The 72,089-nt window shown below is 35.2% G+C and overlaps 1 pseudogene; it reads left to right on the top strand.

Moving 5' to 3' along the window:
* The first annotated feature begins 19,624 nt into the window (after positions 1-19,624).
* On the top strand, positions 19,625-60,471 carry LOC103603901 (annotated as a pseudogene).
* The last annotated feature ends 11,618 nt before the right edge of the window (positions 60,472-72,089 follow it).

Here is a 72,089-nt window from a genome sequence, read left to right as displayed (position 1 = left end):
ATTGCATCAATATAATTTATTATTTAAGAACAAATGGGAATAATCTGCATCAGTGAAGATAACATTGTGTTTCATACTATTCTTGACAATGGCAGGTTTAAGGAAGTGTTAAACTACTTGGTTTATAATTTATAAAATACAAAAATGTAACTGTAAATATTTAAACATCTTTAGGAAAGAGGAATTAAGAGGTGTGACAACTACCCCAAGGCGGGGGGAGGCATGCCGCAAAGACATTTCAACAGAAAAGTCTGCCAGTGAAGCTTTCTAGGGAGGCCTGAATTAATCAGACTCTGTCCCTGTGGATCCTTTCACAGTCCTATAGTAAATGAGGAGAGTAATTTACATCTAAACAGATTCTTCAGTAAATAACTTCCACCAATGAGTAACATAGCTCAGTCTGTTCAGTCTGACTTCCATGACTAGGTACTTAGTTTCCGAGATCTTAAAATTGAAGCAGTGTTTGGAATTAGAACACTTGTACACATAAACTTATCATTTTCTTTGTTTTACTAATTGTATTTTACCGTTGGTGAAATCTGCATTAATAATAGTGTTCTATTGTACTGTCATCATGAAGGATGCTGCCGAGCTTTCCACTGACATCTTTCTGTTGCTGCTCTGGCATCATCCTAGATATTGCTTTTCCATCACCATCTTGACATCATAGCATAGCCTCTCCAGACTTATGGTGATATTGCTTTGCATTGTTTTAACATCACAATCTGGTCTGTGTAGATTTGTATTGACCTCATTTTGCCATCAATTTGACATGGTAATTTGGTCTCCATGGAAACATGAAACCATTTTGTCGTTATAATTTGTCATTATAATGTGGTGTCCATGGGCTTATCAAAATTGTTTTCGTATAGCAATTTGACATCACAACACAATCTCTATAGGCTCCCCCTAGGAACATTATGACGATGGTAAATTGCATTCAAATGAGTGGGAGTAGAATTATGATAAGCATGAGAAAAATATTCATTGTATGTACTCAAAAGATATTTTTCAGTCTTAAGTATGTGCATAATTTAAGTTTTTATTCTTTTAAAATCCTGGCGGTTGGTTTTTGTGTGTATGTGATAAGTATTAAATTTTATGCATTTTACATGTCAAAATTTTTGAAAATAAATCCCTCATTCCCTCAGAGTAAGTTTTCTTCTGTTAGCAACATCCAGAATGTACAGCTATCTTTGTTCATTTTCTTCAGTTTCTACAGAGTCACTGACATTAAAATCTGTCTTTGCCTATGACAAAGTAAATATAAAAAGCCCACTCTAAACTAAACCACAAATTCTCCTTCCTAAATATGTTACTGTTTTTGAGATTTTTAAACTATAATTTTATTATTTCCCATAAACAGTTTTTGACATTACTTTCTTTGATAATTTTCAGGATTCTTTGGCAACCAATATACATGCAAGCTAGTCACATTATCTTAGATAGAACTGGGGTATTTATTGGATCAGAGAAACAACCACAGGAAGAGAATGGGTGAAACTGGCCTTAGGGGTGCTAACACCAAAATAATTGAATGCTTTAGGGCTCTCTCTAGTTCTCACATCTTCTTTCTCAGTGTCAGTTCGTTTTCTCTTATTTTAGTCCACCTAGGTGAAAGGAATGGCTGATAGCAGTTTAGGACTTAAATCCTATAGGATTTGTGATCAGTGAGAAATGAAATAAATCAAAAAACTCATATTCAACGACTCTACTCCAAAAATCCTCAGAGAAGAAAGTTCTCATCCAGTCTTTGTTACTCGCTAATTTCTAGAAAAATCACAGTGGTCAAGGATACAAGATAAGACTAGCCCTGTTTGGGTGACCTATCACTCCCATCACTAAGATTGCAGGAGTATTATGACTGGAAAATCATCCATCAAAACCAAAAAAAAAAAAAAAGCATATTTCAGATTAAGAAATGAGCTGCACTGGATAGAAATAAGGACAACTGTTTATATTATATTTTCCTGATTTACATGCTGCTCTGAACTTTTTTCCTGGTGATTTCTACTCCCATCTCTAATGTTGACAAATGGTCATATTCTATGATTCCATTTCTAACGTATTTAAAATGCACTTCATTATAATCTGTCTTCCTATCATTGATTCTTTGGACCTAGATCTCAGATAAGGTTTGGTTCTCATTCTGACCAACCCTTATCTCCCATGTGCCAGACATGGATCCATTAGTATGGCCACCATCCACCCAAAGATAGAGATTGTGTTGGGAAGAATTTGACGCTCTTTAGATCTAAAATCTTTTGGGCCATTCTTTTTTCATTTCCCTTTTATTTATAAATTTAAAACTTAATAGTATCTTTTTCTGTGGAGTATATCTGGAAAATAGAACTAGCAATGTTCTAAACAAAGATGTATAACTAAATCATACAACTTATTTAAAGTGTCGTGAAATAATTTTAAAGAGATTCTCATTTTATCTCCCAACATTCTTATAGAGGGCATCTTACAATATGCATTTTATATATATATAAGAACTCATGTTTATAGAGATTAAGTAGCTCGTTCTAAGGTTCACAACAAGTTTGTTAGCTCCTAGATTTTGGGCCTTCAGACTCAGACTGCGGTGTAAACTATTAGCTCTCCCGATTCTTAGGCATGCAGACTTGGACTGAGTTATACCAGTAGCTTTCCTTATTCTTTAGCTTGCAGAGAGCAGATCATGGGACATCTCAGCCTGCATAGGTACAAGAATCAATTCCCCTAAACACACACACACACACACACACACACACACACACACACACACTCTCTCTCTCTCTCTCTCTCTCTCTCTCTTTCTCTCTCTCTCTCTCTCTCTCTCTCTCTCTCTCTCTCTCTCTCTCTCTCTCTCTCTCTCTCTCTCTCTCTCTCCCTCACACACACAAAATTTTTTCCCTGGAAAATCTTGATTAATATAAATACCTAAAGATTTGGGTAAATTTCTCTCTTCTTGAGGTCCTTAAGGTATCTTACCTTTCCTGAGGTCCCCAGGATATGTTAATTTTCCAGGCTTCCTTACTCACCTGTAAACCTAGAAACCCTGGGAGTTAGGTACCAGGCTAGTTTTTCTAAGAGGGCTGCTGTAGATTCGTGCCCCCAACCTCACTGAGGCTGTTGAGGGTGGAAAATACTATTAAGGAAATTGAAAGGTGGGGCTTTGAAGAAGTGATTAGATTGTAGGACCATGCTGTAGTGAATGGATTAATAATGCTGGTGGTTCTGAGGGCTTTAAAAGAAGAGCCTAAGAGGTTAGACTTCTCTACTCCTACCGTCTTACAATATGAGACCACTGGGTCACTGTCGCCACCACCAAGGCCTTCACCAGATGTGTTCCCTGGACTTTGGTCTTCCAGTCTCTGAATCTGTAAGCAATAAATATTATTTTCTTACAAATCACCCAGTTCCAGGTATTCTGTTATAAGCAACAGAAATGGACTAATACAAGAGCCTTACAAGCATTGGCTCCATAAATTCCACATTGTTTTGTTGAAATTGTTCATATCTGATTCTACACATCATGTTCAAAAATGACATTCCAGTCAAAGCCTTGGTATTACTATCAGTGTTTTCACTTTTGTCCTGTTGCAAAGAGACCAGAGTCTTGTTGAAATGAAGTAAATAAGCATATTGCCATGAAAATAAGTTCAATTCTAGAGGCAGGGAGAAAAGATAAATGCATCACTTGTATTTCCGAAAGTCACGAGTAAGGATAACTTATTTTTTCTTTTTTTATTATTTTATTTTATTTATTTTTTATTGGTTATGAATACTCATGAGATACAAAGCTGATTGTCACCCCCTGTGCCCATAACGTGAGGGCCAGATTCATACTGGCAGCATGCACATTGCCACAAACTGCATTTGTACCCTGTGCACCCACCCAATTATCCCCAATCTCCCTCTCCCTCCCCCTTTACCCCCCTACTCCACTTTGGAGCCCAAGGAATGCTCCCTCCCTCTGCAAGTCCAATGCCGTACTGTGGTCTTTCTTTCCTTCCTTCTTTCTCTCTTAGCTCCCACATATGAGTGAGTACATGTGGTATTTATCCCTCTGTGCTTTGCTTATTTCACTTGACTTAAGTTTCTCCAGGATCATCTGTGTTGTTGCAAACTGGAGTATTTCATTCTTTTTTATGGCAGAGTAGTATTCCATGGTATATACATACCACAGTTTCTTTACCCAATCATCCATCCATGGACATTTAGGTTGGTTCCATGTCTTGACTATTGTAAACAGAGCTGCAATGAACATGGGAGTACAGGTATCCCTTCGACATGATGATGTCCATTCCTTTGGGTAAATACCCAGAAGTGGGATTGCTGGATCGTATGGAAGATTTACCTGTAGTTGTTTGAGAAACCTCCATACTGTTTTTCATAGTGTTTTTACTAATTTACAGTCCCACCCATAGAGTAGGAGTGTTCCCTTCTCTCCACACCCTCACCAACATTTGTTATTGACCATCGTTTTGATTATAGCCAGTCTAACTGGGGTGAGGTGGTATCTCAATGTGGTTTTAATTTGTATTTCCTTGATGACTAGTGATGTTGAGCACTTTTTCATGTACCCGTTGGCTATTTGTATGTCTTCTTACCGGTCAGTAAAAAAGACAAAAAGGAAAAAAAAAATGAAAAATGTCTATTCAGCTCCTTTGCCCATTTTTAAATTGGGTTATTTGGCTTTTTACTGTATAATTGCTTGAGTTCCTTGTATATTATGGATATTAATCCCTTGTCAGATGTATAGTTAGCAAAAATTTTCTCCCACTCTGTAGGTTGTTGTTTCACTCTGTTGATTGTTTCCTTTGCTGTGCAGAAGCTTTTTAGTTTTGATATAATCCCATTTATTCATTTTTTCTTTTACTGCTTGTGCTTCGGGCTTACATTCATAAAGTGTGTGCGCAGACCTCGTTGCTGAAATGTTTCGCCTATATTTTCCATTAGTAATGTTACAGTTTCAGGTCTTATACTTAAGTCTTTAATCCATTTTGAGTTGATTTTCGTGTATGGTGAAAGGTGCATATCTCTCTTGCTGAAGAAGCAGTCTTTCCCCAATGTAGATTTTTGTTGCCTTTGTCCAATATCAGATGGCTGTAAGCCTGGCTAACTTAAGAGTAAATGGGAAGGGAGTTCTTATATTTAGAAAATAGAACATTAAAAAGACAGCACTCTTTCAAACAAAAACTGTCATCATCCTTTATCAGTTCATTCCATCCCTTGTAATTAATTCCAATTCTGCTTGATTTTGGGTTAGATGTTCTATGATCCTGTCAGCCTATGCATTAGAGTTCTGGAAATCCTTACTTACTAGTAGTATGGTCTGAAAGTTATTTAAGCAATGCCACCATTAAACATTCTATCCTGTAGCAGATTCAAATATTTTCAGAGAATTATAATAAAACAACAACTATCTGGGAAAAATTTCTAAGAATTTCATGCAATTTCTGAAATAACATTTTACCCATACAAATATAACCTAGGGAAGGTTTGTATCTTTTCTTATTTGAAAATGCCTCTCATGCAATTCAACATATCAAATTATTTTTAACATTTTTTTTACAAGGTAAAAGAACAAACCCTTTGAGATTTTTCAGGGCCCTTTGGGAAATCTCCGGGTCAGTTTGAGAACAAGATTTCACTTAGAATTTGATTAGGGGAAGGTCAACTTTTAAAAAATGTTAAACAAACAAACAAACCTTAGCTCTTTTAAAAGAAGTCTTGGTTCTCTTAAATAGTTAAGGACATGGTAAAGGTTAACATAAAGCATGGAAAATTATTCTGAGACACAAAATCTTAGTTTCCTAGGCAAAGGACTAAACAATTAGAAACAAAAGGAAAAATAAACCAAACCTTTTACAACTGCTTATTAAGAACAGGCCAATAATCTAAGAAAATGTCATTTTGACAGAGAAAAAAACAAATTCTAGTTTTGCATCAGTACACTATTAGGCTTATTTTTTCAAAAAAAAATTTATGAATAAATCCATTCAATTTTACCAGCTTTAATTACACATGATATTCCTTTCCCATAAATCTACAACTTTTTATATCCATTCAGCTTTTGGCCTATATTTTTCTCTTTCTCATTGTGGAACAAGTAGTGCCTTTCTTCAAAACAAAATTACTCTCTTTTTCCCTTAACAAAACACATCCTAAAAAGGTATCATATCTCATATACATCCTACTTTCCTGCATACTTCACATGAAGAGTTGTTTTCCTTATTATTTTTAGTAGGTTAATTTACACATGTCTATTATAATTTTTAACCATTACTAAAATTTTTACAAAGAAAACTAGAAAGTAAACAAAGGTAAATTGTCTGTAGCATACCAATATTCTACAGCAGACAAGCAAATTTTATGAATATACCATCTCATAATGTTATGGGTATATGCTTCCTCATAGCACGATTTTTCAATGTGGCAAAAAGAAAATGTTTATTAACAGATCTAAATATATTTCAGCTTTTTATATCACATAAAAAAGCAGCCATAACTATATAAACTTAAACTTAGGCTTAGCAATGAATGTTTAAGTAGCTTATCTTAGTTTAAAACTATGTAGATACTTAATGAATGTGTATTATTTAATTTAACTTTGCATAATTATGATTTCAAGTTACCAAAAAGATTTTGGAAACTGCTTTTAGGCAAACATATTACAACATTAAGCAAAGCTAGCCGTTATCTCACTTAATTTCCCTGTTACATATTAGATGTCTTTACAGTACATGTATGTTAGACAAGAACCACAAAAGTAAAAACTTGAAAAAGTTAAATAACCTTTTTTTAAACTGCTGTGCTTAATATACATGAAGTAATGGATGTCAAACAATTCATCTTTATTGCACCTTTACTTCTACATGTGTTCTTAGGTTGAATTTATAATTTTTATAATTGTCAGCATCAATTATATATAATATTACCTTATTTCACTAGCAAATCCAAATAGAATAAAAATATATGCTCTACTGTACTTAGTGCTGATAACTCAGAAGACATAGCTGTTTTTATTAAACCAATATTATTAAATCAATCTTATTTTATCAAAGGTTTACCCAAGTTACCTGTACTTGAAAAGCTTTTGCATTAGTTTCTGTATATGGGGGAGTTTCAGGAATAGTTAATTTACATTCATACCTATTTATCTCTAAGCCAATCAGACTGAAACCCCTTTAAGGGATTTTATAAATTAATTTGGTAATACCACTTGGAGGGAGAAAATACCACTTATACATAAAATACATACATTCTTACATAAACACATGTATAGACAGACACAGAGATCTTACTACTTTCATTCTAAAATTTTAGCCATGAGTCAGGTAAACATAGAAATGTACTCTTATTTTTGTTGTACTTTCTGTTTTTTATGTGAATTGCGTTACTGGAAGATGGATCAAGTTAAGAATACCTACTGAATATGAGGGCTAATACTTTTTATCAATATTTTTGGAGAAGATTTTTAAGATTTTCCTTCACTCAGATATAATCTCATGAAGGCCGTGGAATACACATTAGGTGAGAGACTAAGGGGACATCAAACTACTGTCTTGATGTCTCCAAAGCCTCATCTGAGTGAATAAAATATCCTGTCTATTTCAAATTAGCCTTTTTTTTCCTTTTCAGCCTCAGGTAGTTGCTTATTGGGTCCCTGAGTCCCTTGAAAGTCCTCAGTAGGGAAAGAAGACCTAATGTTCAAGTGACCAAGGGCTCGAGTAAAAAGACAGAAGGACAGAAGGAAGGAGGGGGTAGGGGCTGATAGGATACATAGCAAAGGATTCAAGGGAACTGAAGGGAGATAGAAGGTGGTTAAACAAAGCGGTGGGAAGGGAGACGTTTTAGAGGAGCCAGTTTGGGGAGGTCATACTTCCAAAAAAGGCTACTGAAGTCCCATTTTATCCTTAGTAAAATCCTACCAACAAGAACGGAAATGGACAGAGCTGGCAGAACATATAGTCTTCAGAGGTTTGAGAAGAAGACTTTAGTCAGATGAGAAGCTCCCATGTTCTTAACTAATGGTATCTTCATGCTTATGAACAAGGAAACTTGGGACTGTAACCCAACTTCTGTTCATTACAGAGACTAGCCTCTTGCAAACAGAGAAGCCCAGGACTCTAATGCAGCTTCTGCTTGCCTAGATCTCTAACCCAGCTTCTAACAGAGAAATCCAGACTTCGACCCAGCCTTTGTTATTCCAGGACTCTAATCCAGTTTCCTGAGTATATGCAGAATGTTAAGAATCAAAATCTGTTCTTAACTGCTTCAATGAACTGCCATCGGAGCACTGACTTAGAAATCGAACTCACTAATGGGTCCCTAATTAATCCATCAGGAGTGAAGACAAAGGCTTCAAAGGTAAATACTTGGAGTTCTGAGTAAGAGTCCCAGGGGTCAAGTGATGAATCTGATATTGTACAAGTCACCTCACCATAATTGTCAAAGAAAAACCAGAGCTGGACAGTAGTTAAAGTGGTAAAAATAGACTCTATTCAGTAATAATTGCAATACAGGAAAAGAAACCTTAGTCTAGAACTGGGCTCAATTCTAAATACAACATGGACAAGTAGAGATTAATAGCCAAAGAATAGGGGTAGGGGTTAGTGGATGGAAAATTACAAAGAGGGTAGAGTAATTCTTTGCTAAACTGATGAAGCAAGATTCTTGCTGAAGGCAGACCAAGGTGCTCAGATATTACCTGGGGGAATGGCTGGAGATAAAAAAACTGACAGGATATCAAGGGTAATCGGATATTGGTGTGGGGGGTGCTGGTTAAACTGACTTGACAGGGTTCCTGCTAAAATTGGGCTCTTGAGGACATGCCCAAGGATGGAGCCAAATTGAGAAATGGTTCAGAGGAGTCTATCTATAATTTGGCCAAAAAGAGACTCCCTGCCACTTAGTACAACATTCTTTGAAGTGGCAGTGAAAATATTGCTGAATTACTGAAACTTATTTTTAGGCTTGCCTTCATGTGCATTTCTGAAAATCTTGTAAGACACTCCCTTTCAAGCTGATATTTAGTTTTAAAAAAATGGTATTACTTAAGAATAGGTTTAATCCAATACGTTATTAACATACTTCAAAGTTTATTTTTTTCCTTAACAAAAGCAAACTCTAAATTAGTGGATACTAATTGATGCTTAGTCAAAGGTACCAAATATAAAGGACTGATAGACTTTTCATGAAAAGGTCTATCAAAGGAAGAAAGGAAGTGTACTGCATCTTGACTCTTGAATCTAACCCACAGTTCAACTGTTTTAACTCAAATGACTTCAGAGATCAGGTAAGCAATATGAACAACTGAAGGTTTGCTCCAAAACAGGATCTCAATAGTATTCTTTAGACAGAGACACTCCTCAAATATTAAACACATAGGGATATGTTTTATGAAATGTGCAGTCTCTTATTTTGCTCTTCAGTAGCAAGAGAACAATGGTCAACACAGTAATGGATGGCAAGTAAAGCTTGGCCTCAGTGTTAGGGAGACGCTAGGGAATAGCAGCGACTATGGGGAATGGATGAAATACATCTTCTTGAAAGGACTAATAGCTCCTTAGTTCCCTCTGGTTATTCCCATGTGAGAATACACAACCCCTGTAGCCAGATTGTCTGGTTTTTTAAGAGAAGCAATATATTCGTATATTAATGTGAAATCTTCAGATATTTAAATTTTGGCAACCAATTTAAAATGATCAAAAACATTGTTCAGACCACTGTAAGATCAATTCAGATGCCCTAGATTAAATTAGTAATACATATAGAGAAAGCTGAAACCATGAAGGAAAATGAATATTTTAAAAACAGGTGTATTTTTAAGGGTCCTGTGAGAATTCTGTCACAGTCATGAGGTTGGTGGAGATACAGTTCAGAGTAGGGATTGTACTAACCTTTTCTCAATTAAGTAAAAGTGTACTTTTCCTTGCTTAAGCTGACAATTCTCTAATTTAAAAACAATGGCCAGGGAACAAATTAAAACACTCACAGCTTAAAATTGCAAAGTAAACTTGTAGATTGTTTGCTAGGAGACTTTAACTTTTCTTTTCCTTTTTTTTATTATGAATAATCATGAGATACAAAGCTGATTGTCACCTCTCATGCCCGTGATGTGAGGGCCAGATTCATACTGGCAGCATACCCATTACCACAAGTGACAGGTCCTGAGCTTCAAGCTAGAATATAGCCTCAAAGGAAGATATACCATGGAATTTTCTCTCCCAATTGTAGCTATTTGCCCAGTGGAAAGTACCTCTGGATGACTGAAGTAAATTTACTGTACTTTGATCAAACAGAGAAAAAGATCACCTAAATGGTATTCCAGAAACTCAAAACATACTTTGTCTTCATTTTATCTCTCCCATCTTCTAGTACAGAGATAAAATTATTGTAAGTAGTTATGAACTAAAATAAAAAATTACGCTTAAATTTTTTTTAGTTGAGATAATAATCTCAGAGTAGTAGTTGAGACTTTGAGATTCAGTGCTCCCGTTTTATAACAAATATTAACATGTAATGAAATAAAATTTATAGATAGTATAACATACCTCCACAATAACATTTAGAAATAAACAATGTAATGCCCTAATTCAAACATAAAGAAAAATAAAGTAATTTATAGCATACAAGAAAATAATTACATTAAAATATGTTAAACATTGACTACATTAAAAAGCAAAATCATCCTTAAAATTTTTAAAAATGCCTCTGCAAGGCAGTTCTACATGCATGGAGAACCACTCTCCTATATCTGAATCTATAGCATGCACATACTTTGCTTAGATAAGTGTTTTCCACAAAGTATTGTGCATTCCTTAGGACAACTGTCTAGTGAAATGCCTAGGGTAGGTTAAGGACTGCACATTAAAACACATTTTGAAAAAACTGCCTATTCGCATTAACATATTGGATAGTCTGAAAAGTCCTACAGAAATGAAACTCATTTAATTATGTTTATCCTAATATTCCTCAAATTTATTTTCTTTCCCCCATAAAACTTAACTATATCTCTCTGCTGTTTTGCTTCACAATATGGAATCTTCAGGATAGCAGAGTTTTCCTAGGGGAAGCAATTATGTTCTGTGCAGAATTGAAATGGATCAGGAATAGATGCTAAACTTAGGCAGTTACAGTATGGTGAACCATCTAAGAGACTATACTTTAAATATTTGGGTACTTTTAAAATCATCATCTCTTCTACATGGATTAAAGTGATTCAATTGATAACTTATGGTATCTCTAATTCTCCATCTCTGCTGTTTGCAATTTATCTTTATATATATATGTATATTGTCAACTTAATACAAAATTTAAGTAGTGCTGTGCTAAGCATAAACCCTAAGCCAGGTGGAAGGTGACTTTGATACATTTCTTTCCCACAGAGAATTTATTTCCTTCAAAATATTGCAAGATTTTGGGGAGTCTTTCACAGTATTTGGAAAATATTAGACACTTGGTGAATAGTTACTGATTCACTGATTTTTATATTTGGAAGTGTTATTCATGAATTTATAACATAGACAAGCATACCTGGGTTAAAAGAAAATTCACTTTACTTGAGGGAAGCCATCATTTTGATATCATCATCATCAAATATGTTTCCCTATAAATAACATGACACAAAGCTCCATACAAAAATTATAAGTAGCCATAGCCTTAGAGCAAAACCACTGGTGAGAAATTACTCCTTTTAACCTCTGCCATCATCATTAATCGTCGTCATCATCATTATCATAATCATCATTGTCTTTATAATGAAGCACAGCAAGGAGCCAGAATTTTTAGTCCCAATATTTTCAATCTTTTATAAACATGTAAAGGATGGGAAGGCATAATTATCAGCATCATCGACATCTAACATCTTCAATATCTCACATTTAATGCGTATTTACTGTATTCCAGCCACTATGCTACCTTTCTTGTATGAATTATGCCAGGTGTATTAGTCAGTTTTGTGTTGCTATAACAGAAATACCTAAGACTGGGTAATTTATAAGGAAAAGAGGTTTATTTGGCTTACGATTCTGGGACAGCTGCACCTGGCATGAGCCTCAGGCTGCTTCTACTCACGGTGGAAAACAGTAGGCAGCCAGCGGGTACAAGAAGATCACATGGTGAAAGGAAGCAAGAGAGAGAGAGGGGAGGTACCAGGGTCTTTTTAAGCAACAAGCTCTTGCGGTAACTAATCGAGCGAGAACTCACTCATTAATTCCCCACCCCCAGGGAGAACATTAATCCATTCATGAGGGATATGCCCCCATGACTCAATCAGTTTCCAGCACTGCAACATTGGGGATCAAATTTCTGCATGAGTTTTGGAGGTGACAACACATCCAAACTCTATCATCAGGTAACCATCACAACAACTCTATGATTCAGTGGTAAAGATCAGGAAACCAGGGAAGAGTGATGTTAAATAATTTCCTCGATGTCATGTATTAGGACCAGGATCAAACCCTGTACTCTCAGGGCTTTTGACTCCAGAGCGAAGCTCTTAAGTTAGAAGAGTCAAAAACAAACAAACAAACAAAAAAACAGCTGAGGTTGCTCTGTTTACTCGACTTTCATACATGTACTTGTGCAGCTGCACAGCTGCAACATGAACTAGTTACCTGAGCTCTTAATTGCTCAGTAAAGGAAGTAATTCTTAGAGCTTAGAGATGACTTTGTTTTGAAGTTTTAAGACTCAGTTCCTTGGGGGAAAACGTGTTTAGATGTGCTTTTAAAAGGAGAAACAATTGTATCTAGAAATTTCCACCATCCCTATGATGATATCTAGCTCTTGGCCAATTAGTTTCTTAGCCAATTTTGGACCCTGAGGTGAAGAAAATAAACCTAGATATTCTGATCCATTCTTGCTTCGCTTCCACCTCTTCTCTGACTTTGTTCTCAAGTGTATGAAGACTGTATTAGTAGATTCCTGTTGCTTATAAAAAAAATAACCGGAACTGGGTACTTCGTAAGAAATATGCTTTACAGTTTTGGAGGCTGGGACGTCCAAAGTCCAGGGAACACATCAGGTGAGGGTCTTCTTGGCAGTAAAGTAGGGGTCTCATATGGCAGAATGGCAGAACACAGAGAGAGAGAGAGAGACACTCTTGTGTGCTCTCCTTTTTAAAGCCCTCAGAACCACACCCATGAACTGGGACATGGTCTTTACAATCTATTTACCTCTTCAAGGCCCCACCTCTCAATTATCATAATAGTGTTTCCCACGCTCAAGAGTTACAGTGGGGATTAAGCTCCAATGTCTTTGGGGGGCTATTCAATCCACTGCTAAGTCTGATTTGTTAATATGGTTACTTTCAAATACCCAAATCATACATTAACAAAGAAGTCAAAAGAGAGTTACCACAAATACAAAGGAACAAAGGCAACAGAAATTTAAAAGGTACTAGCTAAAGGGGGAGAAATAATTGTTCATTAACAGATCTTCAGATCATTCTGTCCAATATCTAATTTCACCTATAAGAAAGATTTTAATATCCCATATGCATTCCCAATTGTCACTGTCACTCTCTTACATGAGCTTTTACTAACTGTGTTACAGATAAAAACAAGGTGAACAGAAACAAACTTCTCATAACTAGATGTATTCATAAACGATTATTACAATCCCAAGTTTTTAATTCATGTACAGGATTATAAATTTTAATACTTAGTGTCTATAGGTTTACTTCATTTTCTTAAAATCAATGAGCAAACTGCCAAAATGTACATATTCATAGGACATGCAGCATTTTAGGAAATTTTTTTGGACTTAAAAAATACCTGTATCCCTGGCTTCAAATGATAACATGCTATTCTGCCCTCTTTCCACCATGCTTCCTGCACTTTCCCATGCGATGTTAAAATGAAACTGTACCACATTAAACTTCATCTGTAGCATTCCCTGTCCCAGCTATATTCTTTTAAGATTTCCCAGTAGTTTTATCCCATACTCTGCTCTGCTTTCAAACCAAGGTATGTTCAAATTTACTCCTATTTCAAGGTCATTTATACAGAAGCTAAATGAGATTGGCCCTAGTATAGAACTCGGGGGAACTATATGTGTTACTTTCTTTTTCTACAGTCTTCTATTTATAATTGTGGGGGAGAGATTTGTGTGTGTGTGTTTGTGTCTATGTGTGTTTTGTACTTTATTCTCAAACATAGTTTGCTTAATCTATTAATGCCAATACTTTATGGACATGAAGAAAGAACTATTATGGAAAAAACTGTATTCTTATATTCATTGCAAAGAAAACAAATCTATAAATGCATTTACAGTTATACATGTTAAAAATCAAGTATGGAAAGAACATATTGAAAGTCATGAGAATTAAAACAGGTAGTAAATCTGTTACTAGATGAATATCTTTACATACTGCATCAAGTTTCAAATAGTTATTCAAAATTTAGCATCCTTTTTTAAATTTGTTTTTTTTTCTTTTTCATATAACACAGCTCTCCACTTTTTTGGGGGGGGGGCGGGAGGTTGTTTTTGTTTTTTAAAAGATGACTGGTAAAGGGATCTTAACCCTTGGCTTGGTGTTGTCAGCACCACGCTCTCCCAAGTGAGCTAACCGGCCATCCTATATAGGGATTCGAACCCGTGGCCTTGGTGTTATCAGCACCACACTCTCCCAAGTGAGCTAACCGGCCATCCTATATAGGGATTCGAACCCGTGGCCTTGGTGTTATCAGCACCACACTCTCCCAAGTGAGCTATGGGCCAGCCCTCCCACTTGGAAAGTTTCAAGTGCATATAGTTTACTCAGTTTTGAAATGAACATTCTATTATTTGCCAGCAATATTTTCAATTAAATGTCTTTTTTTTTTTTTTCAAATTATTCTTGGGTCTTTAACATTTATTCCAGTCTTTCACAGTTTCTGTATTTGCAATCATAATTTGAGAAAATAAAAAATAATAGTCATAGCATGGTTGCATGGAAAATTTCCAATATGCAAGGAAAAAAATTATCTTCACAGTATCAAATTTAGTAAAGAAGGAGTATATACATGTTCATATTAAAAATATCTCTAATATTAATACATTAATAAATGCTTATTAGTATTTTGTATATGTATAAGCATACAAAATATCTATATGTACTATTTTTTAAAAAGCGATGGTTTTATGATTTGTAGTGTCTCAACATATTTAAAGGACTTTAAAAATCATTATTACATTTATCATTAAAAAATACTGTGCCATGAAACTAATAATTTCTAATTTGTTATATTTTAGTGATTGGATTATGAATCAGGATGTCAATTGTGATGTACTTTCCTTAGCAAGTTAGAATATTTAGTACAAAGCATTTTTATACTTAAAAATTGTAGCCTTAAGTATCACTTATTTCTGGGATTGATACCTACAGCCATAGATGATTCTAAGAATTTAGCTTTTATCACATTTATTATATAAAAAGGAGATCATGGAGATTTTTTTTCTATCATTGTTCAGTTTAGTAATTAAACATGAAATATATTTTCTTAGAAATATCTGCTTTGCTACTTCAAATGCTCATCACTCTTGCTTGTAATTGACCATGTGGAGAAGCTCTAAGAGCACTTGGATAAAGAAAAGGACCTAGATGAGCTCAGCCTTACCACTACTGCCTTTGCCAAAACACAAGGTATGTGAAGAGAGCCACCTTGGATCCTCAGACTAGTCCCAGTCACCAACTGAATACCACTGAGGGATCCAAATCCATGCAACGTGAAATAACATATTCTCCCAGCCAAGCCCTATACAAATCCTTGATCACATATTGTGAGCATAATAAAATGATTGATGGTGTTTTAAGCCACTAAATTTTGGGTTGGTATCTTAGGCAACAATAGATAACTGAAAAACTACCTTTCAGATTGTATTAAATATTTGTTATATAAAAATTAGTTTCTATATGCTTCTAAATAACTATTTTTTAAAGCTTATTATTTATTTAATAAAAAGTTTAAAAGTTATGTTAGATTCTTTTTTCTCATAAGTTTTTGTACAGTTCTCTATAATAGATTTTTTTACACTATATTTCAACCATTTGTCTATGTGTCTTGCTTTTCTCTTCAGATACAGTTGGGTCTGTGACCATGTGTAACCCTTCGGTAGAATAACTAGAAGTTAAGCAAATAAATACACTTTTTCTCAGACAGTCTGGGCTCCTGGACTGTGGCATTTCATTCAAAAAAATCTCAGTTTCTTCACCTGTAAAATGGAAGAATGAATAGTATTTAATTAGTAGACTTTTACAGATTAATCAGGATTATCTTTAATACAAAATTGCATAAAAAGTTCTCAAAATATTTAAGCTATCTAAATGTGCTGCTCCTGAATTTCATTTCTCATCAAGGTGAAGTAACAGGTAACCAATTTACCCTCCCATACAACAAAGAACAGTGATGCTCAAGGGACAGGAGACAAATCAAGTGATTCCCAGAGCACTCACCTTGACAGAGTTTCCATGCTGTGTGTGACCCAAAGAGGACGGACACAGGTGGAGTCTGATGAGCCCCATGAGTTGAGGAGCTGGAGCTGTGAGTTGGATCAAGGTATCTACTGTTCATGGGAGAAAGCACTGGAGATGAGGGACCTGCCCAGCAAGAGAATTCTAGATACCCAAAGATGACCCCCTGGACTACTGAGCTGAGTACTGATCATCACAAGCATGTGAGGGAACTACCTGAGGCCCAGGGAAAGACCCACCTGAAGGGATCACAAGTAACAGGGTGCAGCACTCACACAAGGGCAGGAATAGTGCTGGTTTCTATTAAGCAGACTTGAAAATTTCATGATTCAAGGGGCACTGGGTAGAATACACAGAAGCGTCTTGACTAGTGGGCAATAATTATTCCTAGACTGAGCACTGTTCCAGTCCCACCTAACACATCTTAAAAAGAAGATGTGAAATAATGAAACCATTTCTAAGTTACTTAACCACATCAAAGAACACTGCTCAAGAATATAGAGAGAGAAAAATCAAGCACTCAACTGAGAAAAACTCACAATATTTGGAATCCAACAAAAAATTATTAGGTATGCAAAGAAGCAAGAAAATATCCCCCATAAGGAGAAGAAAAATCAATCAAATTGAACCCGAAACTGGCACAGATGTTAGAATTAGCAGTGGACATTTAAACAGGCATTATAAATGAGTTCCACATGTTCAAAATATTAAGCAGAAATACTTAATATCTCTTAACTACACACTAGTGTACTTCAAAAAGTTCCTGGAAAGCTAGAATTGAAAGATAATATGAATCTTTTCATGAGCTTTTTGAAGTACCCTCATATTTATATAAAAATATATCTTTATGCGTATATAAAAACATGTGTGTGCATTCGTGTGTATGCATATATATGCATGAATATATATACATATTCCCAAATCAATCTTCTTGACATGTAAACTACAATGTGGGAGACAAAATTACACTGTCTACAAAAAAGTGATTGGGAGTAAACTACATAGAACATGAGCTTAGAGTTAAATAGGAAAGGAGAGGGGAGAGAAAGAACACTTTTCTGTAGCTGTACACTGTCCCAGGTAGCTTGCACACATCAGCTCATTTGATATTCACAATATAATAGTTATCACAACAATAACAATCTCGTTTGATTCTAACAATAATATTATCCATTGAGATATTATCAAAATGAGAAAACTGAAGCTCAGAGAAATTCAGAATGTTGTCTGATATTATACTGCTTGAGATTTTAAAAGCCAGCATTTGAATCCATGTTTGTCTGGTTCTTTTAAAACCAGACTTCTTTTGGTTTATTTTTCTGCCCTCATGAACATCTATCTCTTGGAACAAAATAACTCTTCCGTTTCCCACCATCCTTTCCATTAACAGGAAAGAGGACAATAGACAGGGGAAACACACACTTTCCTGTATAGGGCAGGACTGTGAAATTGGTATGCATAAATATTGCCCATTTTTTAGTGGACAAAACTTAGTTATATGCCTACATATATATAAAAGGAAGGCTAGAAAACGTAGTCTTTAATCAGTTGTCCAGCTAATAATCCTCTCTTCTTATGCCACCTCCCACCCCCCGCAGCTGCTCTAGGATGCTGCAGGAGAGCTACTCAGTTCAGTAAGCTCATCCCCAGAGTTCACAATCCCTACAGTAAGAAACAGGTTAACAGTAAAGAAAAACGAAGAAGTGGAAGGAGAAAGAGAAGGAGAAGATTCCCCTAATAGTCAATGATAAAAGAACAATTTTTAAAATTCTGAATTACTCGACATATGGTTCTGCTTAACTGACAGATCATGTCATTGTACAGAAGAGATCTAAAGAAAATCCTCCCTTTAGGAACAAGCAAAAACAGTAATAATGCCTGGAGGAAGCAAATAATTGCTATTGTCATGGCCACTTAGAAAGTAGACAAATTCTGGATTGTACTTTACTCTTTGTTAAATAGCATGAGAAAGTCACTGCAAAGACTAGCTTTCTTTTGTGATGGTAAATTTCTAAAAATTTCATCTCCAGAAGATGGAATTTAAAACAATGGTATTAGAAGAAAGGATAATTACTGAAACATTTAACCAATTCATTTAACAACAAGGAAATAAAATCCCCATGAAAGCAAACCCTAAATAAATACTGAGTTTTGAAATTTTTCTGTTCTTAAAAATTATCGCTTGGCCAATCATTTTCCAATTTGGAATGCAATGTATTACATTTTAATATGGAAAAATTGGATAAATGTCTGAAAACTTCTATTGCATTTCTTGACCATATAAATATTACACACAGTTTACATAATTATCAAAAAGCAATCAAAAGGGTCAAAACAATTTGAAGGTGCAATGTGACTGAATAGCTCATTTTTGTTTCTAATCCAAAAGTGATGTATATTAGAGAGAACAAAAGTGATAGGAGACAACCAAAAATAGGACTCTGAAGATAACATCGTTTTTCTTCTGGTTTCTATTCTGTCTAAACATAACTTTGAGTTTTTATCTTCTCCAGTCATGTATTTAATCCTTTACAACTATCTTCTTTTCTGAAGCCTATTGGGGAAAGTGTTACATTAATGATCAGGAATAAGGAGATGATAACTGGAAGGGACATAACATATTCTCAGAATGACCTGTAGTAGCATGATAATTAAGAGGAATGATCAATAGGAACCAAAAATCTTAATACAGTTAAAAATAATTTACTGTGGAAGTACCCTCTAACTTCTAAAAGTAAGTGTAGATTTAGCTATATCCCTGGAAATTTCCCCCAAATTCTCACAAGTCATTAAGTCTTCATTTTTACTTTAATTATAATTTCAGATGATTTCTTCCTTTGTACATAAAGAACTTTCCATTTTACCTTAAAACCTAGGCTAAATGAACAAAATAACTGCAATTTTACGCTTTTTTTTTTTTTAGTTTAAATGTGAAGAGGAGGAAATTATACCATAAGTAATAAGCAGCTTAGAGATATTTCTCACATCCAGTTAAGACAGAATGTTTTTCTGGCTACCAAAACACTATAATTTTAAGTATTTTTCATTTTTTCATATATTGTTTTCACAAAGATAAATGGATATAGTTCAAATATAAATCAAAAGTATAAGATTACACTCGTGATAAGGCACTTAATCCCACTTCCAGCTTTCAGCTCTCTTCTCTGAGCAGCACCATGGCAGCTGGCAAGATCAAGCACCTTACAAAAGATGGCAAAAAGGCAGCTAAGTGATTGATCCATTTTTCTGAGAAAGACTGGTATGATGTGAAAGCACCTGCTATATTCAATACAAGAAATATCGGAAAACACTAGCCACCATGACTCAAGGAACCATAATTGCATCTGATTGCCTCAAGGATCATGTGTTTGAAGTGAGCCTTGCTGATCTGCAGAATGATGAAGGTGTATTTGGAAAATTCAAGCTAATTAATTACTGAGGATGTCCAGGGCAGAAACTGGCTGACTAACTTCCATGTCATGGATCTTACTCATGCTAAAATGTGTTCCATGGTCAAAAAATGGTAGACCATGATTGAAACTCATGTTGATGTCAAGACTACCAATGGTTATTTGCTTCCTCTCTTCTGTGTTGATTTTACCAAAAACTGCAGCAATCATATATAAAAGACCTCTCACACTCAGCACCAACATGTCTGCCAAATCCAGAAAAAGATGATGGAAATCATGACTAGAGAGGTGCAGGCAAACGACTTGAAAGAAGTGGTCAATAAATTGATTCCAGACAGCATTGGAAAATGTTACTTTGCCTCCCATGGATTTGTCACCCTTTTTCCCCTGGGTGACAGAGCTACCAATGATTACTCAAAGCCCATCTCTTCTTAGCAGTGAGAAGTCCCGAAAAGTGGTTAATCTCCTGGAACCCTCAAGAGAGAGGCATTCCTTCCATTTGGGAAATTAACCACAAATTGGGGTTCTCTTCCTGCATTTGTTCTCCAGACCAGGAAGTTACAGGAAGAGAGCACAGGTGGGTTTTTTTCTAAGTACAGCTTAACAAGTTTAGCAATAGAAGCTGGTAACATTCAGTAAGAAAAGCAAGGTGTCCGTCTATAATGCAATTTGCAACAAAAGCTTGATTTTAGCAAGCATTCTCTTCTTCCAGCAATTTCCCAGTATCTCTCCATATCAATCAGTAACCTGTCTGTCTTTGAGCCAGCAACCTTCCTGTGTTCCAATTCTTTATCTTACAACAGAGACTATAGCCTGGGGAAAATTTCCTGTCCTTTGCAAGGTCAATATTTGAAACTGCAAGGCTTTGGAAAACTAGGCCCTGTGAAGTACATTTGCTTTATGCATACTCCACAGAAAAATGTCTGTTCAAGTGCTTTGCCCATTTTTAAATCAGGTTATTTGGTTTTTGTTGTTGAGTTTTGGGAGCTCTCTATATATTCTGGATACTAATCACTTATAAGATACCTGATTTATAAATATTTTTCTAATCCTGTGGGTTGCCTTTTTACTGTTTGATAGTGTCTTTTGATGCACAAAATGTTATCATTTTAATGAAGTCCAGTTTGTCTACTTTTTCTTTTGTTGCCTGTGCCTTTGGTGTCATGTGCATCCAATCATTACCAAATCTAACACATGACTCTGTTATTTTACCTGTTTTACCAATAGTTCTATAGTTTTAGATCTTATACTTAGGTCATGGATTTTTGTATATGGTCTTACGTAAGGGTCCAACATCATTCTTTTGCATATGGATGTCCCAGTTTTCCCAGCACCGTTTGCATAATTTGTCTTTTTTCCCATTGAATCATCTGGGTACCCTTGTAAAAAATCACTGGACCATATATGTGAGAGCTTGTCTCTGAGCTCTCTATTCTATTCCATCGGTTTGTATTTCTGTCTTTTTGCCAGTCTCATACAATTTTAATTACTGCAGTTTTGTAGTAAGTTGTAAAATCAGGAAGTGTGAGTTCCTCAATTTTGTTTTTCTTTGTAGAACAGGGTCCTTTTCACTCACGCTGTCTCTAAGCTATGTGCAAGCTGCTCCAGGAGCATGAGGACGGTTACCTGCTACTAAGCTGAGGGACAGGGAATAAGAAGCTGCTACTTTTCTAGGTGTCAAAATTGACTGACATTAACTGTACTTTACTGACCAATACTTCCCTTGGAAGTTACAAGCTTTCAATGGACTCTAGAGTTCTAAAATAGTTACATAAGATTTATTTATTATTTAATTATATTAATATTTATTTTTTTAATTCATAGTCTCTTAAGTTTTCCAAGTTCCTCTCCAGGCTTGTTTTAATATGTATGAGAGCACACACAGTGAGTAATCAAGATGAGATGAATCCCAGAGTTTCAATGTTGTGTACAAACCTGAGTTAGCTCTAGTCATTGTAGGGTCATTTCATTCTCAGCTATCTTTATAAACTACCATAATAAAGAAAAAATACTTGTCCATCTAGGACTATATCTTTTATTTATTTTCTTCTTCTTTTCTCTCTCTTTTCTTCAAAAGTGCTCTGCTTTCTGTGTTCTCTCCCTTTCTTCCTTACTTATTGGAACATGTTTCCCTAAAATAATATATCGACTCCCTCTTTGCTGCACTTAATCCTCTGAACCAATGCCAGAAAACAAGAACACAATTGTTGATTACCAGATTCATATCTCCATTTGTCTTTCTCCTTATATCTACTCCTTTTCAAACTTTTTATTTCCTTATTTTGCTCTGTTGCACTGCCTAGGGCCTCCAGCATGATGCTAAGTAGAAGGGTTAAGAGTGAACATCTTTGGCCCAATCTCAGAAGGAATCTTCAATTATTTCACCATTGCCTTGCAGGGATGCCTCCCCACTCCCACCCCCCGACAGCAAGTACATGGTGTTTTTTTAATACCAGTTAATTCTCCAACATTAACTGGGTGTCCAACAGTTCAATTCGGTTCTGACCCTAACTACCCTGAGTTAACCTAGATCCCAGAGATTAAGGGCTCAGTCACACAAAACTGGCCCCACTTCAGAAACACCAGCTGCAAATCAGGTTCCCAGGCTACTCACATTTCTGCCTGATGGGCTACAAATACAGGGGTTTCCACACCTCATCAGGTTTGATATATCTCCAAAATGACTCAAAGAACTCAGGAAACTGCTCTACTTAGAATGACCTGTTTATTATAAAGGATACAATTCAGGAACAGCCAGATGGAACAGATGCATAGGGAAGGGGGTGGGAGGTTGTGGAACTTCGTGTCGCTTCTGGGTTCACCACCTCCTCAGCATCTCAATATATTTATTCACCAATCCAGATGCTCTCAGAACCTCATTGTTTAGGGATTTTTATAGAGGTTTCATTATGTCGGCAGGTTTGATTAAATCATTGGCCATTGGTGACTGAATTCAACCTCTACCTCTCTACCCTTCCTGGAGATTAGAGGGTGGGGCTGAAAGTTCCAACCTCTAAGCACGTGGCTGGCTTCTCTAGATATCAGCTGCCATCCTGAAGTTATACAGGTGCCCAACAACAGTCACCTTCCTAGCATGAACCCAGGTATGATGAAAGGGGATCATTATGAATAACAAAATGTACTCCCATAACTAACTGAGGAAATTCCAGAAGTTTTAGGAGTTCTGTGCTCAGAATTAGAGACAAAGACCAAATATATTTTTTGTTATACCACAACTCTCATGATTGCTGTAATTAAAACAGTGGCTCTCAATCATAGGTGATTTTGCTGCCAGGGGACATTTGGCAATGTCTGGAGACATTTCTGGTTGTCATGACTGGGAGGGTGGTTACTACAGGCATATATTGAGTAGAGACTAGGGATGCGGCTAAACATCCCATAGTACACAGGACAGTCTCCTAAATTAAAGATCAAGTGCCCTAAAATGTCAGTAGTGCCACGTTTGAGAAACCCTGCTATTAAAAATGCAAATCATTTGAACATTCTGCTTTTAGCTTTTTGCCTAATGTGGTAAAATACCTTTCTTAGTTTTCAAATATTAAATCACCCTTAAATACCTGGAATACATCCCACTTGGTCATGATATATAATCATTTTCACAATTATTAGATTTAATTTGGTAGCATTTTTAGAAAAAAATGTTTTTCATCTATGCTTATAAAAAATATTTATAATATTTTCCTCTTTGGAAAGTTCCTAGTTGGGTATGGTATTAAAAAGATGATGATTCATAAAAAGAGTTGGGGTATATTTCAACTTTTTCTATTAGCTACTAAGGGTTTGCAGAAAATGTGAAATATTTCTTTAAGTGTTTGATAAAATTTTTGTGAAGTCATTTTATATTTTATGATTTTGTATCTGGAAAGGCTATTTTTTAAAAATTAAAGCTACAATGTCTTTAACAAATAAGGGACCATTTTGATTTATCTTATTATGGTTTTGTAAATTGTGCTATTTGAGGAATTTATTCATTTCACACAAGTGGTAAAACGTATCACTGTAAAGTTTTCATAACATTTTTTTAAAATATATGTATTCTCTTAGGATGCTATCTGTTTAAATTCTGATATTTTTACTTATGAAGAAAGACGGACTTATCAATTTTATTATTTTTTTCAAAAAATAATTTTTAGGTTTATTTATTTTCTCTAATTGGCATATTTTATTTTATTAATTGCTGCTCTATTTATTATTTTCTTCCTTCTACTTTATTTAGGTTAGATTTTTTTCTTAGGTAGAAGCATAAATCATTGAATTTTTAGTCTGTTCTTTTTTATAATATATGCCATCATGGATATTAATAATCATCTCTTTTCTTTTCATCTTTTAGCAATTTTTATTTACATCTTACAAATATCATTGTTATGCATTAATTCTTATCGATTTCATAATAAAAATGTATATCCATTTTATTTTTGTTCTTAGCCCATGAATTAATTAGAAGTAAATGGTTTTCTTTTCATTCAGTTGGGTTTTTGCTAGTTGCCCTTTCATTAGTTTTCAATTTAATTTCAATGCGACAAGAGAATAATTTCCAGTACTTTCAATAATTTGAAATTCAGAGTTTCTTTATGTTCTGGAACATCATGAATTTGGGTAGTTGTTCCATGTGCACTTGAATAAAATATAAATTTTGAATTTTTTGGAAATTTTCTTTCGTTTAGATAAAGTATGTCAAGTGTATTGACTGAGTTGCTCAGAGGTACTCTATCTTTACTAATTTTTTTAATTTGCTTGTTTTATTCTCTATTGAAATGTGTGTTAAACTCTCACAATGACTGAGGAATTGCTTATTTCTTCTTTACACTCTGTCAATCTTGCTTTAATATGCTTTGAACCTGTATTAATGAGTGTGTACTTTAAGCCAAGTTAATGATTGTACACAGACCGGGGGTTGTAATAATTTTCTATTGGACATCTCAGTTTAACACTTTGAAATACTTCTCTTTATTTCTGGTACTGCTTCTTGGCTTAAAGTTTACTCTGCCTTATATTGATATAACGTTATTTTGCTTAATGTTTTGCCTGGTATATCTTTTCACGTGTTTTCTTTTCAGCCTTTTGATCTTTCTATTTAAGGTTTATGCCACATAAGTAACACATAGATAGATTTCATTTTTTTGTCCAGAATGATATTTTTTGTCTTTTATTTGAAAGATTTAACTCATCTATAATTAATGTAATTACTGATATAGATGTATTTATGTTAAGCATCTTATTAATTTGTTTCCCATTTGACTCAGCTGTTTTATGTTCACTTTTGTACTTTTTTAACTACCTTTGCAATAATCAAAACGTCTTTTTTTAAAATCCATCCATCTATTAACTGTTTGATTACATATTTTATATTTATTTTTTCTCTTTCCTGCTTTCCTTTGGGTTAATAAAATAATTACACACATCAACCTCTCTTTTATTTATACTTCCCCATATAATGTCACTTTCTGGTTTTCTTCATTTTTTCTTGCTTTTTAATGTTTTCATCTGGTAGCATTTCTTTCTGCATGAAAAACTTCCTTAAGTAATTTCATTCTCTTTTTTTTTCTCTCTTTTCATACAAATGGCCAACAGGCACATGAAAAAGTGCTCTACATCTAATCATCAGGGAAATGCAAATTAAAACCACAGTGAGATATCATTTCTTTTCAATTTGTTGTAATGTAGACTTACCTGCAATATTATCACTCAGCATTTATTTTCCTGAAACCATCCTTATTTCAATATTATTTTAGAAGGATTATGTTTTGGGGAGGCTATAGGATGCTAGATTGACATTTACTTATTTCAGCACTTCAAAGGTTAATACTTCACTTTTTCCAGCTTTTGAAATTTCTGTGAGGAATCAGATGAGATGAAGATAATACCTCTTTTCTTTTTTCTCTCTACATGTTTGAATATTTCCTCTTTATTTTTAGTTTTTAGTAGTTTGATTCTGAAGTTTCTAGATTCTATTTCCTTTGTGTTTATCCTGTCTGGGTTTTGCTAAGCTTAAGCTATGTGTTTGTGTATTTTAGCAGTTTAGAAAATTCTTGGCTATTTATCTACTTTTCCCTCATCCTCTTTCCTTCCTTTCTCCAAATAGTATTTTGGATGTTTGAATTCTATTGCACATGTCCATTATTATATGATGTTTTGCATTGTTTTTTCTCTGTGCTTCAATATGAATATTTTCTATTAACACATCTTCCAGTTCACTAATCCTGTTTTCTCTTTTGTCCAATCTGCTGGTAAACCCAACCAATTTATCTCAATTTTAGATACTTATTTTTTAGTTCGAGAATGTCTAATTGATTATTTTCATATATTCACATTCTCTGTTGTCATTCTCCATTTTCATTTATTTTTCTACTTTTTTCTCTAAATTTTTGAACATATTTATCATAATTTAAAGTCATTTGGTGTTAACTCCAACATCTGCATCACCTAATGGCATGCTTTTATTGCTCATTTTATGTGCTTGATTATCAGTCCAATTGTCCTGTTTTTTTAAATGTCTTACAACATTAAATTTAATATTGAGTATTTTGTATTAAATTATCTAATAGCCTTAATAAAATATGGCTATAATATACTATTTTTTTCTAATTTTTATTAGTGAGAGGATTGGTCTTCCATGGATGACTTCATCTTACTTAATAGTTAAAGCTCTTTCTTGTTTTAAAATAAGCCAGTATTTGGTTTCACTATATCAGCAGTGTTGATCTTAAAGTAACTTGATAATAGTGAGAAAGCAAAGAAGAAAGAGCACTCAAATCTTGAAGTGTTTTTTAGCTCAATTATAGTACACATAAAATTTTTCCCGTCTCCTTCAGTTATAAAGTTCTAATACCCACTGGTTTTGGCAAAATAATCAGTTTCAGGCAGTACTACATTTATTCATGTCTGGGTCTAGCATACACATTAATACCATTTCTGCTTAATGACTCAAGACTAAGTTGTCTTTTGGTAAAATCTTGTATTCAGTAGAACTAATAGCACTTCATTTAGTTTACAGAATGCCACTACCATAAAACTGCTGAACCTCTATGAGTCAATATTAAGCATGTTTATTTGCAACTGCAAAGCCTCCAGGACTCAAATCTGTGTAATTTGTCTCATAATTTATCTCTTTTGTACACAAATAGCAACCCATTTCACAATCAAATGTTGGGACCTATTCATCTTCTCTTTTACTTTTTAGTTAAGGTAAAAGAAAAAGAAAAATTAAGCATAAAACATAAGGCATTTCTATCTTTGTCCACATAAAAGATCAAGTCAAGCACTGCATGGAATGACACTTAACTCATAAAATTATCTTTAGTACAACCACCTGTATAACTGGAAGATTCAAGATTTACTCTAGGCCCAACATGGAGTCAGATGTTAAGGCAAATAAACAAAGAAGAAAAATGATTTAGTCTTTATTCCCAGTACAAGTATGAAACAAAGGTGAATTGCTGTGTAGCATAAAGTAGGCAGAAATGAATCATGTGTTCAATTTCCCAAGAAGAAGATAAGGTATTTTAAAATGGCACATTGTGCATTGACATTGAAGAGATTATTCCAAAATTCTAATAATAGAGCATAATCCATTAAATGTAGACCTCAGTTAAATGTGTTTTTGATGTAATAATACATTAACATAATATCCTAATATTTTAAATTATGACTTCAGGTCATGACTAATTAATCTATGGGGTTTTGTTAGACTCTGATAAACTCCAGAAATAGTTGGTAAAAAGAAAAATGATTTTTTAATGACTATTTTAAAGCAGTTTAGTCTTCACAAAGAAATTCGACTCCAAAACTTCAAAATTAAAATTAAAACATGATTTAATGTTTAACCTCTTTCATTTGTTTGGACTGAGAATTGATAGAGACAGCTAAATAAGTGGGTGAAAGGATGCTCACTTATATACTACTGCAATTTTTACATTGATAATTTTTCTTTAATTGGGGACTCACAGAGAAGTGAAGGAGTTTTTAGTTTTTCTAAATGGTAGAACATTGGAGTCTCTACCAAGAAATGTTTGCATGTATTCTATATCTAGTGATATTGGCAATACTCAACTATACAAGTTAAATAACCATAATCAAGGGTTCTAAGTTTTTCTAGACTCAGTCGATTTGATTCAAAGTATGAGATATCTAAGGGCAGAGTTTATACTTAAAACTTTTCAAAATGAGTGACTATGATGAATACTCCTAAATATAGTATGTTCTTCCTTGAGAATAGAAAACATGAACCACAAGCCCATTGTGCAAAAAAATACCAAATGTCAGAATCATTTAGTTGATCTCAAAAAAAAATGGGAGCAATTAAAAAATTATAAGGTAGGACAACTTGCAATTTTTCCAAAATAATGCCAAAATTTTGATGAAACTTATTCACTTATTTATTAGTAAATCAAATGATAATTCATAAAATATTTCAGTTTATCCTCACCTTAAATGTTTATTCTAACCCAGTTTTCATTGGTTGGTATTAAATTAAGTCAAGATATAGTTTTAAAACTATTACAGATCATTTACCCACTAATGTGCTGGCTGAGAATTTGACAAACCAGAGCCTGAGAACAAAGCCCAGCCTGCTGCCTACTTTTCTATGTCTCAGATCTAAGGATGTTTTTTACCTTTTTAAATGGTTAAAGAAAATCAGAAGAAAAATTATACCATGCGACATATGAAAATTAGACAAAAATCAAATGTTAGAGCCAATTAATAAAATTTTCTTGGAACACATAGTTAAATTGGATATTGTAAAGAGAGAATTTACCCTAGTTATTGATCACATATTAAAGTAGTAATATTTTCGATATGTTGAATTAAGTAAAATAGATTATGAAAATTAAAGTCACCTGTTTCTTCTAGTATATTAGAAAATTTAATATTACATATGTATTTCACATTATATTTCTATTAGGCAGTGCTGCTTTGATATTGGTTTCATTAGTGATCTACCAGAGAGATGGAATAACAGGATAAGATGCTCAATACAACAGAATAATTTTAAGGTCCTGCAAGAGATTGGAGTTACTTATACCAACAGTAACAGAGAGTATGACAAAATGATAAATGATGTTATCAGGAGTACAGGGTCCATCCAATTCAAAGCCCCTACTGCCCCTAATTCTCCAATTTCTTTTTCCTTAAGAATTGACAACGTGGAAAGATTCAACGGTTTTAGAAAAGATGAGTGTAAAGGCTTTAAATAACTCATGCCTAGAGGATCACCCAAAACATCCATTATATTATTATTATGTTTTAAGTTCCAGAACACTTTCTTCACAGAAAACTTTACTTCAAAATTAAAAACATTTTTTTTCCCAAGAGAACAACACTGTAATTGGAATTAATATTATGTTAAGAGAAGGTCATCTGTAAACAACAAGAAAAGGAGTGTCTTATTTAAGAAGTGGTGTTGGGATCAGTGTTTGGCATTTGGGGGAATCTACTTAGATCTTGTAGCAAAGACTGGTAATTTCCCCAGGATTTAGTCTCCCATTCTTCTTTAACAATAAACCCTTTGAGTTTAGGCCTGCCCTGCTGTGTTTCTCCAGCTCCCTGGCAGGTAGGGGAAGTGTGCAACTTCCTGTGCACTTTCTTAAAAAGGAAACTGCAAAATCTTTGTAAAAGCAGAATTACTCTGATTAAAGTTGGGTTGTGGGTCCTGAATCCCTGTTTACTCAAGTTTCCCCACACCCATCTCAGCCTTAAGGTGGCTTGAAAGAACCATGCTGATAAATTCTGAAAGGTAAGACTCTGAAGACAGAATTAAGCCATGGTGTGAGTGTGCTGAAGTCTTTCCATTAATGCTTCATTGTCATAAAATCAATGGCTGTTATTTAAACTTGAAATATTAAATTCAGTACCAAATCTTTTTGTAAGTAGTTCTCAAACTTCTTACTAAATAGGTAAACATGAAAATAAGTATACATGATTTATGATAGTCCATCAATAAAAAGATACTTCCTAACCTTTATAAAATCAAACCATATTTTTTATTAACTTGATCCATAAGAAATTGCCGATTATGAAAATGGTAATTTTGCATTGGTTCAACGCTGTAGATTAAAAAGATAATGATAATGGGTATAATGGCTATCTTGGCTGAAGATCTAAAAATAGTATCTCTTCCACTCTGTTAATATTATACCTCAAGCTAAAACTAACACTAGGCAGAGATACTTAGTAGAAAAATAATTATGTTGCAAAGAAGTTGGATCTGAATTATCTGGGAAAATCATGTAATTATGCAGAAGTTGGAGTCAAGTGGGCTAGTTAATGATCATCTCAGGAACAGCCGAAGATTTTGTTTAGGATATTCCATAGAACAATTTCCTACCGTGGCTAGATTACATAGCTTAATAAATTAGCTTTTGGCTAAGGGATTTAAAGTCAACTTTTCCTCCTCCTCCTGTGCTTTGAAATCAAATTTCAAAATGTCAGCTAATTTATCTATAACCATCTTCAATGATGCAGCTTTCTAAATTGACACCATTAGATGGGGTTTCATGCTGTGGGAGACATTTTTTTTTTTTAATAGGTAGTTTTATACACATGCCAAACAGTCTTTCCAAAAACCAGGAGGAATATTCTTTTACATATTATCTGGAAGCCCAATGTTTGAAAAAGACTACAATTCTTACTTCAGACTCTGCAATCAATCTTTCACACCCTGGTAATTCCAATTGGCACTGTATGAAATTCCTAATGAGATGATTAAGCAGTTTCTCATATATTTCTTCCTTATTCCTGGAGATGACATTATGAGAACACATATAAGCATGAGAGTTTAAGGACAAGAATCTTGGGACATTAATCCAATATCGATTGGATCGATCTTATCCATCATCCAATATCAATTGAGGACATTTTAACAATTGTGCAAGAAACAAAATAAAGAAATTACTTAAGTCGTAGTCTACGTCCTAGAAGAGTTCATAGTTCAATTGGGGAGAAAAACCACGGAGGAGTATATAAGTGGTAGTTTAAGCATGGATGTGAATACATTTTTTTTTACCTGTCATCCAAATCTTTAGGATATTAAAAAATCGCATCTTGTTTTATTCTACAGTGGAGGCAGCCAATGTCTTTTCTGTTTGTCATGCCTATTGGGAACTAACTGGCAGTAAGAATTTAGAGATGTGAGCCAAATTATTGTAGTAGTGAATACAGATGATGCAGTATTAGGAGGAGTTTTACGAGGTTCTACACTACAAAACATACTAACTTTCTTTGACTACAAATTTTTATTTGCGTGGTTATGACTTTCTTTTCTTTTGACAAAACTCATACAAATTCAGAATTCAAAAACCCAGTACTGGAATATAAATTACATGTCTTCTACGCAATCTATAGAATCCTCTCATTTTCAATACTTGTATATGGAGTTGTGGTGGAAATAGTAAAATCCAAATAATACAGCTGGGAGAAATAAAGATGAGTAGGTATGTGCAATTATTTTTTTTTCTTTTGATGAATTTTTCAGGTCATTAATTAAGTTTATAGATAAAAACTTTGAAAACCACTGATGGCTGTAAAAATGCTATTAACACCTTGATTTGAAGACAAGTGAGCTTGTGCTTAGATAGTTTCTTTATTCCATGTATTCCAAGGACTCCTGGAATGTCAAATTTTGAATGCTCACAATTTTATGACAACTATATAGACACCTGTGCCCAAGTTATTTCTTAGTTTCTTTGTCTAAAATTGCTCTAGATTATCTCTGTTGAAATTGAACAGTTTTAGCACCCTATTCCATTTAATAGTTTTGAGCAAAAATTGGACAAAACAATTTGAGGAAAATAACTAATCTTTTCCTATAATTATAAAGGGAACAAAACCAAACCATATTAAGACTGATGGTATTCAATGGTAAGTGCTGTCAGAAACCCAACAAGCAATGTAACTGACTTTTTTATTTTCAGAAATTCTTCTGAAGAATTGTATGTTTCCTAGTTCTGATTAAATTTCCTAAGTATTTTCTGTATTTGGGGCAATACCAAAAAGTTTTCTATGAACAATTGTTGAAATTTAAGAGATTAAAACATGTTATTATGTTCTTGATCTCACAAGCAAAATGAAATATATGTTTATAAGTAGGGTTTTCTTATTTTAAAAAATGTTTGAAAATAGAAATTTTAAAGTTGTTTCTATTTTAAGACAGGCACCTGAAATAATTTAAAAATTAGAAAAGACTTCTAAAAGTCTCTGGTCATTGAATTTAACCAGGAGATTTGGTGAAGTTTAAAAACATAAAATTTCACATCCACTGGATAATGGGCATAAACTTTATTGTAAGTGAATTAACTTTCTTAGGTTTATGGCCCTTTCCTTTCTGCTTTCAGGAGATAACACCACAGTCATGTATTGTTTATTGGATTGTGAGCAATTTAGAAATTTGAGATATTTTACTTTGAATGTTAAGTAAAGCAATTTACCCCAGTTAGCTGACTTTTACTAGTTCTAAATACACATGAGATGGAATCTTACTGTTTTATCTTTTAGATGCCAGTTAGGTGCCGTGTTTTCCTTAAGACCTTTCCTGACTCCCCTTATACTGAAGTTATTTCTACTTTATTTAATTCCACAAATCTTTGTTAAAAAATTACTATGTGGCACTTTGCTAAGAATGTAAATAAGAGAAACCCATAGTCCTCTACTCTCCCATCAGAAAGTACTTGTATTTTCTTTTAGCACTCAAATTATTCTGTGTTTCCCATTAGTTTCTAATGAAGGGCTCTTGTTTTATTCATCTCTTTCTCCCCAGTACCCAGTTGAATACCCAACTCATGGATATATTTGAAGAATAGAATTGTTGAAATGAATTTATCCCTTTTCATAAAAATTTATTATCTTTTGTTTATTAAAGAGGATCATTTTTTATTTTTCATGACTAAAATGGTTTTCTGACATGAGGGGTTCAATGTAATCAGTATAAGAAAGAGTTGTATGGAGAAAAAATAGGGAATCTGGTATTGACTGTTCTATAACTTTCATTATAATGTAAATCATGGCTGTCTAGTCATCCTATATCCGCACACTCTGGCACGGAATCTGGCTTGGAGTAGATGCTAACAGTGTTTTTCCTGATCAATTGAGAAAGTGGGAGAATTACAGGTGGAGTTAGTGCTCCATCCTTTACTCAACGTGTGATTCGATATCTATTGTTTAATCTCCACAGCTCTGTTTCACTTTCTGGAAAAGAGATTTAATTTTTACAACAAGATTGGTGTGAACATTACCTGGGGAAAATGTTTATGAAAATGCTTTGTAAACTGTGAATCACTAAACAAGTACATGAATGTTACTCACAATCTTAAAAGTATAAAAAAAATTGTGTTTTTCTTTATTGCTTTATATAAAAAGAGAAACCAAACAAAACAAATGTTACTTAATTTCTCTGGCACATATTTTAATGATGTGATAGAATATTTTGATTCCCTTCCCTGCCATTTCTTCCATAACATTAATAGTTTTGTTGATTTCTGCCATTCAAATTATAGTTGTGAATACTGATACGTTTTTATAATAATGCAAAAGGTAATTAACATTTTTTTTCAAAGAATTTCAGCTCGGAGTCAGTGTAGGGGTGGTAAATCCAAAAACCTTTTTGGTGTATTTTTTCTTAACTGGGTGAGTTGTCTTAATAGAAGTCTCAATAATTAAAATAAATGCAAAAGCTTTAGTCATCATCATTTCTCAAGTTTTATCCTATAAACTGAAGTGTATCACCACAAGTTGTCTATTACATGAAAAACCAATCATCCATTTGTAGATTTGCCCTTCTTTGTGACCTTATGTAAAATTTACTCTTCATTAGGATAGTTGTCATCTAAGATTCTCTATCATGATTCTTCATTTGTCTTTGAAAAAAAATCATTCACATGAGTATCCTGAGTTTTGCTATATCCTTAAATTTATACAATGCAGTTGTTCCAACATAAGCTTGAATATCAATCCTAGGTATGTTTATGCTTTTACCTGCACTCCCTTAGCCAAATAGATACATGAATGTTCATAGAGATGATTGTAAGTTTAACATCACAAAAAGTTTTTAATATTTAGAACCATTCATTTTTTACTGTCAGAAGTCTAAGGAGAACCTCAACATTTATACCAAAAAAGAATTAGGTTTTATAAATGTCAAAACATAAAATATTTATTAAATGCCTAATAAGCTTCATAACGTTAGTAATAGTGAACACAGACAGATACCAAAATGCTTCATTTTTGTGTGCAATGTCTGTTTGCAGTAAAGGTGAGACTAGTGATAACGTAGAAGACTTTCTAATTTTCATAGGGAGCTTTATATGAAGATATATTAAAACTTTCTCGTACTTTAAGGGAAAGTCAATCTTTTCTTAATGGTTATCCATGAGTTATTGAATAATTAAAACAAGCTTAAAATATTATATTCTAGCAAATATGTCTTGCTTTCCTAGTGCCAAATTTTGTTGAAAAATATTAGGTCTCTATATACAAACAAAAAATAGCAAATATAATATCAGGAATTTGGCAAGCTTAGGAAAGTAACTGGGATTAAATTCAAACAGGCTGCCTAGTGTTTTATCTAACACTAGTTACTGTTTTTTATATAAACCTTTTCATTGCTTTGAAAAACTCAAGTAGTATACAACCCTGTGGATTGAAGTCATTTGGATATATAAAGAAGATTTGCCGATAATCTTATGTATGTTGTGAATTTTTTGAATAACATCAGATTTAGCTTGACAATTTAGAGGCTCATAAGTCAAATCCAACTGAATTGACTAGCCTTATAAGTCAAATTCAAGTGAGCCATCTATTTTTTGATGAATATCTGTTTCTAACTGAATCCTAGCAAATGCTCCTCATTTGGTACAATTCTAAGGGTTCAAGCTAAATAAATCATCCAATAAAGACATTTCCACCCAGAACAGATTAGGATTCTTTCTTAATGATATCCTCCATTTTTGCCAAATTTACTCAGCTTTCCTTTACCAAATATTTGTTAAGTACCTGCCACCAGGTTGCAGGCACTGCTCTGAGCACTGGAGAGCCAGAAGTGAACAAAACAGGTAATATCCCTGCCTTATGTGGTTTGTATTTTAATGATGAGAGAGAGAGTAAAGAAAATGAGGGAAATGTATCTTATGTTAGATAGTGATAAATTCTAAAAAAGAAAAATAAACCAGGGAAAGGGGATAGGTAGTGTGAGATATATCTGTAAAATTTCAGAGAGTTGGTTAAGGGAAACCCCACTGAAAATTTGACATTAGGGTAAAGACCTGAGGTAAATGAAGGAAAAAACCATTTGAAAATCTAAAGAAAATATCAGGAACAGAGAAGAAAAAGTGTAAAGCCCTGAAGCAGATGTATGTTCAACAAGTTGGAAAACTAGCAAGGAGGCCAGTGTAACTGGTGTGGAATAGGTGAGAGAAGACTAGTGGGAACTGGAGGTTGGAAGGGTAAGGAGGTGGTGGAGAATCATGCAGATGCTTAAGGTTACTGTTAAAAATGTTGATGTTACTCTGAGAGTGGTAAAAACTGCTTCAGGATTTTGAGTAGAACTGACATAATCTGACTTAGATTTAAAGAGGATTTTTTTCATGAGTTGGTGTCACTGGAGAGAAAGAACACATGAATGGAATAAGGAATGCCCATTAACTGGCCACTGAAATCATGCATGGGAGAGAGAACAGTGGCTCAGACTGGGTTGGAAGCAAAGCTAAAAGAATTTGAAGAAAGACCGAACATGTGAGACAAAGAGAAGTGTGATGGATGACATCGAATGGACAAATGCAAATGCAAATGAATCAAGCAAATGGAAACATGGAAATGCCATTCCTGAAATGGAGAAAAAAAAAATGTGGGTTAAACAGGTTTAATTGAGGATGAAGATATAGGAAGACCTCACTTTGAGAAGTCTGTTAGGTATTCAAGGGCAATGTTTAGTTGGCAAATAGTTATGTGAGTCCAAATTGCAAGTGAGAAGTCTGTGTTAGATATACATCTGAGATTTACCAGCCTATAGAGAGTTTTTAAATCTGTGAGAGTAATTATATCACCAAGAGAGTAAATGCAGATATAAAAAATGAAGTCTGTTTCTAAGAGTGGAATTTTGGGGTCATATGGTAACTAGATTTAATCATTTGAGAAGTGGCCAGACTGCCAAAGCAGCTGCACCATTTCATATACCTGTCACCACTATGAGGATTCCAATTTGTTCACATCATTGCTAATGCTTGTTATTATCTGACTTTTTGATCTTAGTGGGTGTGAAGTAGTATCTCATTGTGATTTTTATTTGAGTTTGCCTGATGACCAGTGAGGCTGAGAATCCTTCCATGGGCTTATTGACCATTTATATATGTTTTGGGGGAAATATCTACTCAAATAATTTGTCCTTTTTAAAATTGGGTTGTCTTTTTATAATTAAGTTGTAAGAGTTCCTCATTTATTCTTGATACAATTTCCTTATCAGATATGATTTACAATGTTTTTTCTCATTCTGTGGTTTGTCTTGTCCTTTCGTGATGGTGTCCTTTGAAGCACAAAAGGTTTAAATTTGATAAAGTTCAATTTTTCTGGTGTTTTTTTTTTTGTTGTTGTTCTTCATGCTTTTGGTGTTGTATCTAAGAATTCTCCAAATCCAAAGTCATAAAGACTTTACCTTGTGTTTTCTTCTAGGAGGTTTGCAACTTTAACTCTTACTTTTAGGTATTTGATCCACTTTGAGTTCTTTTGTGTGTGTTTTTTTTTTTAATATGGTGTGAGATAAGGGGCTAAGTTCATTCTTCTGGATGTAGCTATCCAGTTGTCCCAACATCATTTGTTGAAATGACTGTTCTTTCCCATTAAATTGTCTTGACATGCTTGTTTAAAATCAGTTGATGATATCCTAGATATATACCCAAGAAAAATTAAAACATACACTTACTAAAAAACTTATATATGACTATTTATAGCAACATTATTCATAATAGCCAAAAGAAGATAGATACAACCCAAATGCCCACCAACTGATGAATGGATAAAAAAATGGGGTGTATCCATACAATGGCATATTATTCAGCCATAAAAGAAATGAAGAACCTATGCATGTCACAACACAGATGAACCCTGAAAGCGTAATGCTAAGTGAAAGAAGCCAGTTACAAAAGATCAGATATTATATAAGTCCATTCATATGAAATGCCCAAAACAGGGAAATGCATACAAACAGAAAGTTGCATAGCACATTGCAGGCCATAGGGGAGAGTAGCAAGGAAATAGCTAAAGAGCATGTGGTTTCTTTTTGAGGAGTGGATATTCTTATGTTCTAAGTGTTCTAAATATTCTAAAATTAACTATGGTGATGGTTGCACATATTTGGGATTATACTAAAAACAAATGAATTGTATGCTTTAAATTGGTGAATTATAAGATATGTAAATTATATTGCAACAAAGTTGTTTGAAAAGAGACAGAGGTCTGAGGAAAGGTCAAAGGATGTTTCAATATTGATGGTCAGAGAAGGAGATCGATGGAGGAAAAACTGGAAGGAGCCACTACAGAGTAAGGTGCAAAACCTGGCAACTCTATTAGGTTAGTAGCTAAGTGTGGAAAAAACGTTTCAGGGAAGGAGTGATCAAACGTGTTAAGTGTAAATTTAACCGAGAGGTTAAATAAGGAAAGATTAAAAATTGACCACTGCATTTACCAAAGTGAAGGTTAGTAATTTGATAATAGCCATTTTGTTACAGTGGTGAAAGCAAAAGCCTGATAATAGCAGTTTTAAGAGGAAAAAAGGAGGGAAGAATTTGCTATCAGGGAGTAAAGAACTCTTTGAAGGACTTTCACTATAAAGGAAAGAAGAGGAATGAGAAAATACCTAGAGGGCCAATTGAAATCTGGAGATTTATTTTTCTAACATTTTTTATGCTGGTGGGAGTGATTTATTAGAGAGAAGAAAATTGATGACATAGGAGAAAAATAGCTGAAGCATTGTCTTTGAGTAGTGAGAAGGGATAGGATCTAGTGCACAGGTGCAGAGCAAACACACTGGGAGGAAGAAAGTAGAGCATGTGAGCACAGATGCAAACAGGTGTGTATGTTTGGTGGTAGGTGCTTATGGAAATTCTTGGTTGGTTCCAATTTCTCAAATTCCTCATTTAAGTTTGAGGATTAGGAAGTAGAGTTGCAGGCTTGAAGGATGAGAATGCATAAAATAGCCACCTAGGAGAAAGGGACAGTAAATGGACTATAAATAAATAGTATGACAGCCAGGCAGCATAAAAGGCCCTCTTGAAGTTACTGATCATGGATTCATGGATTCAAAATGAAAACAGTACAGTTGTGAGCTTTTTCCCTCTCCCTGTGTTTATGTGTGTTGGTATAGAAGTAGGGCAAGCAGAAAGATGGCTGGTGGTTTAGTCAAGGGGGTAAAGTGATGCTGGAAAAAAGCAGAAAAATGCAGGGTGATTTAAGGAATAACTATAATGATTGATAGGGAATTTAAGCTGGAAGATAGATGTGAGAATACATGGGGTGAAGGACAGTGATAATGTGGTGGGTCCCGGTGTAATCAAAGGATGGTTGGAGCAAGGACACTAGAGTAACTGTGATAGAAAGGTAAGAGGTGGTAGTCAGAGAGAGAGTACAGAGTATGGAATGAAGATCTGGGAGGATTAGCAAGGAATCTATTACTTCCTCAGGCCCAGAAAGGTGTGAAAGAGGAAACATGCACCACTGGAAAGAGAAATGCTAAGGAAGCAGGTATGATCAGGTGAGACCCAGTCACCAATGAGAGCAAGAAATTTTAAGGACCAGTTAGAGGAAAAGTTGAGGATGCAGATTATTTAGCTGACAATTGCTTTGGGTTTCAAAGGGCATGGAGAAAAGGTTTCAGAGAATGGAGAGGAAGGGGGAAAACAAACAGAAAACATAAGGTAAAGATGTCTATAGGGATCGTGATGACCAAGAATCATGAGATGCTTATGATGACAGTTAAGACCATCAATAAAGGGTATGCTAATTTGGGCCGGCCCGGTGGCGCACTGCTACAGTGCGCCGCTTGGGAGCACAGCGGCGCTCCCGCCGAGGGTTCGGATCCCACATACAGACCGGTTCCCGCTCACTGGCTGAGCGAGGTGCGGGCGCAACACCGAGGTTTGCGATCCCGTTGCCGGTCCCGGTCCCGGTCCCATGCGGGCGCGACAATGAGGGTTGCGATCCATTGCCGGACACGAAAAAAGACAAAAAGGAAAAAAAATAAAATAAAATAAAGGGTATGCTAATTTAAGTCCTGGTGATGGTTATAGATGGTTACATCAGACGATGAGCGAGGATCAGGAGAGATGAGAGCTCTTGCCAGGAGCACGCATTTCTGAACCTTCAGTTGATTCCTGCTGATGGATATCTGGTGTTTTGTAGAGAGGCAGGCTTGTTTTGCAAATGGAGACAGGAAAAAAGCAGTACTGATATATTATTCTGAGCCTCTCTTGGCTGATGAACACGGTGGAATGCAGAGGGGTAGTCTTATAAAATCGCAGATCCTACTTTTATAGAACTTGACCTGAAATACTTCTGTGAAAGTTAGATTCCATAAAACTCATGTCTTTACAGATAGTATTATAAGATCAAATGATTGTTTATTACCTCTACTTTTTAACTTGCTACTTTGTCAGCCTGATATCAGGTTTATGTGCATGCCACCACCTTCCTCATTTTACAAACTCTCATGATAGAGAACAGAAAGATAAATAATTCTCCAGAGTATGGCACAGCCGAAAAATAGGAAGACTCTGGGTAAATGATGATTTCATGGAGGCACCATACTAGACTAAATCTACTTACTCTGGAGTATATAGGAAAGATTAAATATTTGTGAGTTAGAGTCGTTGTAATTGCATCTCTGTTACAAGTTGCTGAATGCAATATCCACCTGGTACACCTTCAAAAATCTTCATCATTTCCTTTTTCTTGTCATGTTGTCCATGATCTCTAGTGATATGTAAATAGTAGACACTATAGTTGCATTTAGTAAGGCTGTTTTCTACTTACCCTCACCCCAATGCTAACCCATTCCCTTCTTTCAAGGAATATGGTAGAATGATGTTTCTCTTCTTCCTTGAGGAAGAAATGACCATTGGACATGCTTTGGCCAATGAAATACAAGCAGAAATCACCTTCTGTAAGTAAATCTTAAAAAGCCAGTGTGCAATTCAGCATATACCGTATTTCCTGCCACATTAGCTGGATATGTTACAGATTATGGACACATCATCAGCTTGGCTCACTGAGCAAAGATGATGTGCAGGACAGCCCCTAGTGACCACAATGGGTGTGTAGTGAAGATGAGAAACAACTCTGTATTTTTTTAAACCTTCAAATCTGGGGTTTGTTTGTTATTACATCTTAATGTAGCTTATCCCATAAGCATAGTGTACTTTCTTGTTTTGCTTCTGATTTTAAAGAAAAGCATTTACTGTTTCTCCATTCAATGTGATATTTTTCTGTATTTTAGGGGTATGTGGTTTAGGGGTATACTCTTATTTTGTAATTTAGTTTTTACCTATTTATTTAGTTTTTCTGTGCTGATTTCTTTTCAAAAAATTCTTAAGTTGAATACTTTGTTCATTTTCTGTTAATCTGTCCCATTTCTTGATAGATATATTTAAACGATAAATTTCCCTCTAAATATTGCTCTATGTCTCACAATTTTCAACATAAACTCCTTTAAAGAGCATTTTGCTCTAAGTATTTTGTATCTTTCCTTATGATTTTCTCTTCTAACAGAACAGTTATTTAAAAGTATGCTGTCTAGTTTACAGTAGAATGATTTCTTTTTTAATTTCCTTTAGTTATTAGTGTCTAATTTTACTGAATTTTGATGAAAAGAGCCTAATATGGTGTTGATTTTTTTAAAATACGTCACAATTATTTTTACTCTAGTATAATAAAATTTTGTGAATGCTTAAAAGTGTGTGCAGTGTTGGTATGCTGAGTGTAGAGTAATCTTGGTATGCTGAGTGTATGAGTGTAGAGTTTATAATCATGCCATTCAAATCTTTTTTTTCTTAATTTGGACTTTGTGTTCATGATCTATCAATTTCTGAAAGGGATGTGTTAAACTCTTCAGCTAGGATTGCTGACTTACCTGTTTACCCTTGCAATTCAGTAAGTTGCATTCAGTATACTCAAAGCCATCAACAGATTATTTCAATTTATCAAATATTGTTTACTACACTGAGTCCCTTGAAAGCAGAGACTGTGTTTGTCACTGTAACATTCAAAATAGGAAGTACAAGGTCGAATTGTATGGTATGTGAATTATATCGCAATAGAGTTGTTAAAAAATTTGCAAAAAAATACAAGGTCTGAATATAGTACACCTGTGTTAGTCCTTTCTTTGTATTGCTGTAAAATAATACCTGTAACTGGGTAATTTATAATGCAAAGAGGTTTATTTGACTCATGATTCTAGGACAGCTGCATTTGGCACAGACCTCAGGCTGCTTCTACTCATGACAGAAAGCATCAGAGCAGCCAGCGGGTGCAAGATCAAGTGGAGAAGGGGGGGGGGGAGAAAGGGAGGGAGGGAAGACATCAGTGCCCTTCAACCAACCAGCTCTCACAGTAGCTAGTAGAGCGAGAACTCACTCACTCCACCACCACCACCCCTGACCCATGACCCAAACAGCTCCCAACATTGCCAAGTTGGGGATCAGATTTCAACATGAGCTTTGGAGGGACAACATATCCAAACTCTACCAACATCCTTAATTCATTTTTGCTGAACTTGAATAAGAGAATATTAATGTAAATTTAACTTTAGAATTTTTCCCATGAGAGTTATATGCTTGAATTAACACATCTATACACTTTCCTTAGTATCTAGTAGTGGTATAAAATATGCTTTTGAAACCAGTGTGGATAGAGAGAATCTAACTAATTTATAGGAAGAATTTTTTGTAATCTAAGCAAGTGAGAATGATGACTGTATTTAAATATTTTTTCATAACTGTTTGTTAAACATACAAAATAACAAGACAAAGTCATTAATAAGCATTACAGAATTTGACTGATTCTAGCAATCCTACTACAAATAAAGATTTTTTAAAATTCCTGTATATAATCACTGATGGAGTTTGGATGTGTTGTCCCCTCCAAAACTCATGTGGAAATTTGATCCCCAATGTGGCAGTGTTGGAAACTGAGTCATGGGGGTGGATACGTCATGAATGGATTAATGCTTTCCCTGGGGGAGGGGGGATTAATGAGTGAGTTCTCGCTCGATTAGTTCCCACGAGAGCTCATTGCTTAAAAAGACCCTGGCACCTTCTCTCTCGCTCTTGCTTCCTCTCGCCATGTGATCTGCTTGTACCCGCCGGTTGCCTGCCACTTTCCGCCATGAGTAGAAGCAGCCTGAGGCCCACACCAAACGCAGCCGTCCCAGAATCGTAAGCCAAATAAACCTCTTTCCTTTATAAATCACCCAGTCTCAGGTATTTCTGTTATAGCAACACAAAACGGACTAAAACAATTACCTTCCATCAGTATAATACTTAAGGATAAATCTTTCACATTATTCAACAGATATTTTCTTCATGAGTCAAAACAGAGCATGAACTTGATCCTTAAATATTTATTGAGCACTTACTATGTACAGTAGAATATAATAAAGTCAAAAGTTTTTCCTTCATGCATCACACAACCTAGGATGAGTAGACAGAAAATTAAATATGCCAGTAAACAAATAATATAATGTCCATTAATTTCTATGAAGAAAATTTTGGGAAATAATAATATTAGTGAGCAATGAGGCAGGACTACTTTAATAATAGTGATATTTGAGAAGTGATGAAATTTTACCTGAGTTTTTAGTGATGAGAAATAGGAGGTCACACAAAAACTTGGTGGATATTCTCATCATTTTTCACTGCAAATATTAAAATCTGACTTACTGAATTTTTTTCTATTTCAAAAATCAATATTATAAACAAAGTCTATAGGTTTAATAACACTGAGTACTTTTCCTCCCCGCCCCCCCGCCAAAGTGGAGATTTTTACAAAGAGGCACTGAAGATTTCCATAACTTATAAAAAATATGTCCATCATGGGCATAAATGATCATTTTGGAGAATACAGCAAGAATTCGAATGTATATGCTGTATTTTATGTCCTTAAATATTTAGTAATTTTATTTGAATAATGCTCCTAATTTATTTTGAATAACCTGTGCATAGGCCTCTGTCTTAATGATATTTGTCAAATTACATATTTAATCATAGATAAAGAGGATAAACAAAATGATAATGTATTCATTTAAAAAGCATATTTAATTAAATTCTTTAAAAAGTGCACCATCTTTTTCATATGAACTCATAATTAATGCATGTGTCAATAAAACTTGTTAGTACATTATTTAGACTTTATTCTTTCACCTTATCTCAACTCCTTTTTCCTTTACAACCTATTCCCAGTACCAAATATTAATTTAAATACAGTATGACAATGACAAATTATTTCTGCCTACAAATGGAAAAAAAATAAATAGTTCATGCAAAATTTAAAAGACACTATATATCTGTAGTTATTTTAATCTCTAGCTGAACCCTTAGAGAAGATGAGATTGAGTTTTGCCTACGTCTCAGTTTTGAGTTTTAGAAACTTATCAAACGGGCTTGTCTCCAAAAACTCATTTTGATAAAAGTTGTATCTCATCCTCTATTAACAAAGCCTCTTGCCTTAATCCTTTGAAGACATGTAAAAATGATCTCTTGACCGACATTACGAGTATTAGAGGAAAGTGAAGCATAGCAGTCAGTCTATCAAAAAGTATCTATCTTTACTCTGATGGAGAATACAAGGGAATTTTATGAAGAATGGTACTTCCTGAATAGGGAAGGCAAAATGAAAATGGGACATCCATGACCAGAAATGACAGATAATGAAAGATAAGATAAAAAATGCAGTCTTCCTTATTCATTGCAACTTTCTTTTCCAAAATATTTGTTTGGAGCCCTTGTCTTGCAATAGAGTTGTTGTCTTCCAAACAGTATTCTATGGTCAAATGAGATAATTATTGGATAATATCTCCTTCTATGAATACATAATGTATACCTGCATTATGAAGACTCCAAGAAGTACAGTCAAGAAATGTATTTTTCTTTGTTTCCCAAATTCATGTAAGACGAGAATATTTCTGCCACCAACTCACCCACTCAACTGTGCACCTGATGGCATGGCTCTGCCAGACACAAGACTAGAAAGCTCTATGCTGACTTTCCTTTCAACTTGGCCAACATCTGTCATACTTTATGTCATTGCGTATAGCACCTCCGCAAGTTCCTTAGCCTGCCCCAGGACTTGGACACACACTCCTTAAAAGAAAAAAGTATTCACAGTGGGTCAACTTTGAAAACCTGAAAAAGAGTTCAAAGCAGAAAGTTTTCTAGATAGAAATATCTGCAGACTATAAGATGTAACTTGATTACTATTGCCAGAACTTTCTAAGTATGAATTTAGAAAAAATAAAGCCTCTTTCAAAATAAAAAATTTAAAAATCACAAATTTAAATGAGTCAGAATTTAAGTAGTAATTTCATAAATTTTTGTTTAAATTTCTTTACCTTTTTTTAAAAACTAATACTGGCTTCTTATTTTAAATATCGTTTTTGAAAAATCATATTTCATGTATTTCATTTTTGTTATTGTTTTGGCAAATAACTCAGCCAAGGCTTATCAAGCTGTGATGAGAAAGGTATTTCAGAGAACTGACAGACTAATCACACGTTGAATGGCAGCATACAGAAAATGAACACTGGCCTAGAAGTTAAGAGATGTGGTTTCCAGTCTTGCTTTGCCACTAAATAGCTAGGTAATTCAATGCACATCAGTCAGCCTTTTCTGGTATTTAATATTCTCATTCATAAAATGAAGATAGTCGCTGAATAACCTGAGTTGTTGCTTTTTTCTATAGTGCCTTATGATTTCATACACAAGAAACTAATATTCTGAAGGCTATTTCTAAGTATTAATTGGGACTTCCACAAAACAAATGTGAATTGTCAAAGTGCAGCATTCCAATGTGGCTTGAATTTATAATAACAAAAATTAGTATGTGTTAAAAATGTTTTACAGCTTATGCAAAAGTTTTTCAAACATCATATCAACTCCTAGAATTGTCCTGTGTTTAAGATATTATCATTTCCATTTTATGGGTAAGGAAAAATAGTGTAGACAAGTTAAATTTCTTGTCTGTTGGTCACAGAGGGAGAAAACTGTGGGCAAAAGCTCAAATTTAGATGTCTCGCTCCAAACCAATGCTTTTCCCACAATGCCTAGGGGTTTTTTACTAGTGCATGCAATTATTCAGTTGTGTCAAATAACACTGTGATAACTGCTTCTTGCTATTCTTTATCTCTCTCTCTCTCTCTCTCTCTCTCTCTCCCTCCCTTCCTCCCCCCTCCCCCCCCCCCCCCCTCCCCCCCCCCCCCCCTCCCCCCCCCCCCCCCTCCCCCCCCCCCCCCCTCCCCCCCCCCCCCCCTCCCCCCCCCCCCCCCTCCCCCCCCCCCCCCCTCCCCCCCCCCCCCCCTCCCCCCCCCCCCCCCTCCCCCCCCCCCCCCCTCCCCCCCCCCCCCCCTCCCCCCCCCCCCCCCTCCCCCCCCCCCCCCCTCCCCCCCCCCCCCCCTCCCCCCCCCCCCCCCTCCCCCCCCCCCCCCCTCCCCCCCCCCCCCCCTCCCCCCCCCCCCCCCTCCCCCCCCCCCCCCCTCCCCCCCCCCCCCCCTCCCCCCCCCCCCCCCTCCCCCCCCCCCCCCCTCCCCCCCCCCCCCCCTCCCCCCCCCCCCCCCGCCCCATTTCTTCTAAAGAGCAAGCTGTACCAGAAAGCATTCTTGAAGTTTCCTTCTCAAGGTGGAGGCTTTTTTTGTTTTCCACAACCTATTCAGTTTTGATCTGCCAATGCCTCTGTTGCAGATGTGTTAAGAAGACTATGAGGCTGATAAAGTGTTGCGTTATTATCTCTGACCTGCTGTCATAGTATTCAGACTGATCTAATTATAATTACATTGCAAAACAACTCATTTTCCCTTACAGTATGCGTTTTTATACGGTAAAACATCTGCTTAGCACTGTGGGTTGTCTGATTGTAATCCACTAAAGTCATGAACAAGATGCAGTTTAGGCACCTCTTAGAATTTGGCCAGCTGTTAGGAGTTGAGTGATACGTCATCTGTGCACATCTGCTGTGGATGTCAACCCAGTACACTTGGTTCCTCACATGAGTTCTCTTTGTGTACCAAAACAGAGCTTTTAAACAGTCTCTAATGAGTACGGATGCATCCCTTGGGATTGTATCTGTGCAGACATAAGGACAAAGTAACCATTATATAAATACTCCAGTTACTTAAAGCACTTCAGTATTATCTAATCCACAATTTCAATACATTAATTACATGGCACCCCCATGAAGTATGCAAGTGCTTTTATTTCCACAGGCAAATCAAAGTAATTAAGTTAATTTTAAGGAAATTACGTAAAATGAAGTTGCAGGGGGAAGTCAACAATATGTATGGCAAGACTGGAATGAAGGATTCTTGATACCCAGTTTTAAACTCTAAGCGTGGTTTCATGGTCTATGCAGCACCCCAAGAGTATTGTTTAGTTATAAAAGAGTCAGGAGGCATGATCTTTTTATAGGATCGTCAACCAATTTTGTTACAAAAGACTATTGTTTAAAAGCATCAGTATATTGAAAGGATGAACAAGGAACTTGAATTCCAGAGAGTTTATTGTGGGATTTATCCAAACATGTTTTTGCATATATGGGTGCAGAATTAAGTGAGAAGCTGTCTTAATTTTAAAGCTATGAACTTAAGTCTCTTTTGAAGTGAAAGCCTATTTTACAACAAATTTTTACTAAAACTTTCCTGAATTACTTTCTTATGTAAAATTATTTTCTTGTGCTTTCACCATAATCTTGTAAAAGAAGAAAATTTTAAAAGCCATCTGGCTATGTTGGTGGTGGACATTTTAGAACACAGTATTTGTGTAATGTAAATATATTTATTGTGTTTATGAGTCTAATATGAAAGGAACCCCTGTAGGGCCTGCAATTTAAATATTTTAATATAATTATTTTGTGTCTATGTTTTCATCCAAATTATCACATTCTGTTAAGTTTGCTCAAAAAAACGAATGGAATGATGAGAAAGTGCTGAAGATGCAAACATACTAAGTACAAAGAATAAGCTTAAGTGAGGTGTAGACACAAAAGCTATGTTTTCTTTTCTTTCTTTCTTTTTTAATTGCAACTGGTCAGTACAAAGATCTGAACCCTTGACCTTGGTGTTATAACACCATGCTCTAAACAACTGAGCAACCCTATGTTTTCATTCAATTTGGAGAGAAGAGTTTAATCCAAAGGCCATCATGCATGGAAAATTCCCAGTGAAGTAAATCTGAATTTGGAAGCCTAGAAGGAAATGCTACGATAAAATTCCAAATATTCAAACTTGACTGTGAGGAAGATTCAGAACAGCATATTTAATCCTTTCAAAACACAAGTACACCCAAATCTTTGAAGGGAGTGTGTTTGTTGTTTGTTACACACTAGGCATAAAGATTTAAATTACATTATCAACCAGGGAAAAAATGTTTTTCCAGTATGTTCAGTTATTTCTTTATGTCTTAAGTAATATTTCCAGTGTTTCAATGGGTCCTGAGGAGAGTTAAAGGTTATTGTCAAGAAATGTGTGCTTAAATTTTTACCCTTAGAGACTCAAACAATTTGTTTACAAGAGCTAGTGATTTCTGCATGGTACCAGACAACTCTGCACAGCTCTGCCAAAGATTCTGACACCATGCTGAGAACAAAAGCCACAAACCTCAAAGTCAACACAAGTGGAAGATGCAGAAGTAGTAAAACAAAGATGCTGAAGTTTTTCAAACCTTCATCCAACTAAGGGCACGGGCTGTGACTTCTCAATCAGATATCGGTCTTGGCAAATGAGTCCCTGGTTCTTTAGACTACATAGAAAAAAAAAAAAGCATGGAAAAATTCAGACTCATTAAGCTGTCAGGATATGTGTGGTGAAAAGATAGTTGCTTGAAAAGAAATAATAGATTGTGAACATGAACATCTTTCTAAGCACTGTTCAAATTGTCTTTGGTAGTAGCACATTATTTTGCCACAGGGATGTGCTATAAAAATATGTTCTATATCTCCAAAGAATGAAATTGCTCTTTAATTATTTCTGACTTAAAAGAAATATAAATCATAGAAACAATGTTTTATATCCAATCAAATGGCTAGAAAATGGTGATTAAAAAATAATAATCTCTCAAACATATATGTAAAGGTATAAAGATATTCCAGGATTAAAAAAGTGTAAAAATAAACACCCTCTCTCTCATTCCCCCTTCACACAGACTTTTTCCCACCCATGTGTTTCACGTTTGATCGAAATGGCTAAAGAGCAGATGGTTAAAACAATAAAAGGACTTCCACACATGTAGACATAAATGTAAAGATATTCCAAGATTAAAATAAAAGAGAAGAAAGATAAACTCACTCCACCATATAAACTTGTTTCCCCATGTGATTTACATTTGATCATTATGGCTAAAGAACAAATAATTTTAAAATAAACTACAGCAAAACCAATAGTCTCCCAAACATGTACATAAAAAACTATAGATATTTCAGGATTAAAATAAAAGATTGTAAAGATAAACACTCTCCTCCCTCTAACCCTTCCCCCATAACACTGAATATTTTCTTCCATGTGCTTTCTGTGTTCATATCCATGACACTTTGAATTAATTCTTTTCCCTGAGGGATGGATTACCTTATCTAGTCTGAGCATTTCAGTAGTTGACAATGCACCCATGAATTAATCTGAATATTGAAACTAATTACAATGAAACCTGTTCAGTGTTCTCACTTAAAACGTTTCCTCACCCATAGTGTTAATCCTTAAAAGATCAAGACAATTGGCACAAAGGCAATGTTTCCAATTTAAGTTTGTTCTACCTATCCTTGCATACTTTATTTCCAGTAAGAAAGGCAGTGAAGTGGCATTATGTATTAATGTTATCAAGTCACTGTTTGTGTAATTGCACCCACATGGTCTCAAAGATCAAAATGGCTAAGTTCCAAGGCAAATTTAACAACAAAAAAAAAATTGTGCAGAGAAAATGGTTGATGTAATAGGAGCAAAAGTCATTAAATTGAAAGGAGACAATTGAAGTTATCTATCCTTCTGGGTGTCTCTTCACATGTTCCCTCTCCCCACTCCACTATCTGACAGACTAAGAAACAGAGAAGTGTCTATAGGATTGATGATTCATTCAGGAGTTCGTGTATACCTTTTAAGACAAATATGTATATATCTTCTCAAAATACCAGGAAAATTTATTGAATCCTTGGAATGGCTTTGACATCTCAGAAGATTCTAAACATTAACAAACTTTCTCATAGAGTTAGAAAAATAATATTCAAATTAATACAGACAGTCCCTTATTTACCATGATTTCACTTTTGATTTTTCAATTTTGTGATGGGTTTATTGGGGTATTAAATGCATTTTCAACTCACAATACTTTTGAGTTACAATGGATTTATTGGCTGCAACCCCATCATAAGTTGAGGAGCATCTGTAGAGTTGTCCCTCCTTATCCACGGTTTTGCTTTCTGCAGTTTCAGTTACCCACCAGCAACTGATATGAAAACATTAAATGGAAATTTTTTCAGAACTAAATTATTCATAGGCTTTAAATTGCATGCAGTTCTGAGTAGCATGATGAAATCTCATGCCTTCCCACCCACTCCTGCCCAGGACACGAATCATCATTTTTACAGCTGATCCATGCTGTGAACACCACCAGCCAGGTTGTCACTTAGTGGCCATTTCAGTGATCACATAGACTGTCATGATATTGCAGTGTTTGTGTTCAAGTAATCCTTATTTCACTTAATAATGGCCTCAAAGTGGAAGCGTAGTGATGCTGGCAATTTGGATGTGCCAAAGAGAAGCCATAAAGTGCTCCCTTTAAGTGAAAAGGGAAACTCCACTTAAGGAAAGACAAAAAATCACATGCTGAGGTTGCTAAGGTAAGAATGAATCTTCTATCCCTGAAGTTAGAAAGAAGGATAAAAAAGTTTATTCTACTTTTGCTGTCGCACCTCGAACTGCAAAAGTTATGGACACAATGCATGATTAGTGCTTCATTAAGATGGAAAAGTAGGGCTGGCCAGTTGGCTCACTTGGTTAGAGCACAGCCTTCTAACACCAAAGTTAAGGGTAGTTAAGGGTTTGGATCCCTGAACGGGCCTGTGACCAAAAAAAAAAAAAAAGATGGAAAAGGCATTAAATGTGTGGGTGGCAAACAGGAAAAGAAATGTATTCTGATTGATGGCGATTAGGTTTGGTACTATCTGAGGTTTCAGACATCCACTGGGGGTCTTGGAAAATATCTCCCAAGGATAAGGGTAGACTACTGCATGCAAATATTCACTATGCATATTATTGTTTCTGCACATTTTTATTTCCAAGGCCTCAGGACTATATACATAGTCATGGCCTAGGGAAGATTAAACCATCAGCAGTAAAAAATGATTTGCTTTTTTCCTACAGCACCCCAGAATACAAAAGTTTATAGGAAATTTAAAAAAGTCTAGTCCAATCCTCTCTTTATGTAGATAATAAAATTGCAAATAAAATAGATAAATTTTTCTGCCCAAAGGTCTAGGGCTAGGACCTGAATTCTTTGTCTCCAAATCTATCCCTCTTCCTACCATGCCACAGTATTTCACTCATTCTGACAGGCAATGAAGATAATTGTGTTCAGGTGGGAGTGGATTTATCTTCACCCCCATGGAATGCTTGTTGTGGAGGAGTCAGTAAGAGGCCCTGCATCAGCTCTAAGACTCGCATTTTTCAGGGACGAAATGCCCAGAGACTCATGGTGTGTTTTTTATTCCTTCCTATGTATAAATTGCTCTCCTAAACCAAATGCTAAATGGAAATCACTATTTTAATTATTTTAAGCAGTAGCAGTAGATTGTGTGCAGTAAAGATCCATTATATCATGTGCATCCTTGTTATAGATAAAATGTGTATAGATAAAAGCAGCTCAGATTTTATTTTTTTAATTCACAAATCATGTATCGAGAATTTAGTAACAAACACAAAATTTTGCAATCTGCCTTCTATTTCCACCAGCCAAGTACAACTCCTGTCTCGTTCTCTTTTCTAATGGCCTGAAGTCATAAAGCCAATGGACTTTTGTATAACATTTGACATTCTTAAATAATCAGAATCTTGATTTTTTGCTTCACTAATTTACTTCTCTCTTCCTGTTTTGGAAATGCCTTTAAAGTGCCCAATCTCCAGAATGAGATACAGGTAAGCCTTATTCCTGTCCTCAAGGAGGACCCCTTGCTGGAGTGTACATCCAAACTCACTTGTACGTTTTTGACAACTCAGGTCTCTTCTCTCATTCCTTCATCTGCATCTTCCATCAACATCAGTGTTATGTCCTCAGATTAATTCTCTTTCCACTTTATGATTTTTCTGAGGATTTTTGTATACTTCCGTGATTTCAAAAAGGATCTATGTTGATTGTTTCAGGCACTGGCAGTCTAGGCACTTCATTCTTGTTGCTGATTTGGGCTTCTTTGCTGATTTATGACTTCAGCCTATGCTTTCATCTGATCTTTGCTTCTATATGTCCATTCAGACTCTGGACATCTTTACATTGATGATTTCTCGGTCTTTCAAATTCACATCCACAACAAAACTTGGTTTCTTTCTTCCAAGGCTTGTTTATCCTCCTGAATTTTTGTCCATATTAAATTGCTTTATTCTTCAGTGGTGGTCTAAACCAGATAATTCATTCTTGACTATACCCACTTCATTAGGCTTTTTATATATAATCAGGATCCTTTAGTTCTCATGGACATATTTCTGGAATCTACCCCCACCCCACCATCTCACCTAGTGAGATATCCTAGTCAAGGTCCTTATTCTGTCTCAAGATTAAATTAATAGCTACTCCTAACATTTGAGGCTCTGGTTAGCTACTTCCAATTTTTTAAAGGATAATAATATATATAAAGTGACCAATAAATATAAAATTTTTGTGGAAAATAACCAGTCTCAGGAAGAATACATGCAGTGGTGGTGACTTTGTCATGGAAATGGTGGAAATAATAATACAAAATATGTGGACTAATCTCTGATGCATACTAAAATAATTTGAGTCATATTTAATTTTGACACTATTAGAATCAACTTATCCACTAGTGTTTCCCACTAGCCAGATATTTACAGGATTCAATTTTAATCATCAGTATCACTTATATAAGTCCATGGATTTTAGTAGGAGTTGATTTTTGCTCTTGTTACTACTAATATAATATATACGTAAATCGGTTGCTGATTACATCTACTTAAATCTTTTTTAACTACTTACAAGAGAAGAAATTATCAAAATTAAAACTACACTTTTGAGTTCTTGTTTGGTCTATGAATACTAAATTTTACTTAAAAATTCTACCTTTTTTGATAAAAACTAACCTTCATTTTTTGATTCACTTTAAAAGGGCAAAGATCAAAGCCAAGATAACTTTGTAAAGTAGATCATTTTTATTAGAAATTGTAGCCCTAGATAGAAGCCTGAAAAAAATTATAAAAAAAAAAACCCCTCTAATAAAGAAGGACTGACAGCCAAACTTCTAAACATTTCACTAAATATCAAACCCTAAAGGTTTCTCACTCTCACCTCAGAGCTCCCATGTAATGGCCCTCATAATTCATGTCAGCAGGGGCTGCTTGACAGGGTTGTCATAACTCTGCAGTGTCATTCTTCAATTTACTCATGTGTTCATTGTGTACTAAGGAATAAAAAGTCTTGTAGGTGACCGCATTAGGCCCAGAAAGCCAATATCAAGGAACAAGTTTTTATCAGAAAAATGTTTCTGGCTACATACCTCTAACCACAGATATTACACATTAAATCCAACAATTCCATACCAAAATTTAAATAAATGTGATTCTATACCTGGTATAAACCAGATTTCAGTAATATTAAACTTGAAATGTGACGTGTAATCAACTTAGTCATTTAGAGATAAAGATTCATTAAACTATGCATTTTAGAACATATGACCTTATGTTTCACCTTCGTCAAAAGTCTTCAAAAATACATGAAATTTCTGTTTCTTTTCAAAGCTCCTCCCCCATTCCTAATTTAGAAAGGAAAGTATTATATTGCTTTTTTACCTCAAATAATGTAGTTTTAGTTGAACATGAGGCCTGAAATCTAGTTTTGACCTTTGGTTGTGACTTTCAGCTTAAGAATAAACTTAAGGCAAAAATAGGATTGAGAGGGCTGGCCCGGTGGCGCACTGCTACAGTGCGCCGCTTGGGAGCACGACGGCGCTCCCGCCAAGGGTTCGGATCCCACATACAGACCGGCCGCTCACTGGCTGAGCAAGGTGCGGACGCGACTCTGAGGGTTGCGATCCCGTTGCCGGTCCCGGTCCGGTACGGGCGCAACACTGAGGGTTGAGATCCGTTGCCGGACACGAAAAAAGACAAAAAAAAAAAAAAATAGGATTGAGACTTTGAGAGGGGTTATTTTCCAGGTCTCCCTTTGCTGTGTGGAGGTCAATTGGTTGGCATCAGCAAAGACAAGGTTATGTCTAATCACAGTTGTAGCAATGCATGCTGTTATAAGGCAGTGGTATAAGAAGGAATGTAAAGAAACATTAAGAAAAAAAAAGTAGAATATTGGGAAGATTTGAAGGATCTCTAACTAAAGCAGCTGCACTCATAGATTTTAACAAACTAGCGCTGACCCTAGACGCCTCAAGTTTCAGATGCCCGAGACTGACAGTTGGCCTGGAATAGATAATCCTGCTAACCCAACATGATTCTGAATTTAGTACACTGAAGAGGATCAGTCCTTCTCATATTCCTGTGAAGATGTAAGAAACAGGCGTTTTTCGTGTTTGAACAACCTTGCTCATTAGGAAGCAACAGATGAAATCCACAGATACGAGATGGGTTTACCCACTGTTATGTCTATTTTTCTTTAATGCAGATTTTGTGTCAACTGCTAACGCATATACGTCATCAGGATACTATTTAGCATGAAAAAAATTTACCACATTAACTAATTCTCAACAAAGCAAAACATCAATTAGAAAATTGTGTTTTAAAAATGACAAGATACACGTTTCAGTTAATTTTTTGTTATTGTTGTTCATGGTCTTGTTTGCATATGAACAATGCAAAAAAAAATAGAAATTATTTTATAGTAATGCAAGACAGCCAAGAAACTAAAATGGTGTAAGTCATACAGAGGATACATTTGCTTAATTAAAACAATAAATAAAAATCAGAATTAAATATATTGATTTCTAGATACTATACTAACCTAAAGAGACAAACCTTTAGCAATTCTTCTTATGCTGGTATATTAGAAGTGAGGATTTCCAAATGCACATAAGCATTTTTGGAAATTATTTTTATTTATTTATTTATTTTTATTGAAACATAGTTGATTATATATATTTGTGGGGTGCAGAGTTAAATATTAATACCCATGTGTAATATGTGTTGCTCAAATCAGGATAATTAGTATATTTAATCTTATATGACATAATCATTTTTCATGGCCATTTATCAATTCCTCCTTTACTCCCCCGTCCCCCAACCTCTGGTAACCTCAGTCCTGTTCTCTCCTTTTGAAAGTTCAATGTATTTTTGTGATTGTTGCATCTTCCTTGCTTTTTTTATTTATTTGTTTATTTTTTAGTTTCCATCTATGAGTGAGAACATGCAATATTTTTCTGTGCCTGGCTTGTTCCACTTAACATGATTTTTTCTAAGTTTATCCATGTTGCTGCATATGGAAGTATTTCATTCTTTTTAACAGCACAGTAGTATCCCATTGTGTACATATATCACATTTTCCTTACCCAATCATCCATCAACAGACATTTTGGTTGGTTCCAACTCTTGGCTATTGTAAATAGACCTGAGATAAACTTGGGCGTGCAGGAATCCCTTTAACACAATGATTTCCCTTTGGGTATATACCCAGCAGTCGAACTACTAGATCTAATGGCAGTTCTATCTGTAGTTGTTTGAGGAAACTCCATACCATTTTTCATAATGGCTGCACAAATTTACAGTGCTACCAACAGTGTAGGAGGGTTCCCCTTTATCTGCATACTCACCAGCATTTGATATTCTCTTTTTGGTAATAGCCAGTCTAACTGGGGTGAAATGTTATCTCGGTGTGGTTTTGTATTCAATTTCCCTGATGCAAAGTGATTTTGAACATTTTTTCATGTGTCTGTTGGTCATTTCTACATATTCCTTTGAGAAATATCTATTCATATCCTTTGTCCTTTTTTTTTAATTGGGTTTTTTGTTCCTTTCCTATTAAGTTGTTTGAGTTCCTTGTATATTCTAGATATTAATCCCTTGTCAGATGTATGCTATGCAAATATTTTCTCCCACTTTATAGATTATCTTTTCACCCTGTTAATCATTTCTTTCATTGTGCTGAAGCTTTTTACTTTGCTATAATCCCATTTGATTTTATTATTATTATTATTACTATTATTATTATTATTATTATTATTATTATTATTATTATTAATTTTTTTTTTCTGCCTGTGCTTTTGGGGTCACAATCATAAAGTCTTTGGCCAGTCTTACTTCCTGAAGTGTTTTCCCTATATTTTCTTTTAGGAGTTTTATAGTTTCACATCATAAATTTAAGTCTTTAATCCATTTTGAATTGGTTTTGATATATGGTGAGAGGTACAGATCTAGTTTCATTCTTCTACATATGAATGTCCAGTTTTCCTAGCACCATTTATTTCATAGGGAGTCTTTTCCCCAGTGTATGTTCTTGGTGACTTTGTTGAAGATCACTTGGCAGTTATGTATGTGGATTAATTTCTGGGATCTCTATTCCATACCATTGGTCTATGTGTCAGTTTTTATACTAGTACAATGCTGTTTTGATTACTATTGCTTGGTAGTAAAATTTGAAGTTAGGTCATATAATGCCTCCAGCTTTATGTTTTTTGCTCTGGATTGCTTTAGCTATTTGGGACTTTTTGTTGTTCTATATAAATGTTAGGATTGTTTTTTCTATCTCTGTGAAAAATGTCATTGTTATTTTGATGGGGATTGCATTGATCACTTTGGGTAGTATGGACATTTTCACAATGTTAATTCTTGCAATCCAACAGCAAGGAATGTCTGTTCATCTTTTTGTGTCCTCTAATTTCTTTTAACAGTGATTTGTAGTTCTCATTGTAGAGATCTTTCACCTCCTTAGTTAAATTAATCACTAGATATTTATTTATTTATTTTTTTGGTGACTATGTAAATGGGCTAGCTTTCTTTATTCTTTTTCTGCTAGTTCACTGTTGGTGTACAAAAATGCTACTGATTTTTTCCCGTTGATTTTATATCCTACAACTTTACTGAAATCTTTTATCAACTCTAAGAGTTTTTTGTAGAATCTTTAGGCTGTTCAGTATATAGGATCATGTTATCTGCAAACAGGGACAGTTTGACTTCATCTTTTCCGGTCTGGATACCTTTTATTACTTTTTCTTGCCTAATTGCTTTGGCTAGTACTTACAATACTTTGTCAAATGGGAGTGGTGAAAGTGAACATCCTTGTCTTGTTTCCATTCTTAAGGGCTATGCTTTCAGCTTTTCTACATTCAGGATGACATTGGTGGTGGGTTTCTCATATATGGCTTCTATTGTGTTGAGATAATTCCTTCTGTACATAATTTCTTATGAGTCTTTTTCATGAAGGGATGTCGTATTTTGTCAAATGCTTTTTCTGTGTCCATTGAGATAATCACATGGTTTTTTTTCTTGATTTTTTTGATGTGGTGTATCACATTTATTGATTTGAGTATGTTGAACCATCCTTGTACAGCTGGGATGAAATCCACTTGATCATGGTGTAAAATTTCTTTGATGTGTTGCTGTATTCCATTTGCTAATATTTTATTAAGGGTTTTTGCATGTATGCTCATCAAATATATTGTCCTATAGCTTTCTTTTTTTGTTGTATCTTTGTCTGGTCTTGGTATCAGAGTGATGCTGGTCTAACAGAATGAGTTTGGGAGGATGCCTCTGTATCATTTTTTTGAAGTTTGAAGAGAATTGGTATTTCCTGTTTAAAGGTTAGGTAGAAAGGTAGATTCAGCAGTAAAGTCATCTCTACTGGGGTTTTCTTTGTTAGGGGACTGCTGACAACTGCTGTAATCTCATCGCTTATTATTGTTCTGTTCATGTTTTGTATTTCTTCTTGGTTCAGTCTTGCTAGTTTCTAATTTTTGTTACTTGTGTCTTTTCTCTTCCTTGTTTGGTTAGCCTAGCTAATGGTTTGTCTATTTTGTTTATCTTCTCAAAACTTCAAATTTTTGTTTCATTGGTCTTTTTTCTTTTGGGGGATTCTCTATTTCATTTAGTTCTTTGCTGATCTTAATTACTTCATTTACTAATTGGGGGATTGGATTTTTCTTGTTTTCTAGTTCTTTGAGGTGTAGCATTTGGTTGTTTATTTGAAATCTTTCTATTCTTTTACTGTAAGTGTTTATTATAATAAACTTTCCTATTAGTACTGCTTTTGCAGTATCCCACAGGTTTTGGTATGACGTATCCTTATTTTCACTAATTTCAAGGAATTTTTTTCATTTTGTGTTTAATTTCTCCTTGGCCCCATAGGTTTTCAGGAGGATGTTGCTTAATTTCTATGTGTTTGCTAGTGCCCAGAATTTTGTTTGTTACTGATTTCTAGTTTTAATCCATTGTGGTCTGAAAAAATATTTAAAATGATTTTAACTTTAAAAAAATTTGTTGTGACGTGATTTGTTACCTAACATATGGTCTGTCCTGGAGAATTTTCTATGTGTTTATGAGAAGAAGATGCATTCTGTGGTTGTTGGTTGAGATGTTCTGTAGATATCTACCAAGTCCAATTGCTCTAAAGTATGGTTTAAATTGTGTTTCTCTGTTGATTTGTTGCCTAGATGACTGTCTGATGTTGAGCAAGGGACATTCATGTATCCAACCATTATCTTATTTGTATCTCTCTTTATTTAGGTCTAAAATAGTTTGCTTTCTATGTCTGAGTGCTCCAATGTTGAGTGCATATATACTTATGATTGTTATGTCTTCTTGCAGGATAGCTCCCTTTATCATTATATAATATGTTTCTTTGTCTCTTTTTATGACTTTGGTTTAAAGTTTATTTTATATGATATAAGAATAGCTACTCCTACTCATTTCTGTTCCATTTGTGTAGTCTATTTTTTCCCATCCCTTCACTTTAGTCTGTATGTGTCTTTACAGGTGAAGTGAGTCTCTTGCAGACAGCATATAGTTGAGTCTAACTTTTTAATCTCATCAGCAAGTCTGTTTGTTTTCAGTGGGGAATTTAATTCATTTATGTTTAAGGTTGTAACATAAAGGTCATACTTCTGGCATTTAATCAATTTTCATTTGGATGTTTTAAATATCTTTTGTTTCTTTCCTTTTTCTTGTTTATCGTCTGAGTTTGTTGGTTTTTGGAGGTAGTGAGATACAGTTTTTTTCTCTTTCTCATTTGCATTTTTTGTTCTACCAGTGGGTTTTGTTCTTTTTATGTGTATTCATGGTAGTGATTATCATTTTCTGTATTCCAGATGCAGGACTCCCTTTAGGGTTTCTTGTAAGACTGGTCGTGTGGTAGTGACCTTCTGCAGTTTTTGTTTGTCTGAAAAATACACTATTTCTCCTTCCTTTCTGAAGGATAGACTTGCTGGGTATAGTATTCTTGGCTGTCTTTTTTTTCTTTTAGTATTTTCAATATTTCATCACATTCTCCTCTGGCACATAGAGTTTCTGTTGAGAAGTCTGCTGTTAGTTTGAAGGGAACTCTCTAATAGGTGACTTGACACCTTTGCTGTTTTTACAACACTCTTTGTCTTTGAGTTTTGCCAATTTGACTTTAATATGTCTTGGAGAAGATCCTTTTGGATTGAATCTGTTTGGGGATCTTTGAACCTCCTTGTCTGAAGGCCCATTTCTCTCACTATACCTGGGAAGTTTTTTGCTATCATTTCATTGTTATGTTCTCAATGCCTTTTTGTTTCTCCTCCCCTTCAGGAGGAACACCTGTGATTCAGATGTTTGTATGCTTAAAGTTGTCTGCCAGTTCTCTTAAAGTTTCTTCATTTTTAAAAATTATTTGTTCTTTTTTCTTTCTTTTTTTGTTTGTCTGCCTGATTTATTTCAAAAAGTCTCTCTTCAAGATCAGGAATTATTTTCTTTGCTTGCTCTAGCACTGCTTAAGCTCTCACTTGTGTTTTTTATTTTGTTGAATAGCTCCTCAGTTGCATGAGTTCTCCTCCATTCTTTTTAAAAAATATTAATCTCCTTGTAAATTTCCTTCTTTATAACCTGGACAGTTTTGCTCAGTTCATTGTGTCTTCCAAGTGTGTCTTCTTGTATCTCATTGATTTTCCTTAAGATTGTTATTCAGAATTCCTTTTCAGTCATTTCAAGTATTTCCTGCTCTATGGAGTCTGATACTCTGGTACTTGAGAGTTATTGTATTCCTTTGGTGGACTCATATTTTCTTGCTTTGGGTTTTCTTTTCATATTTCTAATATCTCCATGTTTATGTTTGGCTACATGGTAGAGCAGTTGCTTTTTCTATTACTCTAGAGTGTGCTACAAGGAAAGAGAGTCTTGTAGATGTGTTTTATAAGTACCATTGAGTATGGTGCTTTAGTATTGATTCTGGGTAGATGCAGTAGTATTATCTCTGTGGGTACTTTGGCTTTATGCAATATTGGAAATGGTGTGAGTGCCTCCATGACCTAGGCACTGGGGCACTCAGTGATTCCTTGCTGAGGTTATTGATACTATGTTGGATCATCAAGGATGTGGGTGAGATCTTGAGTTCTTGGAAGAAGCACCTGAATGCCCAGTACTCTTTAGTTGGATTGGGTGAAACTGGGCAGCCTTGTTGGCACCCCAGCTAGCATCCCATAACCCTGATAGGTACGCTGGTAATTTTCTTCCTTACTCTGGCTATCTTGGGTTTCTGCACAATTCATGGATTCCACATATGTCTCTCCCAAGATCAAAGCAGTCATGTGGGCTGCCCACATAACTCCCACCCTCAGATGTGCTACATTGGGAGGCAGCATCATTCCCCCTGTGGGTTGGGCCACTGGGTCACATTGATACCCACTCTCCTCCTTCCTTCAACTCCTCTATTGACTCTCCTTGTGTCAATACAGTCTAATCATTGGCAGTTCACCTGCACAGTGGCAATGGCTTCTGTGGCTTCTGTTGGGGTGGCAGGCTGCCCTTGAAGCAGCAGTGGCTGTGGCAGTTGCTTTGGGCTGCTCACATGGTACTGGTGCCTCCAGTAGCAGCAGGCTTCTTGCATGATGATGGTGGCTGCCTGGAGGTGTTGGTGGTGGTTGCAGCTGCAGCAATAGTGGTTGAAGTGGCCTCCTGCTTGGATGTGGTATCTACAGCAGCCACCCACACAGCCAGTGTTCGCAGTGGCAGTAGGGTTACATTGTGGTGGCTGTAGAAATGGCAGCAGCAGCTGCAACCACCTCCTTTGCATCTGTGCTGTCCATGGTCGCAGCAGGGTTAACTCAAGGGGGCAGTAGCAGCACCATCTGCTGTAACTACCTTCCTTACAACTGTGGTTTCCTTGGCAGCAATGGGGCTACTTTGCAGTAGCAGTATTGGCACCAGAAGCTGCAGCCACCTCCCTTGTGCCTGCAGTATCCATATTGGCAGCTGAGTTACCTTAGGGTGGCAGTAGTGAAGGTAGCGGTTGCAGCCTCCTCCCTCATGTCTGTCATGTCCACGGCCACAGTGACAGCCCACCCCCAGGACTGCTGCTCTGTGGAGAGCTGCTCTGTGGTAGGCAATGCTTTTGGGACCAGATAATGGCTTCAGTGACTATAGCGGTGGTGGTGGTGGTGGGCCTGTTTTGACCTACTTCAGCAGGAGGAATGCACCCTGGGTGCCTATAGTCCACCATCTTGCTGGAATTCCCAGAATTTATTTTTAAAAAGTCAAGTTTATTTTTCATTCGTTTTTAATTTTTTTTCATTTTTCCAAATGCAGAATTAAAAATAAATAGAAAATTAACAAATGATATGAATAAAATTTCGATAAAGAATGTTGTTAAATTATTTCCTAAGGATAAAATCTTAGTATTTATGTCAAAAGATAATGAAACTTTTAGAGACTTTTACTATTTATTGCAATGTATGTACTCTCCAGCAACACAAGATTTTCTTTTATTCTTGTCTTTACAGCAAATAAAATTTCTCATTTTTTGTAGTTTGTTTATTTTTACTAATTTACTATTTTAACAATGGTTTCTGCTGGCATAAATCAGGGGCTCTCAAATTATGATCACATCTTTTTTGTGACTGTTTTTGTAAATAAAGTTTTATTGCAACACAGACACACCATTCATTTGTGTATTGTCCATGTCTGTGTTCATGCCACAACGGCAGAGTTGAGTAGTTGGGGCAGAGACCTTATGGTTCACAAAGCCTTACATATTTACTATCATGACCTCTACTGAAAATTAATTGATAATGCTTGATGTAAATGAACGTTTTCTTTATTTCTTGAAAGCAGACTGATTTCATCTATTTATATTTCCTCTTTTGTTCATTTATAAAAACTGTATAGTAAGGGATTTATTTTCCTTTTAAATTGTTAATGCTGATTACATCATATGAGTTATTAAAACAATTTGTATACTCATTCTGTCACTGTATTATTGATTTATTAAATGTGTCATATCACTTCTTGATTTTTCCCTTTGACACCATCAGTTTGACTCTATGTATTTATCACAATGTTTTCATTATATTGTGGTAGTTATAATATGTTTTAATATTTACATTTACATTTACAAATTATGCTTTTTTATTCATTTATCCTTTTTTTAAGACTAGTCAAGTGTAGTAGTGAGAAGGGAGAAAAGAGTAGAAGTTCAATCTGTAACCGAATGTGAACAATCAATTCAGATAACTCACTTCCTTCAAACCAGCTTCATTTATTCTTTTGAATAAAGAAATTATAAAATTTCCCAAGTTTATCCACCCCCAAAATTCTTTAATTCTTTTTTTTATTCTTTAATTCTTTTATTATTCTTTTTTTTTTATTCTTTAATTCTTTTTACGTATTGGTAATGCGTTGATTGCAGAAATTAATTTAAGGAAAAGCAGTTCTTAGTTTTGAAATCTTTATGAGGATTACACAGAGCAATGCATTGAATGCAACTGTCATAGTTCCTAATATGTAGTATACTTTCAATAAATATTTTGTATTTTTATTATAATTACTGTTATTATGTAATGGTTAAGGCTATACACTCTGATTGATTGGATTAAGTGTCTCTTTCTATATTTTTAGACTGTGTTTCTTTAGGCACATAACTAAACCTCTTTAAGTCACCATTGTTTTCATCTTTAAAGCAGGGGAAATAAATAGCTACCATATGAGTTGTTGGGAAGACCAAATACAATAATCTGTGTTTAACATTATAAAGTATTATAGATGGTAAACTTTAAATTTTAAAATATCTTTTATACTTCTTACTGCATGCACTTTGTTGTACTTAATATTTTGTAGTTGAACTTTTTATTTTTCTTAGTTTCTAAAATTTTGTTCAATTTGTCAAAATTTTTCTTTTTTAAAATTTGTATTAATTTTATTACTTTCTATTTAATACCTTAAATTATTTAAAGAACTTCATTATTCTGCTTTTTCTCATATGTCTAAATTTTTAGTTATTTTTCTGCTTCCTGAATCTACTTTTCCGTTAATTTAATTTTTGTATTTTTCTCCTAATGCTAAAAATATTTAAAGCTATGACTTCCCAACCCCTCAAAAAAAGACAAATTCCCATAAGCTTGGAAATACTGAATTTTTCACCTACATGTTCCATAAATGCAAATTTCAATCCCCCTTGAGGATAACATCTATGAGGGTACTTTTGTTACTTTTCTGAAATCAGAAAGTAGATTTGGGGCAATTTTTCTTTTTTTTAAAGTTTGAAATGTATAGAGATCCCCTTTGTGACCTATAATACAAGCATAGTTCAAAAAGTTTGTTAAAAAAATAGGATTAAGAGATAATACAAATCTCTTCCTAAACTTATTTAAGTACCCGCCTGTGAATTCATCCATGGCATTTATGTGATATTATGTATTCTCCCTTTATATGACACATTCAGAAATAAATTTATTAAGTCAAACCACTAAACCACACTACTTAAATCTTCAATCAGCATTTTTTATTCCTCCTTGGTATAGCAGATCCTACAAAATATAATGAAATTAAGGTATGGGGATTCTTTTCTAAAAAATATAACATTTTGTATATATCTTTAGGGTGTTTGTTTAGGCCTTGATATTCACTTATATAATACAAATCAAAAACACTTTCTCCATATGCTTATTACTTTGTACTTTATTTTGCCAAAAATGAGAAATACACATTAAAAAAAGACTGCCAATAGAAGAGAGATTTTTACCAATGTCTTTTTGAGTTCCCACACTTTTATAAATTTCAATTTTATGTTACTTGATTCGTGTGTATTAGATATCAGTTATATATTACACTTTTTATCCTGCAAGAAAAATCTTATTTTATTAATACCCTTCCCATTTGAATTCTGTTCTCTCTCTCTCTCCCTCTCTCTCTTTCTCTCCCTCTCTCTCTCTCTCTTAATTGTCAAATTAACTTCTCTGAAAAAAATTATCTGGCCATTTCTTGAGTTCTTAAAATCTCTTTCTCTTCATTTAACTTTTGCATACCATTTTGGTTTAGGCATGTGTTTGTATTTTATATATTATATGATTTTTGATTGTTTTCTTACACAATTTGAGATTCTTTGGTTTGCATAGCTCTAAAACATTCTTGAAAATCTAGAAGGCCACATGTATGCACAGGGATGTGCACATGTCCAGGACAGACTTGAGAAGGACATGAGCTGTCACATATGGCTTGCCTCAAGGCCCTGTGCAAGCAGTGTTGTGAAGTACCTTCTGGAATGTTGAGACAAACACCAACATACACAAAGAGCACCTCAGTAAAGGCTTGGAAGAAATGACAAAGTAAAGCCCATACATAGGAGGAAAAAAAGCAGGCAATAGAATCTGTGTCAGAGAAAGCCCAAACAGAATTACTAGACAAAGACTTTAAATCAGCTATTACAAACATATCCAAAGAACTACAAAAATTTATTTCTAAAGAATTAAAGGAAAATACAAAATTATGGCTCACTAAATAGAGACTGTCAAAAAGGAGATAGAAAATATAAAGAAGAATCAAATAGAAGTCCTGGAGTTTTAAGACACAGATTCGAAATAACAAAAAAACAGTAGAAGGGCTCAAAAGCAGATCTGAGGAGGCAAGAGAAAAGAATCAGCAGAGTTGAATACAGGTCGATTGAGATTATTCAGTTTATATGTCCATCAGCTGTTGAATGGATAAACAAAACTTTACATACAAAAGAAAATTAGTCAGCCACATAAAGAAAATATAGTTCTAATTCATGCTACAACATGGATGGACCTTGAAATCATTATTCCAGGTGAAATAAGCTAGACACAAAATGCCATATGTATGATGCCACAAAATTGGCAAATCCATAGAGACAGAAGAAAGATTGATAGTTGCCAGGTTCTGGGAAAAAGGGAGCAGGGGTAGTGACTGCTAATGGTTATGGGATTCATTTTGGAGATGAGGAGCACATTCTAAAATTTGATAGTGGTGATGGTTGCACAATTCTGTGAGTACACTAAAAAACACTGAACTGTATTTATACTTTAAGAGGGTGAATTTTATAGTATGTAAGTTATATATTAGTAAAGCTATTATAAAAAAATAATGATCTCGTGTACCATCTTACGCTAACTTTTCCTGTTCAATTTTTTTTACATTTATATTTAATGCAGAATAATCTTAACTCTCTTATCTAATCAATTTTTCTTTGTTTCTTTTCTTAAAGTTTAATTTACTGCTTGCTGTATAATTACAAATCTTTCTTTAAAATATTAATATTCTATGAAAAAGGACTTATGCACATAGATATTATTATTACTAAAAATTTGTTTGCAAAGTTAAAAATCACAAACAAATGTACAAGCATGTTCTTATTATGCAAAATAAGGTTCAGGGCATAACAATTAAATAAATCATGACAAGCATATTGTGTTTGATTTTATGTATGCAAATGATATCAAAATAATATAATGAAAAGTGAAAATAGCTATTTTCTAGGAAAAGTCAGGTAGATGGAATTTGTCAATACACATACAAGACTAAGTTCTACAAGAAAATGTAAAAGCCTCAAAATCTGCTATTCCTGAGTTTGTCATTTTGATGTCATTATATCGGTAAATTGTCACTTTTTAACAAAAACCTTAACATTTTTTTCTCACTATATTGTACTTAAATATATTATGTCTGGCAGTCTTTCAAATATTGCTCTACAATTTCCTATTTTTAACTTATGAATTTGTGATGCATAATTTTATATTGGTGCATGTATGTGTATTTTTAATTTATGCATTAATTTATGCATTACATTCTAATATACATGTGTATCTTAATTTCACATTAGATTTATAAATTGAGGTTAATTAAATGTAGGAATGTCTTGATATAGTATAACTATGTGTCATAGAGAGCAATTATAATGATTTCCTACATTATGTCCCTTGGAGTCACAATTAGAAAATATTTGACCTGAAGGACTATTTGTATGACCCATTTTCTTTGTTCTTATGCACATATCACTAAATGAAATTAATTTTGCCCTTCCAGAAACTCATGTGCAAATGTACTTCCTGAAGATATGTTACTTGCCTACATCAGTCAGTAACAAAGCCTAAAGCTTCTTCTGCTATAAAAATAATAATTATTTTAAGTTAATTAGTCTTTAGATTTTTCTTAGATTGTAACTAAAATGCTGTGCTGTGCTCATATGTGCAAGAGAGATGCATGCAACTGAGAATTTGGGCTAAAAGAGCTCTAGAGTTACCCCTTATATGTTTGGAAAAAAGGCTTTGAAACTATAAGATTTTACAAGGGTTGGGAGAAGCTACTTAGGTATTCCTCCCTGATAAATAGAAGGCATTTTTTACTAATACAATTTAGGAATAGCAACTTTTTCATTTATTTATATATTCAACTTGTATGTATAAAGTTACTGCTCTTAGCAAAACAAAGATGGTCTCTGTTCCAAAAGGAACAGCAAATCTAATATACTGGGATAGGCAAATATAAATCAGATAACCCCCATAAGTAATATATGCTTGTGAGTCACTGTTGTAAGTTAGCTCTTTCGACACCATTCTAACTGCCTTTTTGCTTTGGTGCTTTCCAGAGTTTATCACAGTAAATGGTAGAATTCTGAAGAGTTCAAAACAATCAAATCTAGAAACTAGGAACTTCTAGAAAAGTCTTTGCTTTTTTGATATAAGGAAACACACAATGCCGCATGAAACTTCCCACATTTACTTCCACTGTCTGGAATGCAAATATGAAAACTTGGAAGAAGAGCAAGCATCATGAGGCTTTGTGGTGACACATGCAAGAATAGAGGCCTACAGCCTACAGACGGCAAAGCAAAGTTCAGAAAAGACCTGTTCCAGATTCATGACTATGGGAGAAAAATAAACAACTATTCTGTTTTGTTTGTTTCTTCATTTGGTTTGTATTTGTAGATGAATGCATTCCACACTGATGTAAATTCAGTTGTGATGAGTGATACAGAGCTGAAACATACAGTATCTTGAGAGAATAAAATGGGGTACTTTGTTACAGGCACTGGCAGTCTGGAAGTGACAGAAGACATGGAATATAAAAAAATGAGCAGGAGATCACTTAGTGAAGAGCTGAGGTATATAAAGAAATGAGGAAACATGGGATGTAAAGGGACCTAAGGAAGTGAGTTTGCAGAGAATGGAACTGAAGAGGGTGGGTCAACCTGAGGATGGAGATTAGAGCTTTATAAACCCTGGTAAGGCATGTCATCTTTATTATGGCAACTATGAAAAGACATTGAAGAATTTTAATAAAGCAAATGAATGTGAAATTATCAGCCTTTATTTATTTTTTTATTCTCTAAGTTGATTCCCTTTTTATTTTAAAGAACAGATTGAAGGGGTGAAGGGAAAACACACGTAGAAGACTGTTGCAGTGGTTCCATATAAGAGATGATGGTAGCAAAAACAAGGCAGAAGCTGACACACACAGACTAAGCAGGTATTAGGAACTGGGGATTATCTACTGTAGTGGATTGAATTATTTCCCCCCAAAACTCCCTGAAGCTTGAACTGTGTTCCCCACGTTTTATGTATTAGAAACTTAGCCCCCACCATCACTGTTAAGACGATGGGAAATCCTATTATGGTAGTTGAAAGGTAGAGCCTTGAAGAGGTGATTGGATTGTAGGATCATGCAGTAGTGAATGGATTAAAAATGGTGGTCAGGGGCATGGTTCTGAGGGCTTTGAAAGAAAAGGGACTGTCTTTCTCTGTGCTCTCTCTGCTTCTACCATCTTGCAGTGTGAGATCCCTGAGTCACTGTTGCCACCACCAGATGGACTTTGGACTTCCCAGCCTCAGAAACTGTAAACAATAAATTTCATTTTTCTTTATAAATCACCCTGTTTCAGGTATTCTGTTATAGCATCACAAAAAGAACTAATACATCTACCATTCTTACAGATGGAGGTATCACTAGGAAAGATGTCAAAATGACTTGTGCATTTCATGTTTTTCTAAGCAAAAACACTACAGTGTGGTCCCTGTGAAAGACAACAAATGTCAGAGCAACAGGCCTGGGTGGGTGAAGATCAAGATTTTGGTTTTATAGTTATTGAATTTGAGACGTCTTTGACATTTCTAAAAGAAATGTAAGACAAGAAGTTGTGTGCACAGCTCTTGAAATTAGAAAATAGGAAATATAAATTTGAAACTTTTCTGGTTATATATATTAATTGAGACTAAGAGTAAAAATTAGATCATAGATAGGAGATGCTAGCCAGGTAAAGGAAGAAAAGATTTTATTAGCAATTGGTGAGCAGACCTGCTGGACTGAACCAAAAAATGGCATCAGCGCCGAAAGGCAGTTGGGTGTCTTCTTTTGTAGGATTAAGATTGTCATCTGGCCTAGCCTAGGAAGATGGTTACAGTGTTCCACTCTGGATACAGCCTGTTCATGGGAAAAGAGACCTGGGGAGACAGAAACCTTGGCCAAGAGAGGGAAGCAGTTACAATGTTACACTCTGGGTACAGCCTGCTCAGCCTGACTTAGAGAAATGAAACCGAAAGGTGGGGGCTTTCTAAAAATCAGCTTTTCAGTTCCAGGGACCAAACATTCCTCCCTTTTTTATTTTTATTTTGTTTTTAGGGAAGGGGGGCAGTGATTATCCTTTTCTTATAACTACTTCCTGCTGTACAAGGGTATAGTGATCATGCGGTGGGGGTAGGAGGAAGTGAGTGGGGTCCCAGTAAGCTTTTGAGGTGCTGATAGTCCCCTTGTAGAACCATCTCACACACCGTGTGGTTGGAGATTCCTGTAGCCCGTCCTGGATAAAATTGGAAAGAAGCTTAAGTAAACATGGGCCAAAAGCCAAAATAACAAAAAGGACAAGTAAGGTGGTAAGAAATGGCAGAATCCATTGTGTGAACTAAGAAGCAAAGGGAGATGTACTTACTCTGTCTGGGAGGCGTGTAGCCCTATCCCTTAGTCGTGCTGTGCCATCCTGAACCAAACCGGACTTACTGATGTAGAAACAGCCCTCCTCCCGGAGGAGAGCACAAGTCCCTCCCTGGGCTGCTGTGAAGAGGTCCAGTGCTCTGCTGTTATATAGAACTACCACTTGCCAGGGAGTCGACCTGACCTTATCTAGTTGATCTGAAAAAAAAAATTTTTTTTTTTGGACTTTGTCAGACTGGTTAATGTAGAAACAACAGTTTTATTTAAGGCATAATGTCTAGCTACAGCTAAGGCTACAGCTAATATCTGGTATCTTGTTGGCAGCACCAATTGTCTAGCTCTCTTACCCTGTTCATGACAACAATTGTAAAGCTAGGCGACCATGCCAGTTGTTGGGCTCTTTAACCTGCTGGTAATCCTGCACCAACTGGGCTGATTGTCTAGCTAGGGCTGGGTCTGGAGCTCCCAGACCCCTCAAGCCCATTGTCCAGACTGGGTCACAAACCCTTCACATGCCAGGGTGTCCCCAGACCCCTCGCATGCCAGGCTGGGTCACCAGACCCCTTCAAACAGGTCTATGAGCTAGGTAACTGGTCAAAAGGTCCCTGTAGCCATAGGTTGGAAAGCATGGCTGTGCTGGGCGGATGCCTGAGGCCGACACCCACTGGCCTGCTTCACCAGACTCTCTCTCTCTGTCTCTCTCTCTATATATATTTCTTTTCTCTGAAGAACTCAAGAATAGCAACAAAACTAAAAAGGTACATTGGTGCACATGTGCACTAACTCCACACACACAGACACACACACACACAAACACACGCACACACACACACAATTTGCTTATGAAGGATGCTGAACACACCCAACTGGACCCGAGGCAAGGACCCTGACCAAACTATTCTATTTCCCCAGCACATAAGCATGTGCTGCCTTGTGTAGCAGTAAGTAAGTTTAAGGTGCTCCTATTCTGTAGGACCACTTTTGCCAGTGAATTTATTTGATTTTGAATGGTGGTAAGGGTGGAGACCATCTCAGCCAGAGTGTCAGAGAGGACTTTTGATAGTTGTTAGAAATAGGTTGTGATGGTGTTAACATCAGCTATTCCTGTCCCTAGAGCTGTGGAAATTCCCAGGGTAGACAGTAAGGGAACAAGGAGTGGAGCAGCCCAGTTATGATAGGTCATAGAAGAGAAAACTGTCTCAGGAAGGGGAACCTGAATAGTTTGACTGTTTGACAGTAAGGTGACAGCGGGGAGCTGGAGCACTAAGGTACAGGTGCCAGACCAGTTAGAGGGAAGTCAGAGGCCGAATGAGGAGCCGCAGAGGAAGCAGACACCCGGGGTAGTAAGACAGAAGCTGTAGGCAAAAGTGGCTGGTCGTGAGACTGTATTTTTTTAGGTCCCATGCTGGTAGGGAATGTTAGTGGGGGAAGAGATAAAACCTTTATGGTTTCTGAATGAGAGGAAGAAGTGGGTGCTGTTAGGTCCCTGGAACTGAAAACCGGACTTTTAGAAAGCCCCCACCCTTCCGTTTCATTTCTCTAAGTCTGATTCTTCAAGGTCTCTGCTCCCACCAGTGGGCTGAGCAGGCTGTACCCAGAGTGTAACATTGTAACTGCTTCCCTCTCTTGGCCCAGGGTTTCTGTAGCCTCAGGTCTCTTTTCCCATGAACAGGCTGTATTCAGAGTGGAACACTGTAACCATCCTCCTAGGCTGCCAATCTTAACCCTATAAAAGAAGACACCCAACTGCCTCTCAGCTCTGATGCCATTTTTCGGATCAGCCCTGCAGATCCACTTGCCACTTGCTAATAAAATCTTTTCTTCCTTTACCTGGCTAGCATCTCCTTCCTCAGTGACCTGCCACTTGCTAATAAAATCTTTTCTTCCTTTACCTGGCTAGCATCTCCTTCCTCAGTGACCTTACAATTATGAAGACAGAAAAAGACAGGCCCTAGAGTGAAGCCTTGATGAACTCCTGCATGTGACAGATGAGTAGAGAAAGTTGTGTCTTGCAAAGACAGTAACAAAGTGTGGAAAGGGATATAGAAGAATACCCAAAAGAATTCTGTGAAAAGGAGGCCAAGATAATAGAGCATTTTAAGAATTGAAATATTGCTTAACTCATCAAATGTGATTAGTTAAATGAGGATTTAGCAGGTGTTCACCACAAGATGTGTTCCTTGACTTTGAACTTCCCAGCCTCTGAGGCTGTAAGGAATAAACATTGGTTTTTTTTACATATTCCTGTTTCATATATTTCTATTGTAACCAACAGAGACACACTAATTCAATGGCCATGGAATGGTCTTCTCTGGGCTTTTCTTGTTTATTATGTTCAATTAGAAACAGAGTAAATGTGTATATATAAGTTCAGGAAAGACACTAATTTTTCTGCTTGGTTAGGGAGACACAAGATCAACTTCAACTAGATCACAAGAAAATGGGGTACCCAAGAACTTCAGTAGAAGTTCAATAGAACTATCAAATAGTTTTCCAAAGTCCTGAATACTCTGTCCTAAAATAGAGAGTTTCCATTATTCTACATTCTAATCAACACTTAGTGTTTTTTAATGTCCTTAATTTTAGTCATTCTGGAAGTTTTGCAGTGGTCTCTCATTGTGATTTTAATACATATGTTTCTCATATGCTCCTGATGCTGAACTCTACTATGTTTACTGGCCATTGGATACCCCCTTTTGCAAAATGCCTGTTAAACACTCTTGCCCACTTATTCTAATGAGCTTTCTGCCCTTTTATTATTGGTTTATATTTCTAATGTATTCTAGGTACATAAGCTTTTGCCATTACACATGTTGCAATTTTTTTTCTGTCATTGTGAAATATCTTTTCACTTCTTAATGTGATTTTTGATGATGGGAAGCTTTAATATCATCAAGTTTAAAATATTTTGTTTTATGTTTCCATTTTTTTATGTTTTTTATTTTTTGCCCTGTTTAAAAAATACTTTTTTTTGTTCAAAAGCCATAAACAGAATCTTTTATATTGTTTTCTAGAAGCTTTATTGTTTTACCTTTTACATATGGAGAGAGCTACAAACCAACTGGACTTGATTTTTGTACATGGTATGACTTAAGAGCCTGTTTCCAGATGGATATTCAATTGACCGAGCACAATTTATCAGAAAGTTCTTTCTTTCCTTACAGCATTGTAATTTGACCATTGTATTAAATAAAGAGTCTACATATTTCTGGAGTTGTTTCTGGAATTTTAATTACATTTCACTGGCCTAGTTTTGTTCATTATGCCAATACCACACTATCCTTTTGTAGTGTAATTTTTTAGTGAGTCTTGATGTTTGGTAGAGTAGACGCTTGGATGTTGTACTTGTACTTCTCATTCAAAGCTATATGTCATCCTTTGCTTTTTTTTGTAAATTGTAAAATTGGCTTCTTAAATTACATAAAAAATTAGCACTTGATA

This window comes from Galeopterus variegatus, unplaced genomic scaffold (assembly GCF_000696425.1).
Source record: "Galeopterus variegatus unplaced genomic scaffold, G_variegatus-3.0.2 Scaffold128, whole genome shotgun sequence".
Lineage (NCBI taxonomy): Eukaryota > Metazoa > Chordata > Mammalia > Dermoptera > Cynocephalidae > Galeopterus > Galeopterus variegatus.
This window is presented reverse-complemented; position numbering and strand designations above follow the sequence as displayed.